Source organism: Tuber melanosporum (genome assembly GCF_000151645.1).
Source record: "Tuber melanosporum whole genome shotgun sequence assembly, scaffold_43, strain Mel28".
Classification (NCBI taxonomy): domain Eukaryota; kingdom Fungi; phylum Ascomycota; class Pezizomycetes; order Pezizales; family Tuberaceae; genus Tuber; species Tuber melanosporum.
The window spans coordinates 494,141-563,885 of NW_003299088.1; the positions used below are offsets into that span (position 1 = coordinate 494,141).

At 45.4% G+C, this 69,745-nt stretch overlaps 8 protein-coding genes; 3 read left to right on the forward strand and 5 right to left on the reverse strand.

Annotated features, from left to right (window-relative positions):
- Window positions 1-12,252: 12,252 nt before the first annotated feature.
- Window positions 12,253-13,561, reverse strand: GSTUM_00008207001 (uncharacterized protein). XM_002839902.2 has 6 exons: window positions 13,280-13,561; window positions 13,114-13,212; window positions 12,971-13,059; window positions 12,773-12,915; window positions 12,548-12,693; window positions 12,253-12,474 (listed from the first exon to the last, which is right to left on the reverse strand). The coding sequence occupies exons 1-6, from the start codon at window positions 13,438-13,440 to the stop codon at window positions 12,357-12,359; spliced, it is 756 nt and encodes a 251-aa protein (XP_002839948.1). The 5' UTR covers window positions 13,441-13,561; the 3' UTR covers window positions 12,253-12,356.
- Window positions 13,562-24,813: 11,252 nt separating this feature from the next.
- Window positions 24,814-28,418, reverse strand: GSTUM_00008208001 (uncharacterized protein). XM_002839903.2 has 6 exons: window positions 28,070-28,418; window positions 27,540-27,984; window positions 26,949-27,399; window positions 26,531-26,888; window positions 26,225-26,467; window positions 24,814-26,166 (listed from the first exon to the last, which is right to left on the reverse strand). The coding sequence occupies exons 2-6, from the start codon at window positions 27,730-27,732 to the stop codon at window positions 25,486-25,488; spliced, it is 1,926 nt and encodes a 641-aa protein (XP_002839949.1). The 5' UTR covers window positions 27,733-27,984; window positions 28,070-28,418; the 3' UTR covers window positions 24,814-25,485.
- Window positions 28,419-32,145: 3,727 nt separating this feature from the next.
- Window positions 32,146-35,268, reverse strand: GSTUM_00008210001 (uncharacterized protein). XM_002839904.2 has 7 exons: window positions 34,882-35,268; window positions 34,468-34,755; window positions 33,727-34,338; window positions 33,223-33,469; window positions 33,038-33,093; window positions 32,828-32,988; window positions 32,146-32,769 (listed from the first exon to the last, which is right to left on the reverse strand). The coding sequence occupies exons 1-7, from the start codon at window positions 34,919-34,921 to the stop codon at window positions 32,449-32,451; spliced, it is 1,725 nt and encodes a 574-aa protein (XP_002839950.1). The 5' UTR covers window positions 34,922-35,268; the 3' UTR covers window positions 32,146-32,448.
- Window positions 35,269-37,920: 2,652 nt separating this feature from the next.
- Window positions 37,921-41,331, forward strand: GSTUM_00008211001 (uncharacterized protein). XM_002839905.2 has 2 exons: window positions 37,921-39,384; window positions 39,449-41,331. Exons 1-2 carry the CDS (start codon window positions 38,581-38,583, stop codon window positions 40,883-40,885), a joined length of 2,241 nt encoding a protein of 746 aa, XP_002839951.1. The 5' UTR covers window positions 37,921-38,580; the 3' UTR covers window positions 40,886-41,331.
- Window positions 41,332-44,264: 2,933 nt separating this feature from the next.
- GSTUM_00008212001 (uncharacterized protein) lies at window positions 44,265-45,012 on the forward strand (the record flags this gene model as incomplete). XM_002839906.2 has 1 exon in its annotated part: window positions 44,265-45,012. One exon carries the CDS (start codon window positions 44,265-44,267, stop codon window positions 44,949-44,951), a length of 687 nt encoding a protein of 228 aa, XP_002839952.1. The 3' UTR covers window positions 44,952-45,012.
- A 27-nt stretch (window positions 45,013-45,039) lies between these two features.
- Window positions 45,040-47,615, reverse strand: GSTUM_00008213001 (uncharacterized protein). XM_002839907.2 has 3 exons: window positions 47,080-47,615; window positions 45,406-47,027; window positions 45,040-45,351 (listed from the first exon to the last, which is right to left on the reverse strand). Exons 1-3 carry the CDS (start codon window positions 47,501-47,503, stop codon window positions 45,082-45,084), a joined length of 2,316 nt encoding a protein of 771 aa, XP_002839953.1. The 5' UTR covers window positions 47,504-47,615; the 3' UTR covers window positions 45,040-45,081.
- A 2,551-nt stretch (window positions 47,616-50,166) lies between these two features.
- Window positions 50,167-53,134, forward strand: GSTUM_00008214001 (uncharacterized protein). XM_002839908.2 has 3 exons: window positions 50,167-50,727; window positions 50,853-51,498; window positions 51,608-53,134. Exons 2-3 carry the CDS (start codon window positions 50,894-50,896, stop codon window positions 52,647-52,649), a joined length of 1,647 nt encoding a protein of 548 aa, XP_002839954.1. The 5' UTR covers window positions 50,167-50,727; window positions 50,853-50,893; the 3' UTR covers window positions 52,650-53,134.
- A 479-nt stretch (window positions 53,135-53,613) lies between these two features.
- GSTUM_00008215001 (uncharacterized protein) lies at window positions 53,614-54,828 on the reverse strand (the record flags this gene model as incomplete). XM_002839909.2 has 2 exons in its annotated part: window positions 54,165-54,828; window positions 53,614-54,101 (listed from the first exon to the last, which is right to left on the reverse strand). The coding sequence occupies exons 1-2, from the start codon at window positions 54,334-54,336 to the stop codon at window positions 53,614-53,616; spliced, it is 660 nt and encodes a 219-aa protein (XP_002839955.1). The 5' UTR covers window positions 54,337-54,828.
- Window positions 54,829-69,745: the final 14,917 nt, after the last annotated feature.

Consider the following 69,745-nt stretch of genomic DNA (forward strand, 5'->3'; position numbering starts at 1 on the left):
GATAGGGAACGATACTTCTCTTCCCTTCCTTCTTTTTTTCTTTGTCTTACAATAGCACTAGGCCTCTGCCTACGTTACCAATAGTATAAGACCTTTGTCTTCTATCAGGAACGCATATTATAAGCTTTCTCTAACTCTATTTTCGTGAAGAGCTTTCCTTGGCATAACAATAAAAGTTGTGATATTGATAAAGATTATAAAGCTGTTTTGTATTCAATTAAGTAATGAGTAGGAAAAGTACTTAGAATTCAATCTAATTTTATTTAAACTCATACCGTTAACACTGGCATATGACAAGCCCCAGCCGGCACAGGGATACCGCTAACCGGTATACCACTAATCCTAAGCTAACTGAGTCTACAGACCTACACCTGCCATCCCTGAGTCATTCTCGTACGAGAACTAATTACAAAACCATCAAACAACCCAGCACCTGCCCAAGTCCAAGTTCGTAGCCCCTCTGGTATGAAGCTAACTAGTACTAATCGTAGCCGAAGCTGAGCTAAAGACCAACCCAACCAGGTTCTTCATCCAAACAAACATAAAATCACTACCATCCGGTCTGAAAACCATCTCACAAAACCTCCACCACCGTAGAAAACCAACAAACACAAACTAAACCTACAGGCGACACAATGGCAGGGAGGAGGCAACCAACATGTCCACCTCTCGCACCTGCATGCCAGGCTGTCGGCTCTATGAACCCACTTTGCTGGTTGCCTCCAAAGAGCGTATCAGTGAGGAGGACCTGTACCCACTGCCTATCTCCCAACCAAAACAACATACTAAAGAAATACATAGAGGTAGTAACAGACCAAAAAAGGTCAGTGGGGCCTATCTCTTACCTGTGGTGCTATGCCCCCTCCTGCCAAACCCGTAGCCAAACCAAAGAAACCAAACAAACTCCACGAAACCTAAACGCACCAGACCTAACCAAGTCCAACCAGGTACTCACAACCCACTATCCCCACTGGTGGCCGTCAGCCAGCCAGTCCATCACGGAGCTTTGCAGCACTCAGCAGCTTCACCCGACAGCCCAAGCCGAACTGGAAACACTTAATTTGGCCTCGCCCAACCTGACGCAAGCCTGACCGGTACTCACAGGTACCTCTCCACCCCTAGTCAGCCCCCCCAAGCCCCACACGCTAGATGCCACAGAGCCCATCTAGCCCCCCCAGCTCCTCAGACAGATCAACCATCCGATAGCCATAGGGCAGCCATACCCAGCCCTATCAGGCAGCCACTGGTCTTGGCTACACTAACAGAGCCCCATCCCCAAGCACCTTGCAGCTGAGGTGAACCCACCAGTCACTGCTGGGAGCCACAAAGTAGGCAGCACCAACACCTGAAGGCATTGGCACCAGCCACAGCATCCAGTCCAGTCGAACCCAAGTCCAACCAAGCCAGGAAAGAGAAGTCAGAGCCAGCCAAAGCCAGCCCCACAGGCCCGGTAACAGGAACAGACCGAATGATAGATAAGAGGCACCCCCAATCGATACAACATGAAGGGGGAAGGGCGAACAAACAGAAGCAGACAAACAGAAGGTAGGCCCCACTTACAATGGGTAAAGCCGCCAACCACAATCTACAACCAAACCACCCAAATGTACAGACAACTCGAGTCTCTGGTAGCTAATCGTCCCACACCACCCCAGGCAGCAACAATAACTACACCAGGGAGTAAGAGTTTTGAGGGCCAAAACCACCCCCACCAAGACAAGGAGGAGACACCTGACTGAACCACCGTAAATACTGCAAGGACAGAAACTCTAAGGGAATAGTAATAAACAATATTGTAAGATTCTGACTGTAGAAACAAAAATGTAACTGGGAGGGGCTGGGCGGGCACTGTCCTGCTACCTGAGGAATGATGTGGCTAGTACAATGAGTTGAACTTGGAAAGGTCATCAGTCTAACCCAAGGGCGTTTTGTATCATGAGAACTCAGGACTCCATTAATACTCAACAACTGTGAGCTGGCATAAAGAACGACATGGGTGGTCCCCCCAAATACAATGTTCTATCCCCTCCAATCGAATGCAAAACCTGCAAGTAGACAATAGACAGGAAGCTGAAGACATTTTACCAAAAGGGGCTTGTAAGTGACTGTGATGAATAGCTCGAAGTGTCAGCATCGTGAGATAACCAGCAGGCAATAAAACGAGAAGCAAATAAGTAATCTGCCACACAACACCATCACACCTCAACACCAAGGATCCCAGGAACTACTGAGCGAACTCAGATATCTTCCCCAGAATCCAAAGTATCAAGGCCCACCATGGGTGCGAAAGAAACGCTCAGGGCGAAGTAACAGCAAGGACGAGGAAAAGTACTTAAAGTAAAGTGTCAAGAACATATCCTCCTCGGCCATACCAGCCTCCTTATATAGTGTTCTTCCTGCCCGTAGTCATGTGACCCAAAGTGGTTACACGTGCAAAACCAAATCATAACAAACTAATCACGTGACCAAAGTAGTCACATTCTCAAAACCCATAACCTCATAGCAAGGTCATATGCGAAAACTCATAAATCAATCATAACACAATAAACAAGTCATATGACTCAAATGAGTCACATGCACAAAACCAATAACCTCATAATGAGGTCATGTGCTAAACATAAATCATATGCATAAGGCATACTCGCAAGGCACACTCTCAAGGCATACTTGTCAGGCACATGTCCAGTGACTCATATTCGAGTCATTTGGAAAACATATCAATTCATCACATCATATGACTCAAATGTGCTACATGCGTAAAACAATAACATACCTATAACTCATAACTATGCGTCATGTGAAAACCTTTTCCGTGCCAAGCCACCTTCATGACAGGTATAGCATACCCAACCAAGGTACCTAACCAACAGTACCTCTAGCCGGTAGACTCTAGTCTACCACTATTCCTACCAAGGTAGTCTCTTGACACCGGTATAGGTATAGGTTTGGTTAACCATAATAGTACTCCATGGAGTCTAGTTACATTGGTATAGTCAGGTCAAAAGTAAACTCCAGCCACTACCCTCTTCACACCTCTTTCTCAATAACCAACATGGGCACTGCTCTCTCCATGCCTAACTATTTCAAAAATCCCACAAATATGGGATTGAACAAATACCTCTACACCTGACTTCTTAACAAAGGAAAATAAATCTTACCTATCAACATCTATAGGTACATGTTATTCCTCCAGATCAACCAGAGGTACAACAATAAAAAGCAAATTAGCAAAGAAAAATAAATTAAACTCCAGCCCTCAATTTCAACTACTCCTCCCCACATTTAATACCATTATCATAATAAGCATTAAAAGGAGGCTTCCACTGATCCCCTCAGGCCGCAAGGGCTAGAGGCATAGGAGGTACCACTATCTTGGTCCCGAGCTGTCTAAAATGTGTCCTTCAGACTGGGTTTAGTGGTAGTGGTAGTTTACAAAATCCCACATACCGTGGAGGGGGATGGGAAGCGATGCTCTGGTTCCTTATCCTTGGCCTTATTCAACTTATGACAGGGGCCTTCTTCTTCCTCATCACTACTAATTTCAACTAGCCTAGATGTTAAAAATCTCCCACAATTGTGATGCCTTCTCTGGGCCTTTCTTGCCTGTCCCCCCTGTTGTTCCAGTTCTTTGATAAGTTCTACTGAGGGGACTGATTCCTGTCTGGGAGGTGAGGAAGATGAAATTGAGGACTATGACTTGACTCCCGGGCATCATTTGTATCTAATGAAATGATCTATCCAATCACAAAGCTAGTGCTATCTCCTAGTGTGTCTGCAAGCCTGACTCATGCCTTTGGAACATGCAAGCTTACTGCTCATATGTAGTCGGGGGGAAGTGTACTCTGAAGCAAAAATGGCAGAGTGAGGGGTAACTACATGTGGCCTCAAAGTGGCCGGTCTCCAAATACTTACCACATATCTTAAGGGGTCAGTGCTCCTCAAAGACCCAGATTCTGCGAGCTACTTCTTGTAGTTAAATCTTTTCCTCAGCCAGCTTTTCCATAATGGCCTCATTCTTTTCAACCACGAAGCTGATACCACATGTGGTAGCATTAGCCTGCCTCATGGCGTAGATTAATCTTAAAATATTGGGCTGGAAAACAGTAACTACACTGGTATTGGATTGCTCTAAGTCAGTGTGGAGGCCATCGATAGCTGCGCTTCTAGTCCATCTCTCAACCTTCTAAATTGATCCTTGTCCTGTGTCAGCAAGCCAGACTTTAGAAACAAAAGTTTTCACCCTTTCCAGATTTCTCAGGAACTCAAACTCTAGGAGTGACAATTCCATGGACAGGTAAAGCCCAACCTTGTTAACCCGGTTACCTAACTCAGTAACAGAGTGCGCTGTCAGTATTAAGAAGATACATCCAATCTCAGACTGGACATGCTCAGCACGGATATAAGAAGTATTGCCCCAAATCTTTCCTTGGTTGGAGAAGGTCATTTTGATCCGATTTCAGATTACCTCGATGTCAACACATTCTCTCTGAGCAACCTCCTTGCAGGTAGTAAACCGTATAGTAACATGCCTCTCCCTAGCATCCAGGGTTGACAATGGCCAAGGTGGTGCCAGCACTGAGTTGAGTGGGTTGGGATGCCCCATTGGGAGCTATCAGTACTCCTATCGTGCCAGAGCTATGGCTACCTTGATATTGGCCTTAGCTGCAGGTCCCGACCCAACTAGTGGAACAACAGGTACGTTAGTCATGGGAGCTGGTTCCTGCCTATCAATGTTCTTCCCCTGAGTCTTGACCGGGGTCACAGTTTTTTTCTCACTGCCAGACTCTCTGGCAGCTTTTCTTCTCCTTCTGGCAGTATCACTCAGGCACCTGCCATGTCTTCTTCCCCTCCTCCTTTTCTTGTTTCCCTCCATCTTCTTTCTCCCACTGAACAGACTTGCCTTCACCACTGCGAGCTACATGTAGGACAACCCCGCCATCGCTGGAGGCGCTACCCCTGCTGAACTGGCGTGAGGAGGCTGCCGATATAGGGTGGGCGGAAGGTACCTGTTTTTCTTGGTCAGTGGAAGGTTTAGGCGCATATGCTATCTATTTTACTACCTCTGTAAAGGAGGCTTTAGCAGTAGGTGCCGCCATAGCGGTCTCCATTCCCTTAGAGTGGGCATAGGATGGAGCTGTCTCTGAATAGACAGAAGGGGTATTGTGAGGTACAGTGGGAGGGGAGCGATGGCAGGAGGACAACTTACCCTGTAGGGTCTCTATATATTCCCCTTCTCTGCTAACAATATTAGTTAGAGCTCTTTTACCGCCCCTTCTAGCAGATATATACAGCTCCAGTAATTCACTCCACCCTCTGGCCCTTCATTACGAAATGCAGGGCTATTGTCTATCCAATTCCTGACATCATATACTGTGTTGTCCTCAATCAACATGGATTCCGAGGAGAGGAGAGGCTGAGTATTGCAAGAGTAGATGTCCTCCAGGTCTTCCAACATGGATCCAATTATACTAAGTAAGTGGCATCAAGGGAAGGGAGATCAACCTGTATCCAACATCTCACAGACATCAGCCATGATCAAATTCTCCTGAGCCACAACCATATCGGCAGCCTCAGGCTGGGTAATCAGGAGTTGAACTTCCAATGGAGTTCATGTATCACCAGAGTTTCCCTAGGAGCACTCCAGAAATTCTTCAAGTGATGAAATCCAGCTTCTGTAAAAGGCCGGTGGCGATGATGCCATTGCTGCATCGGAGGCATGGATGCTATCACCTATACCAGTCGCTTCAGAGTTGCGTCTCTCATCCAGGTCCATGGAAGTATCTCTAGCCAATACCTCTGAGATGGGTAGGATGTCCTCAGTTACCAGCGGAGGCAGAGAGCAAGCTGTGGCTTCAATCGTTAATGGGAGTATTATAGAGGAGGGAATGGCCAGGCATCTATAATGAACGTCAAAGGGCAGGTCAGGGAAGACAGGTACAATCAGTTTCTTCAGTCCTTCATCAATATTAATGGCCTTCAAGAACTGAGGACTGAGGATGTGCACAGCAGATTGTTTGATGGAGAATACCGACCATGTACAGTGGTACATTCTAGCAGCTCAGGGGTTGTAGTCCTTATCTTCAAGGTCATCTAATTAGAACTTAGGGGTCTCATAGAGAGCCCTTTCACCAGATGACATCCTAGCTAGGAACGAGGGGGTAGATGAGCCCGTCCTACAGGTAGGAGCCTGGTTGAGAAAACTGAGCATCTTGATTTGGATGGTCCTAGTAAGGGAGAGAGTAGCGGACCAAGAGCTGGTCTCAACTATAGTCGCAGTTGAGTTGTCCTTTGCCAGAGGAATAGAGGACTTAGGAACAATAGTCTTAGAATCTTTAAGGGGGGAAGATGCAGGGAGTGGGGAATATTCCGAGCTATGGTCTGTATTAAACTGAACAAAGAGTCCTGTGGTTGAGTTTTTGTTCAAGCCACATGTGGCTAAATAGTCTCTCCTAATCAGGAAACCTCTCACCATAACCTCCACTTCTTTCATTGTGGCAATGCTCACATTTGCAACTGTCTGCCAAACCAAATCATTAAACTGTAGGTTTACCACATTTTGACACTCGTGATATTGCTGAAACTGTAGGAAACTAAAGTTCCCTTTAGGTGCAATATATGACCATGTAGTTGTAGGGATGAGGCCACAGTCAGCCTCGGTAGCAGGCATAAGAGACAAGTCCGCATGGGCTATCTCAAGTGAGGAGGAGGGGTAGAAGTTGCAACAAACGGGGTACTACATCCCTGAAGAGAGGGGAGAATCCATGGATGAGGAGGCTGTCGAAGATGCCATCCTCACACAAACTATACTCTGTGATTAGGAGGACCAGGCCAGAGATATCTCACACTGAAGTGCCTTCTAAGTGAGAATACTTAATTTCTAATCGACTGCCCGAAACGAACAATACAAACAAGTAACAGTGATGAAGTATTTATTGCGAGCAAAATAAGGTAAAGTATTGGTGTGCTCAATTCCGACCTGGAGTGTAAGAAGTAGGAAAAGTACTTAGAATTCAATCTAATTTTATTTAAACTTGTATCGCCAATACTAGCATACAATGAGCCCCTACCAGTACAGGAATACAGTTAACTGGCATACCACTCATCCTAAGCTAACTAAGTCTACAGCTCTGCACTTGCTATCCCCGAGTCATGCCGGCACGAGAACTAATTACAAGACCATCAAAGAACCCAGTGCCCGCCCCGAAAAGTTTATAGCTCCTCTGGTATGAAGCCAACCAGCACTAAGCGTAGCTGAAGCCAAGCAAAAGACCAACCTGACCAGGTTCCTCATCTAACAAAACATAAAATCACTACCATCCAGTCTGAAAACCGTCCAACGAAACCTCCACTACAGTCGAAAACCAACAAACATACAAGCTAAACCTATAGGCGACACAATGGCAGGGAGGAGACAACCAACATATCAACCTCTCACACCTGCATGTCCAGCTGTCAACCCTATAAACCCACTTTGCCGGTTGCCTCCGAAGAGTGTACCGGTAAGGAGTACCTGTACCCACTGCCTGTCCCCCAACCAAAATAATACAAACATAGGAAATACATAGAGGTAGTAAAAGACTAAAAGAGAGTTAGTGGGGCCTATCTCCCATCCATAGTACTATGCCTCCTCCTGCCAATCCCGTAGCCAAACCAAAGAAACCAAACAAGCCCCACAAAATCCAGTGCGCAACACCCAAACAAGTCCAACCAGATGGTTACAACCCACTATCTGCACAGGTGGCTATCAGCTAGCCAGTCCATCAAGGAGCTTTGCAGTACTCAGCAGCTTCACCCAACAGCTCAAGTCAGACTGAAAACACTTAATTAGACCTCACCCAACCTGATGCAGGTCCAACTAGTACTCATAGGTACTTCTCCACCCCCAATTAGCCCCCTCCAAGCCCCACACCCCAGACACCACAGAGCCCATCCAGCCCCCCAGCCACTCAGACAGATCAACCATCCGACAGCCACAGGACAGCCCATACCTAGCCCTGTCAGGCAGCTACTGGTCTTAGCCACACTAATAGAGCCCCAGCCCACAGCACCTTGTAGCTAAAGGAGGCCCACCAGCCACAGCCAGGAGCCACAAAAGAGGCACCACCAAAACCCGAAGGCACTGGCACCAGCCACAGCATCCAGTCCAGTCGAACCGAAGTTCAACCAAGTTGGGAAAAAATAGGCAGAGCCAGCCAAAGCAAGCCCCACAGGTCCGGCAACAGGTACAGACCGAACTAAGAGCAAGAGGCACCGGCCAACTGATGCAACATGAAGGGGAGAGGGCGAGCAAACTGAAGCAAACAAACAGAAAGTAGGCCCCACTTGCAATGGGTGAAGCCATCAACCATAATCCACAACTGAACTACCCAAATGCACAGACAACGCAAGTGCCTGGTAGCCAATCATCCCACACCACCCCAGGCCGTAACGAAAAACCACACCAGAGGGTAAGAGTTTCCAGTGTTAAAGCTATCTCTACCCAGGCAAGGAGGAGATACCTGACTAAACCACTGTAAATTCCATAAGGACAAAACTTCCAAGGAAATAGCGATAAGCAACATCGTATGATTCCGACCATAGAAATATAACATAACAAGGAGGGGCTGGACAGGTACTGCCCTGCCACGTAAGAGGTGATGCGGTCAGTACAACGAGTTGAGGATGTGGAATGGTCATTAAGCTAACCCACTGGCATTTTGTATTGTGAGAACTAGGGACTCTGTTAAAACCCAACAAGAAACATGAGCTGGCCCAAAGAATGACACGGGTAATTCCCCCAAGCACTAAGTTCAATCCCCCCAATCGAACGCGAAACCTCCAAGTAGATAATAGACAGGAAGCCGAAGACATTTTACCGAAAGAGGCTCGTAAGCGACCGTAATAAATAGCTTGAAGTACCAGTATCGTGAGATAACCAGCAGGCAACGAAACGAGAAGCAAACAAGTAATCCGCCATGCAATGCCAACAGACCTCAACACTAAGAACCCCAGGAACTACTGAGTGAACTCAGATATCTCCCCCGGAATCCAAGGTATCATGGCCCATCATGGGTGTGAAAGAAACGCTCGGGATGAAGCGACGGCAAGGACTAGGAAAAGTACTTAGAATAAAGCATGACAAGCCTATCCTCTTTGGCTTTATAAGACTGCTTATATAGTGTTCTTCTTACCTCAAGTCATATGACCTAAAGTGGTCACATGCATGAAGCCAAATCATAACAAACTAGCCATATGACCAAAGTAGGCACATGTTTGAAACCCATGACCTTGTATCAAGGTCATGTACAAAAACCCATAAACCAATCATAATGTAATAAATAAGTCATATGATACCCAGTGGTTACATGCGTGAAACCCATAACCTCCTAATGAGGTAATATACAAAACATAAATCATATGTGTAAGGCATACCCACAAGGCATACTTATAAGGCATACGCACTAGGCACATATCCCATGACTCATAATCGAGTCATGTACAACACATAATAAATTATAACATAACAAGTCATATGACCTAAATGAGTCATATGCTCAAAACAATAACATACCTATAACTCATAATCATGAGTTATGTGAAAACCTTTTCCATGCCAAGCTATATCCGTGATATATATAATACTTTATGGCTTAGTCCTACTTGACACTGGCTTTCCAATAGTATAAAGAACATCTCCATAATGCCAACATCTGTGGAAATACTGCTACTTACAGAAATGATCTTTCCTATCACTTTTCTGACTACTTACCTATCTTGTCTTTCAATTTTTATACTATAACATTTTTATAATTCATTCTAAAATGCTTTTGGGTTAAAATTTTGTCTACTTTCTACTGTGACCAAGGTATAAGTTATGCTTGATATTGGTTGTATCTCGTGAATTCTCTAATTTAGTAGACATATTCTACTATTTGTTACTATATTTGATTATATTCTAAGTTTAACTAATATGTTCTGTTATATCCTGACTTTAGTTAGTATATTCAATTGCTTCCTGGATATAATAGGCATATTCTGTTGTTAGGAATACCGAGATCCAATACCTAGAAATCACCCCAAGTAGATTAGCCTCACCCAATATCAGAATCCCTAGTCTCCCACACCCCACTCCAGTCCCCTTACTGGGCCCGCACGTCATCATACATTTCAATCTCAATTGCTTCCTGTGGCTATAATACTACAGAATTGAAGGTATTAGAATAATACCGTATACATCACTGCTGTCCATCCGACCAGATTCTGTTCGCAGGATATATGGGAGGGGACCTTCAGCTAGGTCTGAGAAGTGGAACAGAGTAAATCAATCACCTACCCAGAGTTAGTAGGCTTCAAAGATGTGACATCTTTGGCACGGGCAGTAGGTAACAGGAAGTTTTTACATGAAGAGATGATATCAAAGTGTAAAGGATCTCAACAAGAGACCAATACATTCGCATCTGCTCTACAATAACCAGAAGAGTCGAGAACTCCGAGGGACACTACTACCAAAGCCAATAAACTTCACGGAGTGTTGTAATCAGTTTTTGAAATACCTTGTAGCTGCGAGGATAACGCCCAATACTACAATAACAATTAAAACCCTATTACTCAGAGCAACTAAGGGTTACCGACCAAGGAAATATTTGTCAATTCAGTGGAATCGCTTTCTGCGAATTAGTAGGAAGTCCTCCAGAAGATATCTATTAGTTGAATAAGAAGTTATGAAGGTTTGAAGTCAGGCAACCTAAAAGGGTTACGATTATGACTACCTTCAGAGATGTAACCCACAGATGAAACCGATTATATCATCAATGACGAAGTCAATTGGGGTCAACTCAGTTCGACATGAGAACTAGGCCACAAATCTAAAGAACTCTAATAATCAGATAGCTACTATTGGGAACAGTATAGTTCCTAGTTAAGTTTTATCGTCATTGCCAAAAAGGATGTGGTGATTTTCAGGGTCTTCAGGTATTCGTACCTATTAAGAATACCCGATGTTGCGAGATATATTCTGTGAGGTACATAGTTTTAGAATAAACAAATGTAGTCTACAAATACTCAGACACGGAATATAAATATCGAAGTACCTCCCAAGCTTTAGACATCATCAAGTAATGGAGAAGAGATCTTAATAATATAATATTGTTTTTACGATTCTATCTTACTTTACCGAATTTACTTCGCTCTTAGTAGTCACAAATGAAGCAAGTGAATTTGAGTCTTCCTAAACAATCTCTATCTACAGAAATGAATCTTAGTTGGCCTAGACAATTCTGAAGTCTATCAGATTGTCTCCACCTAACACCTGTTACCTCCTGAGCATAGCAAGTACATTCTGATATTTCCAGAGATTCATTGTCATATCTATTTGTATCTCTGTTATTAATTTCTTTTTAGATGCCCCTTGCTTCTGACATATGGAATGTACTAGACCCAAGCTTTAATTTTTTTCTAATGTAGATAAGTAATGAAATCTAAACATGATAATACAAGTAATCGCTATTAATGTACTAATTGAGAAGTAACAGTAGTGCTAGAAAATTCCTAAATGGGTAGTTGTATAACAAAGATACAAACAAGTAAATAGAAGAAATATTATAACCAGCTTATATAAGTTTAAATATAAAGGAAACATATTTGCTACTAGGCAAAGATCTAAGTAGTGAGAACCAATGTCAAGCTAGATACAGTAGTAGAAAGTAATAGGATTACATTATAAACTTTATAAAGAGTAGAGTAAATTAAAGTGTAAGGATTATAATAAGTTTATCAACAGAATATTAGGTCATAATACTCTTCTTAGACAATAAAAAAGATAATTCAAATGGAGTATTGATTCTTATATTTATTTCTTTAAAGCTATACTGTTTTACAATATCTTCCCCGCCTCCTTAAACTGATAATATTCTGCTGTAGAAATATTCACTTAAATTTTCTCTGCATTACACCAAAAGGTTGTAATTTTACTTTTACAACTTATCTCTTTTGTCACCATCCTCATACTCAATTTCCTGTATATAGAAACTGCACATATAATGCTTGCTCTATGCCCACTAGCTAGCTTGGATTGGTTACTGGTAATCATAACATGATAATAGTTTAAAAAGGGGTGCATACTAGCTTTCTCTTATAATCAGTAAGAAGCTGAAGAAACTACAATTGTCAATCACAAAGTCGGGGGAATTGGGGCAATATTTTCAAACTCCAGGGCGACATTTGTCCACATGGTGCCACAATACGGTGATATCCTGTAGGCCAGGTAAATAGTTGTTTCTCTAGAACCAGACTCGTCGGTACGATTTTATGCAGGATATCATAGACAAGGGTCCCCCATGTGAATTACCAGCATCCTCTTCCACGGACAGGCGTCAAAACTATTTAACCCATGGACCGCTAGCTCCACTCGCTCTCCAAGCCGAGAGAATCATAGAAACGATGTCTTCCACACCGACACCATTCTTCACTTGCGCGAAGATAGTAGGTCCGCCCTCTCTAAATCATCATTGTTAGTTAGGATAGCCTTGAGCAGCTCTTCTGCGCCAAGAGAGATAAAGATAGCACAAACCGCATCCTACGAGAGTCACGATCCATGACATCCAAATCCGCCCCAATGAGCTCTGCAAGGTCAGTCTTATTAACGATTAGGAGATCCGATTGAGTAATGCCAGGCCCACCCTTGCGGGGGATTTTGTCGCCTCCAGAGACATCAATCTGATCAATCAAAAAAGTTAAACCGTAAATCTCATTTTTTTTCTATAGGGAGGTAGGGCGAAGCAGAAAGAAATCATACCACATAGATGATATAATCAGCAAGCTCACGGGAATAGTTTGCTGCCAAGTTGTCACCACCGCTCTCAATCAACAAAAGCTGAGTATCGAATTCGCGATGAAGATCCTCCAACGCATGAAGGTTCTGGGAGATATCCTCACGAACTGCTCAACCCTTTAGCATAACCCAACCCACCAGCTTTAGAAAAGATAGCTGTACCGGCAGCGTGAGGGCAACCCCCAGTCTCGATAGCACGGATACGTTTAGGTTCAAGAGCCTCGTTTTTAACAAGGAATTCTTGATCCTCCCTGACCAAAAATAAATTAGACCCATAGAGTATTAAAGAAGAGAGGTGAGGATACTTGGTAAAAATGTCATTGGTAACAGCTGCGATTGAATAATGCTCTCTGAGATTTTTGCAAAGCTGCAGCATCAAAGCAGTTTTTCCGGAGCCGACAGGCCTAATAGCAGTGCAGCCTAGATTAGCTGCTGATTGGGGACACCAGAGAAACTTTACTGAAAGCTTACCCGCCGATGCCAATTGTAAAGGCACGATCTTCCCAGTTCCTACCTTCAACGATAGGGAGTTCACGAGCTAGGTAAGATCCTGGGCCATCAAGAATCTCATGCTCATGGCCATGATCGTGAGAATTGATGTTCCCACCGGAGAGGTCATGGGTGTGGGTCATTTTTCTTCGTTTTATTTCCGCAGAAGCTAGGTAGGTTTATCGAGCTTAGAGTGTAGAGGGAAAATGAGATGATGACGGGGCGTAATGAAGGTTGGAAGATTGAGGGCCCGTTTATATTGGGGTATGGCAGAAAAAGGTCGGAAAAATAAAATAAAATATCAGCAAGATCATGTGGGGTACGATAGCAGATCCTCTGCACTGATGGAAAAATTATTGTCTTGGCAGGCGCTAGAAATCCAGATTGAAGGGGTAGGAATTTTAGCATGGTACATCTAATCAACCAGTTAGATTGTGATAAAACTGTAAGTATGATAGATGGCTTGAAAATAATACAATTCTGAAATTGAAACATATTATAAAATCTAGAAATAAATGCATGCACCTGGAAATATGTTAAAAAAACTTATTGACTTAAGTTCTACTAGTATACATTATAGGATTCTTTAAGATTAGCTATAGTTCTAATAAAAATACTCAAAATTGCATTAAACAATAAATTCAAGTTCAAGTCTGAAATTAAGTCAACTTTTCTATATAATATATTCCATTTTAACTCCTTGTTTCTCCGCTCTAGCAAGTACAAAGAATTCATAAAACAATACTTAGAATATATTCTACATGATTTTATTTAATAACATATTATAGTAGTAAAAGGTAATACAAAATTAAGTCCTAAAGAAGAAGACTTAAAAATTTAATAATAGAGATTTACTAACTAAATATTTAACAGAATTGATAAGAAATTATAAAACAAGTAGCTGCTACTCAAGTACAGCTAGACATATCTGAAAATAGGAGTATACAAACCCTATTAATTTTTTTACAATATACTAAGAAACACATTTTCAATACCCCTATGAGCCTCATTGCAAGACCAGTACTCTGTTTCTCACATTTTAGTCATTTATGTCCCAATTCTAAAATGTACAAAGTTGGCAGCTTCTGCGTTAAATTCCAACTGAAGTTGGCTATATATTAGTACAAGGTAATAGTAACTACTATAATTGACTATTAATAATAAATAATTCATAAGAGTTGATTAAAATAAGTAGAGAACTATTCAACCAAGTGTGTATTAATGTATTTTCTATTAAAGTCTAATGTTTACTAGCCAAACATTACTGGCTATTAAAACAAGTTCTGATGATCCTATAATGTCTCATGATGGATTCTCACACAGATTCCTTCCTTAGTGTAATGATCCCCATTTTAGATAGTTAGTTCTTGGCGATGGGGAATGATACTTATCTTTTCTGTCTTCTTCTTTCTTTGTCTTACTATAGCTCTAGGCCTCTGCCTATGTTACCGATAGTACAAGACCTTTGTCATCTATCGGCAATGCCTATCATAAGCTTTCTCTAACTCGTCTTCGTGACGAGCGCTTCTTGGCGTAATGATAACATTGCAATAAATATAAAGATCGTAAAGGTGTTTTATATTCGTTAAAGTAATAAGTAGGAAAAGTACTTAGAACAAAGCGGGAAGAACCTATCTTCCTCGGCCGCATCAGCCTCCTTATATAGTATTCTTCCCGCCTGTAGTCATGTGACCTAAAGTGGTCACATGTGCGAAACCAAATCATAACAAACTTGTCATGTGACCAAAGTGATCACATACTCAAAACCCATGACCTTATAGCGAGGTCATGTACAAAACTTAGAAACCAATCGTAACGCAATAAACAAGTCATATGACTCGACTGAGTCATATGCGTAAAACCCATGACCTCATAATGAGGTCATGTGCAAAACATAAATCATATGCGCAAGGCTTACCCGCAAGGCATACTCGCAAGGCATACTTGTCAGGCGCACATCCTATGACTCATACTTGAGCCATGTGCGAAAGCATCACAAATCCCACACATAACAAATCATATGACCCGAATGAGTCATATGTGTGAAACAATAACGTACCTGTGACTCATAACTATACATCACGTAAAAACCTTTTCCTCGCTAAGCCACATTCGTGACACTTAGCCAAACATGAAAATAACCTATTATTAAATGATACTTGACATTAAACATAAAACAAACTAAGAATAGAAATATGTGAAAATTTTAGTGAAAGTGAAACAAGTACTAGGATGTACAAGGGACAGGCAATAAAAAGTGGTACAGAATGAGTGGGAGACTTAGTATTGTGTATTGACAAAATTAACTGCAATTCAACAATCAGTGGCAACCCACCCCTCTTCATTACTCCATACTCTCAACAGTAGCAAAAAAAATTGCTCTAAGACAACCAAGAAGAAACTATTCTGCTCAGTTTTTTTTTCAATAAACTATACCTCCAATTCTTCACAGTCATGCCAAGAAATCTATTCCCTCCACACATCTCTCTGAGTTTACCAGGAGGAGGATTCTCGGGTTACACAAGCCTCAGATGAGATATCAGCAAATTTTCTACCACCTTAATATCTCCTATACTACTGTCAGAAACACAATTGCAAAGAGACTTCAAAAGGGCAAGGAGAATAAGGGTAGAGGAAGACATCCTAAAGCTACCAAGTTATGGGATGATGCTATAGTGGAGGAAGCTCTTAAAAATCGCCATACTACCTATTCTGACATTACTAAGTAAGTTTCTTCCAATATTTCTAGTAGGACAGTAAGGAGAAGACTTGAAAAAAAGTATCTTAGAAAGTAGATGGCATAAGAGAGAGTCTATTTGGATGAGGATCTAGCTTAAGAAAGGTTGAAATAGGCATTAGCTCATAGGCATTGGACAAAGAAGATGTAAAGAGGGAAGGCAACATGGAAGAATGAGGTAGCCGTGGAAAGGGAAGAAAATAGGAGAAAATAGGTTTTCAGATACCCATATGAGAAATAGAATAAGGATTGTGTTGAACCCAAGGCTAGAAGAAGGGAGAGAGGGATTAGCCAGATAATAACTGGTTGTTTTTATAGTCAAACTCATGATCTGTTTTTGCCTGTTTTTCCTGATCCTTCTTCTGCTAGGTGTAGAGTTACTAGGAAGTCAATTATTGATGTTTATGATCATTATGACTTTCTAGGTATATGGGAGAATATCAGAGAAAAGTCTGGAGAAGAGGTATTTTTTATCATTGATAATGCTAAAACTCACTTGCCTTTTAGGAGATGGCTCAGAGGGTAAGGAATTATACGGATAGAAATTCCTGCCTATTCACCAGATCTCAATCCAATTGAAAATATTTGATCTCTAGTGAAAGGTGAGCTTCACAAGCACTACCCCAAGCTATATGATATGAAGGGTGATGTCAATGTGGTCAAGAAGGCAATAGTACAGGCCATCATTCATCGTTGGGAACTTCTTAACTCAAAGGGTTTTGATACTTTAGCTGAATCAATGGTAGATAAAATAGAGGCAATTATTAAGACTAATGGATGGTATACCAAATATTAATTTCTACTATGTATTTACATCTTTTAATTTTTTTTTTTGTTGTCATGATAGTAGATTAGTGGATGAGTGTGGTTGTCATCGCAGAGAAAAGATTTTCCTCTGTTGAATCGCAGCTAATTTTGTCCATACACAATAGTAATAGTGCAACATGACTTATAGGCTACATACATATCACTCGATGATAACCAAACTACGAAGAGAAACTTGACAGGTGAGCAGCAAAAGAAAGAAGTAATAATAATAAGAGTAATAAACAAACTACTTAAATAATAATCAAATACTAGGAAGTGGAGCTGTGAACTCCACCCTGTTGGTGCCCGCCAAAACTACACAAACTCACCTACCCACTACCACATCCAACCCAACCATGAAATAGAAAATAGGAAGGGGCTCCAGAGGCGAGAGAGAAAGTGCAATAACAAAAAAAATAAAAAGGATAGGAAATTAGCTAGCTTGAAATAGTACTCACCCAAGACCTTAGCAAAAGTAAAAATAGTTAGATGTCCAGTTGATATGAGAAGCAGATGGAAGAGACTGGAAGACCTAAATAAGTAGGAAGGAAAAAAACGAAAAAGATAATAAAGGAAGGTCTTGCTAAAATCTTGTATGCCTACCCTGAGCAGAAGTACAGTTTGAACTCAATCAGGCATGCTAATAATTAGATTTTCCAGATCTTGAAGATCAATCTCATTTCACTCTTTCTGAATTGCAGCCTACATAGTATTATTTTTCTTTGGACGGGGAGAGCACGAGCTAATTCTTGCCAGAATAAGGTACCAAGCTCCCTCTATAAGGTTAAGATCTGGCAATTTAGTACTCTGGTGAAACAAGTAATTGTATAGTTCTTTCTCTTTCAGTATCTTTATAGTATACCTAACCTTATGAATACTAGATCCATCTTGAAGAATATAGATATAGTTTTCAGTTTCACAAGATATCCTATTCCAAATGGCTTCAAGATGTGAAACAGTATTGTCACAATATCCTTTAGCTGTAATTCAAGTTCTCATAGTAGGTTTGTCCTAATGGAGCAAAGGACCATGGACAGTACCACAGAAGCAAACTCAGATATTTATGCTTTCCAGTTTGGCAAACTTAGGGACAAGGCAGGAGGCATCAAATTCCTCAGAGAGAGTGTGTGTCACAAAAACTCACCCAGGAGAGCTACCATGATTGAAAGCAGACTTATCCGTCTAGATCACTTTCTTCCAATCTTCTATACCCCAGTCCTGAAAATACTGTACTCTCTCTAAATCATTCTAATATAGTTATATTAGCCAGTTAGAATAATATAGTACTAGAAACAGGTATTTAGCAATCAAACACACCACTTTATAACCTTATAACTATTCACATATTTTTTACTATTAAGCTATACTGAAGTATTCGAAGTCATTATACTAGCTCCCAGTACTTACAAAATAAAAAAGAAAGACTATCATAAATAGCTTACTAGTATATAGGTGAGAGTTAAAAAAGGTTTCTTTCTTGCTACTCTACAATAATATCCATCAAGGTCTAGAGAGTGGTGAAGGGTTTTCTCACAAGCCTGGACTCAAACTATGAAAGTAATTTCTGTATAAGTGGCTTTGAGCAATTTTCCGCCGATGCAGTAATAATATCAAAAGTTTTTTTCTGATTCCCAAGTTGAAAATCCAAGGTCAACCACATACTTTTCTTGGCCTAGTATTGGGAGGTTCCTTCTGTGCTGTATGATAGACAGTACTAATATGAAGACTAATAGCTGCTACAATTCTTCTGTAAGGCCAAGCAGCAATATATTGAAGTGCACAGATATGTGTACTAACCTCTATGGATACCCAACCAGTACAGATAACTGATCCATTGGAAGGTTCCAACCCATCCCCGACAATGGTATTGGAGCTAGTAGATAACTTTGAATTAGAGTTCTCTATATTATCTAATTCAAAGCATGAGGTTTTCTGACGGAAACAAGATGCACAGAGGAGATTGCCGATAGTGCAATATAGAGGGTCTTGACTTATAGCTAGAGTTTATAATGAGTGAGAGCAGGAGATAGTATCCATCCTAGAGCTACTAAATGTATAGCTAGCTGGTAGAAGGGATGAAAGAGAAAACTAGTAGACGATCATACAGAAAGTAGGATTGAAATTCAGATCCCAACTCAGAATCAAACTCAGACTCAGACTCAGACTCAAACTCCAGCTCATACTCGGATCTAGACTGCAGTAAAAATTACGAATCCGAATAAATATTAGAATCAGAGTCAGATAAGATATTGATCAAGAGTCCAAGAGCCAATTGTGGCTCTTGAACACTTTCACAGTGAGTATTCTAACAAGGAGGAGCCATTGCCCTGAAGTTTCGCATAATGCTTTTTAGCATACTTAGGGTTGGTGAAGAAGCTTTCAGCAGTTTAACTCTGCCAACACTGTTTCCCTCACTCACTTATCCTTTTATCTACTTTCACAGCTTTGACTTTGGAAAAATCCTGCTTTCTTTACTTATTGCTTTTCTGTTTTCTTCTATTTGTCTATGATGAAACTTTACATTCTTGTATCTCAGTTGAAACTTATTTCCTAATGACTAGGTGGAAACCTATTACTCGTCATCGACTATGAGGTACTGTTTTTTCTAAAGATGTCCGATATATACCATGTCTTACTTTGTCATAACGTTCCAGAATTATATCCAAAATCATCCAACTCTTCCCAATACTATACTATCTTTTATTGCCTAAGCCTTGTACCTAGTACTATACAGAGAAATACCCTTCAGTGTAGATAAGTAGGGATAACTAAAGTATCATAATAATATATATAAGAATCATGAGTACAGAACATATGAAGTGTTGATCACCATTTGAAATATGGTTCCGGATGTCTTAACTGTACACTAAGTAATTTAGAATGGGGGACAGCTTGGCAGCACAAAAAATATACTTATGTTTAATTCCCAGTAAGGTCTTAGTATTTTCTTAATTGTCAAGCCACATGAGATGTTAGATGGAGACATTTTTGTTAAAATAATGACATATCATAAATACAATATCATAAAAAGAAAGTGTATGTAAATCCAAGGGAAATAAATATTTTTATATCAATATCACTTACTACTCTACCGATTTTCAAAGCTTTCTCAGTTTTCACAATAAGATCTGAAGTTATTCTCTCCACATACAATAATGTCAATCTCACAGAGGTATGACAGGCCACAAACAGATACTCCATCTGCATCAACTCTTCAGACACAAGCATTTCATGAGTGACAGCAAGAGGTATTGTGTACTATACACGTTTACTTCCCTTAAGTCTTTGGTTCCTGAGGCTATGGTACAGATTTCAAATAAATTGATATGAAAGTTCTCAAATCAAGTAAAGAAAATGATAAATGCTTATGAAACTAGGACAATATATGGAGATGAGCTGTACAAGTCTATTGTATTAACAAAGTATAAATCTCATCACCATGTCTCAGGAACCTAGTGTATAGTAGATGTTATCAATAGAGAATTTTGTATGAAATTTAATTGCATTATACCTTATTATAATATTATGTGACAATGTAATATGTGGCTTGACTAAATTAAAAATAACTATGCTGAATCCAGGACTTGAACATCTACATACTTTATGAAATTGTACCTGAATACTAAAATATCCTCTGTTCCAAATTACTTAGTGTACAGTTAAGACTTTCAAAACTTATCCAATTCAGAACTACTTCCAATACTTATGCCAAGGTTGTAGCTAGCCACCACAACCTGGGCACTCGTCCTGAGTGCCTGATAGCTCAACGTCACTTTTCAGCTCAATGTCACTTTTCAGTTCAACGTCACTTTATGACTCAAAACAACTTTGTAGCTCAACATTACTTTGTGGCTCAACACAACTTTGTGGCTCAACATCACTTTGTAGCTCAACATTACTCTGTGGCTCGACATCACTTTGTGCCTCAACAGTACTTTGTTGCTCAATATTACTTTATGGCTTAAGATTAAATGTAATTTTAAAGTATACTTAACTTGATCATATAGAGTGATATCAAATTAACTTGTTTATATTCAACCATTTCAACATCAGAATCAACTCATTATCAATCATGGCCCCCTCATCATCTGTTGTACTTCCTAGCCAGCATGTTGAACTATATACCGATATTGAGTCACGAATCCAGGCAGCACTTACAGACTTATAAAATTCTGAATACTATTTACTAAATATTGCAGCAACTACATGAGTCTATAAAATTCCTGTCTCACGTCTCCATGGTCAGTGGAAAGGTTGTCAATCAAGGCAAGATTGATCAGGTACAAACCATGTACTTTCAGAGAACCAAGAATTGGTAGTATGCCAGTATCTGGACCTTTTTGATACTGTTAGAACTAGTGCACGACTCTAAAAGGTTTCTGGTTGCTCAAATTTGGTTCTTCAAAAGTCTCATTCCCCTCCCCCCTTCTGTACCAGTTGTTAGTGAGCAATAGACACAACGTTTTCTTAAACACCACTCTGAGTATTTTATCTACAAGCAATGTACAATTGACGCTAACCACAAAAATATGTACTAGCCTGATGAAATAAAAGCATGGTTTGAAAAGTATCAGACAGTTTGTGAGTAGTATAATATTGAGCATTCAGATTTATATAATTTTGATAAAACTAGCTTCTAAATTGGAATTGGTAAAGACCAGTAGATTATTACATAGGATTCTACATGGCAATTCTACCTTGGCAGCTCTACAAATTGATAGCTCATGTCAGTTTATGAAACAATTTCTGATAATATCTCTGTTATTCCACCTCTGATTATTGTCCCAGGTGTAATTCATCAAGAGCCATGCATGATACATTGCTATATCCATTCCTGATGATTACCTAGTTTACATATCCGATACAGGCTATAGTAATAATGAACTATCAATGAAGTGGTTGGTTCACTTTGAGAGATGTTCATCACTAAGACTTGCTGGCACCTATAGACTCCTCCTTCTTGATGGCTTTGAAACACACTATACAAAATAGTTTATCAACTACTGTGATAAGCACAGGATTATTCCCTTCTGCCTTCTTCCACATTCTAGTCACCTTCTTCAACCACTAGATGTTAGTGTTTCAACCCTATAAATATTACCATGCTGAGGTAGTTAAAGCTGCAACATGTACTAGATATAGCAAGTTTGATAAAGTTGAGTTTTCAGATATAATTGACTCTATCCGTAAGCAAATATTCAAGCAATCAACTCTACAATCTGTCTTTCAAACTACGGGACTTATCCTGTACAATCCAGATGTAGTAATCTCAAAACTACAGAAGTTTGTTGTTTCTCTACCATTACCTACAACATCACCACCACCTTCCTCACCACAAACAATTTCTCTTACCATTGCAAGTTTGAAGAGAAAGGGGGAGAAATTGCAGTGTGAGGCTACTAATCTTTCTCCTTCCTTTCAGCATCATCTTAAACTTGTAATACAAGCTGGATTTACTCAAGTACAGTCAGAAGCCCTTACAATAGAGCACTTAGAGCATACTCAGGTAGCTGAACATGCCAGAGGAGCAAGATCTAGTGCATGAAACAGAAGACAGATTCAAAAAAATGGAGAAATTTATGTTGAAGATGCATGCCAGATGGTGAAAAGAAAAGAGGATATAGAAGTTGAGAAAGCTGAAAAGCAGTTACAAAAAGCTCAAAATGCAAGAGAACGAGTAGAGCGAGCAGAGCAAAAGCCATTACTAGATGCAATAAAGGCATATGTTAAAGAGTGCCGGGCTATTCAAGCCTACAAAAAGAAAGTAGCTCAGCTAATAATTAGAAGTATTAAACAAGGATCAAGGTTGAGAAAATAGATGTATGATAAATAATATAAATTAAAAGTTTCTAACATTATATTATTGAGTAGTCAAGTAAGGTTTTAAAAAAAGAATAAAAAAACCTTAAGCCACGAAGTTGTGTTGAGCCACAAAGTGACGTTGAGCTGAAAAGTGACGTTGAGCTGTCAGGCACTCAGGAGGAGTGCCCAAGTTGCGAGAGAGCGAGCAGCCAGTGGTTGTGGCGGCTAGCCACAACCTTGGCCCGGGTATGCCTCCTCAATTAAAATTCTACTTGCTCCTTCCCTAAAGTGTACCATTTCACTTTACTCATGCTGTACAGTACTGGCAATTCTCAGCCCAAATCGGCTCGTTCACTTAGCCAGATTGCAACAGATTGCAACAGGGTTTGTGCTTCACCGGAGGACCCACCTCTAGGCACCTTGCACCGTACTGTGCTATATCTCATCCTGCTCTCTCTCCCCTATTATACTATGTTACTTCTATTATTTTTTTACTCCCGTTCTATTCTCTGTTTATTTTAAATTATTATTTTTTGTTCTTCATTCTTTCTCCTAACTTTTCCATGCTTCTGTGATTTTCTCACCCCTCAAATGTTGCTTCTTTAAGCTATCTACGAGAGACGAGAAATTCCACATACCCCATATATCATACTACTGGTTCTCAATACCGCACAGTACCACAGTAGTAGTACCGATATACCAGTATTAGACAACTAAGCATACCCGGTTCAAAACAGTTTACTCGTTCACTCAATTTGTACATTTTTGAGTCAGACTATTGGCATGAGGTTTACTATGTTCTTTTACTAGAATCCCTAGGTGTTCACTACGTTCATCGGGGAAGCAAAAATACTTTTCGAATTATTTTTTTTTTTAGGTGTTTGCGCTTACTAAAATGTGAACTTATTTTTGGCCCCCCCGCTGTATCATAGACTAACCGATGCATTCCTAGCTGAGTAAAAGCTATGATAATATTATTATGATATAAATCCAGCATCATGAAAGATCACTCAGTGCAACTGCATTAATAGCATCCTGTGGAACCTCTTCTCTTCTTTTCTTTTTTTTTAACTTATGCTAATCGATCCGAGGTCCCAATACCTGTCATGCCACCCAAATTTTTCCGACCTTTTCTCTGATACCATAATATTATCGTACTTAAACTAGACGGCGGCATCTCATCCAATGCCACCTTGCAACAGACGGTTCAAAAACGTTCTCCCAACTTTCGACCTTCTGAAAATCTTGGTGCTAGACGGTCAAAACAAGACGTTGCTCCAGAGGTGCTGCTGCAACCTCCATCTCGATCTACATGAGATTTTTAACCCTTGATAGTTTAGCATTAGCTATAGTTGATAGGAGTACCAATGCTTGAACTTGATAGTGCACTTAAACGGTGCATTAGGCAAACACCAAACCGTGTATTTCCCTTACACAACACCCAACCGTCTAGGCGGCCGTCCGCTCGAGTATACAGTAGGTAAACGGACCCTGAGTTGAACTGGGAAGCAGCCGGTAAGACACGTGATACAGGTGGGAAAGGGAGATAGAGGGATGAGGTTGAGATGGCGGGGTGAGTAAAAGCCTTATCGGCGTGCGTAACTGCCGACTGCCGATCTTTTACCGGGTGAGGTGCTCTGGTACAGTACTGTGTGTAGCATCATAACCTCACAGCGCGGTTTGCTGAAAGGCTCTTGTGCTTGTACGTACCGCTATTTTGGTTGTGAAACAGTACTGTACAGTACGAGTAAAGTACAGCACTGGCACAGCACTTTTGCAATAAAGAGAGTTAAGATTTTCAACCTTATGTAATATCATACATTGGACCGTTAGCATATGCAATGGGGGGATCAAAGACAACAAACTATAACTTCTTGGAAAAACTACATGAGATGAGCTCCGCCGCCCCTTCAACTCCCACAATAAGGGTAAGTAGTAAAAGGATCCTTCTTGCATGATGTTTAAAGGTTACGAGTTCAAGCATTAATCCTTCTAGCTCAATGATCCCGTACCACCACAACCCACCAACCTTCTCAGAGCCAACAAAAAGGTAACCTTCCTAGCCCCATACCCTCACTGGGATTGGTGATTCCAAATCCTTCCAACAGGTAAGGAAACAACCTCCACCTCCACACCAATCCCGACCTCAGGAGGAAAGGAGAAGCAAGTGTTTTTTTTTTTGTGCAATTGTGAGTATTTGAATAAGCGCAACTGCGCATCACAAAACCACTTATCATAACAGGCAAATAAGAACGCCCCGCTTGATCCAAGAGCCCGAAAGTACATAGGAAATGTGGACAAAAGAGATGGGAGAAGAAAAAAAGTAGAAAATAGGTGGATTGAAATTTAAAGAGAAATCAAATAGGAAGGAGGAACCACAGGAAGAACCCTTGTAAAAAGGAAAAGGTGAATAGAAAGAAATCAAGAAAAATGTAAGAAAAACAATGTTCAAGAAAACCGAGTAAGGTGCAGTCAGGAGAGATAGTTATTAGGTATAAAAACCGAGAGCCACAAGTTTGCGTTAACAAAAGGAGAATTAGGAAACTTGCGCTCCGCCCAAATCCGTCTCAGCTCTCCCCACGCACTAGCAGCTAACCTTTGCACTCCAAACTCTAGGTAGATGATTCAACGTGACCCTCCTACCCGGAACTCAATGGGAAAAAAAAATAGATAATCGTATCTAGACCAGCACCAGAAATGGCGGGAATAGTACGGGTAGAACCAGAAATAAAAAAAATACACAAAACAAATAGGGATCATGGATCTCATACAAGGCTATGATCATAAGGTGGAGCAAAAGCTGCGGTAGGTAAGGAAAAAGCAGAACAGCCCTCACTAAAGTTCATGTAGCGTTGTTCCCCTTTACTCGTTTGTTCCCCCCTACCCTTGGGCTTTGCTTGATCTTGTTGTTCTGAGCTCCATTGACTCCACTTTCGTCATCTCCTTCGTTTTTCACGTTGCTCGTAGTACTAGCCCTTCGCCGTTTGTTAGTATTGGGCGATGTATTCGCACTCACAACGGTAGTACTTGTTTGCGAACTGGGGTTGCTCGTCGGGTGGGCTTGTTGTGAATGTTGTTGTACTAACCCAGGAGCCTGAATATGGTTTTGGGCAGGACTAGGCGTTGTCCCTGGTCCTCCGCCGCCTCCCATATGTGGTGATGGAGGAACACCCATTCTCATTCCATCTGCCGAGGGCGAGTTCATCCCGACTGGTACACCACCCGGCACGCCCAGATGTTGCCCAGGATGTTGAAGCATACCTGGACCAGCATGGCCACCTGGGTGACCCTGTTGGACCTGTAGTCCGGGTGCTGTTGCCGCCATCACCGCTGCTTGAGCCTGCTGCTGCTGCTGCTGCTGCTGCTGTTGGGCGTGCTGGTTCGCCAGGTGCTGCTGCTGCTGAGCATGCTGCTGTTGCTGCTGTTGGCTGACATAGCTTTGCAGAGCTTGTCGTGGAGCAAGAGCGGGGTTCAAGTGTGAGTAATTGAACAAGTCTCGCATTTGCGACATTGTTTCCGATATCTTTTTTATCGCACTAATCAGCCCAACAGCTCCAAGCAGAATTCGGGGTGATGTAAACCTCTAAGCATTGAAGCACTGCGTGGGGTACGCCATAATTGTTTACTATATTTTCTGATGCGTGTCCCTGCTGCGACGGACGTTTGCCTAGTGATTTGCTACCCGGAGAAGATTTCATAATATCTGGTGAATCTTGACCAAAGTTTCGAGGGACGTATTCCGAGTGCTCCTCGACCTGGAAGTCCAATTCTTCCATTTTGGAACTCGCGTTAAATGTCGCCCGCAGGCCTCCACGAGCAACCAACTATCGGTAATGGTTAGAGGGCCGACACAGTAACCGTTATCTAGGGGTGGAATAGAAACTAACGTGCAATCCATTCCCAAACCAATATATGAAGCTCGTTTTTGGGCACTCTACAATATGACACTGGTTTGCGAGCTCCTTTTCCCGGACGTTTTCCAGCACTATCTGGATATTTTGAACTCCTGACCCGAATAGGACGAAGTAATACCTCGCCAGTACCTGGGTGGTTACTTCAAACTGCTTGGTTTCCCGTGTGTTGTTATGCCACAGACGTTGTCGCATCACTCCAGATGGTGCGTAGAACTCTGCTACGAACCTCCGCCAACGATCTATATCGTTTGATTCTTTACTAGCATCAAATGCCGAAAGGTGCCCGGAAAACCGATACAATCCAAGGACTGAGTGTCCAAGTAATGTTTTTCTAATCAAAGCAGTGAATTAGCCTGATAGCAGAATCTCAAAACTAAAGAGGTGGAGTTACGGTGTTTGGCGAGCTTGAGCTGCCGCCATTGCTGCCTGTTGAGCTGCTTGCATGGGTATCGGCGGTTGTGGAGGCATCGCCATGGGTGTTTGAGCATTTGCTGCGTTCGCTTGGTTTAATGCGATTTGCTGTGCAGCAACCGCCATCTGCTGCTGTTGTTGCTGCTGGTGGTGGGCATGTAATTGTTGCACATGAGGCGGAAGGTTTACATTTCCTCTCATGTGAGGATTTCCAGCTCCGTAGCCCCCCATATTTGCACCGGGAATTCCTCCGGGTCCACCCTGATACATCCCATTTGGCATGCCGGTCCGAACTTGAGGATTTCCATTATTCTGAAAGACCATGCCCCCGGGGGCTCCCATTCCATTCATCAGATGTGCCTGCTGCTGCTGCTGTTGCTGCCGCCGCAGTTGTTGTTGTATCTGGGCCATCTGTGGGTGCATTCCTGCCACTATTCACACAACCCAAATTAGAATCATCAACTGTCAATCTTCCTCGGACCATGTCACGATTGGGGGGGCACAATCGCGACAACTAGTACGCGCCAATTGAGGCGATGTAGGAAAACATGGAGTTTGAGGGGCCACTAACACACGAGCTGCTGCTGCTGCTGGTAAGCAGCGGCTTGGGCTGCTTGAGCTTGGGCCTGCTGAGGATGTAGGTGCTGCATTGCGGCGTGAGCAGGTTGTCCCGGGTGCCCTTGAATATGCTGTTGAGGACCTTGTTGGACACCTGGATGTTGCTGCAATTGGTTAGGATGTGAATATGAGGCGGAGGTGGTCATCATAATGGAGAAAGGTGTACGGGGTCCGGTCCGTTAGGTGGAGGAAAGCGCGGGATCGAGAAAAAATCTGATATGCGAAGCTACCGCAAGGCGGTCGGGCCGGGAGAAAGAAAGTCGCGCCGCGGTATTCAAGACCGGGCAGGCGAGAGCCGCGAGAGAGCAGACGATATTTCCAGAAACCCTAGTTTGACCCGGAACCCGTCCGAAGCGACGAGCCCAGCGCCGAGAGGGGGAGGGTGAAAGGAACAATAACTGTGATGGAACAGTCGTGAGCTAAATTTATTAGGAGAGGTGATGAGGGGGGGAGGTTGAGGTTGAATGGTGTAATTGTAGATACCTTTGTGGTGATGGCGGGAGAATGGTATTTTTCCCTTTGAAGGGTTGGGTAGCTGAGCCAGAAGTGAGTTGCTTTGCGAAAGAGAGGGTCGTGTTATGTTCTGCGGCGTGCAGAACAGGAGAGGGGTTTAGGGTTGTTGAGGCTCGCCGGAAGGGAATGGGCTGGCTCCGTCGCGCGCGATGCACCGAGTAACGACCCCAAAGTAATCTACGGAGGTTGGGCGTTTCCGAGCCACAGGACAGTGGAAGACCGATACCGGTAGGCAGCAACACGTACACGGCAGGATCGAGAAGGAGGGGAAGCAGCTTGCGAGCTGTGTAGAGTTTAGGGGAGATAGGGTGGGACCGGGGGTATTGTGGGAGAGAAAGTGATGGGTAGTAACAAGTGGGAGCAGGTAGAGAGAGAGCGGGTGGGAGGTTGGGGGTACAGCGGGTGGGAAATTCGCCGCAGATATAGCAAGAATACCGTATGAAGCACCGTATCCAAGTGAAAAACAAAAAGAAAAAGCCAAAAAAAAAAAAAAAGGATGGAAGATGGAGGATGGCTATGAAAGCAGGAAACTCTGAGATCTCATGACCGCCTTGCTGGCTTCGCTTCGTTTTTTTCCTTTCCTTCGTTCTTCGTACCGGTAACCTTGCGTTTTCCCTTACGCCCTTTGCCTATTCTCTAACCCTTTTTTCTTATATCGCAGAACAGACAAGAGTTCCCAAGAGCCGTGGGGGACAAGTTAGAGCGTCCAATCTGATATGGCACTCGAATAGAGCTTTATAACAGCACTGTTTCGGTAGAGGTTTCGCCGATGAAGTGAATAGGGCTTCAAGAAAGAGAAAATACCAATGAACAGATAATATAAAAAAAAAAATTTAAAAAAAACTTGAGGGAGAGAAATCGGAATAAAACCCCGACAAATCTCAGGGCTATTCTCTCTTCTTTTTTTTCCCCCTTGTTTCCTTCCCTGTCTTCGCACGAGAAAAAGCGGTTAGTGATGAAAGATCTAGGTGATGATTGATGATGGATTGAATGCGATCACAGCGACGCGCAATGAACAGGCAGACAAGATGGACACCGGACAGACAGAAAAAAGGGCGGGCGGGTTAAAGCTTTTTCTTTCTCTTTCTCTCTTTCCTCGCCTTCGAAGGGGGGGGGTGGTCTCTCTTTTTCACTGTTTTTCTTCCCTCCCTTCCCTTTCTCTCTCATCCTCTTACCTTTTTTCCCTGAGGGGAAGAAGGGGGTGCTTTTTTTATGAAATGCCACCTAATTTGCCCCCTTTTTCCCTATCCTCCAGGAGTTTGCCCTTAATTCACCAAATGCAGTACGATGCCAAGCCATCGTTTCCATCAATAGGGTTTCCGTCGGCGAATTTTTTTTTCCTCCCACTCAAGGGTATAAATTCGGATCTCTGACAACCTCCTTTCTCTTCGTCGAACACTCCACTCAACAACTCACAGCAACACACACAGCACACAGCATACAGCTCCACGCCGACTGCCTGTCTTTGGCACGGATACCGGATGGGTGCTCAGGTAATTTCTCCTTTTTCTCGATATCAATAATTACCTCCCCGCTCTTCGAAATGATGATCACTTCTGCAACTTCTTTCCAAATCATAATCGACCATGATCGAAGCCAGATGCAGCTCGGGCCTCTCCTAATTCCTTCGGGAAGAGGGAAAAGGCTTGCTACTTGCCAGTACTATTCTGTCTGATCTCGAAGAGAATTGTTCCACAATTTCCGAAACCCATAGATAGCTTCAAGTCAACCCCGCTAACATTTACCCTTCCTATAGGTTATTAGGCAAATTATCACAGTAATTAGTTAATACGCTCGACGGAATGTCCACATATCTCTGAATGGTTTGCTACCCCCTTCTCCCCTCCCCCGTTGTCTCTTTGTTTTGCCCCTCCCTTCACCATGATGAAAAAATTCCTACATTCGCAGTTTCCTCGGTAGCACACGCTAGAACCCATTCTATAAGTGTGCGTAACGTGACCGCTGCAAGACCTTTCTTGGAAGTCTGATTTGGACGCTCTACTAGCTTTTTCATAACAAGACTTTTTTGCTATGCTCAAATTTTCTAACCAGTTTTTAAAGCATAAACAGGTTTTAGTTTTTTTTCTTCCTCCGCTCAAACATTCAGGAAGGAAGGAAATCTCCTGAGAAAACTATAGACCTAAAAAGAATGATGACAAAATTAACTATATATTATTGTTCAATTCTTTCCCTTTTCCATTCCATTTTGCTATGTTCCTCCCCTCCATCTCAAGTAAGGCGCAACCCGTGACATCTCACCCATGGTTCAATCCCCCACCCACCCAAACCCAACATGTCAAAACAAGCATTTCCGATGTGCAGCGCACAAAAAGCGCACTTGGTACAAGTACTGTATACTCGAGTACCGTACTCGTAGCAACCATCTCTGATATTACTCTAGTATTATACACGTACAAGTAAGTTATGTCACCGCACAACACACCGACCTAGATACCAACCGCCCAACCAGCCAGTTACAAACCCCAACCCCGTCGGCCAGGCCGCGCAGAAAGGCGACAGGCGAGTAGAGCAGCAAGCGAAAGCGAAGAAAAGGACGAATCTTGGAACATGTGCCCACAAACGCCTTCGAGAAGGAAGGAAGAGGGAAGGGAAAGAGATGCCACAGCGGCACTCTACTGCACCGGTATTCTTGCAAAAGTACCGGTAACTTGGTCATATCTTGCTCCCTTGTATGATACTAGTAGAGTACGGTACAGTACAGCACACGGCGATGCAGCACAGCACAGCACAGCACAGCACAGTATGATACGAATAGTACGGTACCGGTTCTGTACTTGAGTATATAGTACATACTCTAGTACAGACATCAAACACGGTAAGCTACGGTACGGAAACCTGCGGGTGAGATGCAGGTACTGCACAGCACGGTAGAGTAACCGGCGGTAATCCAACGGGTAAATCGATTACCGTATCATGGCACCCACAATACTCGTACACTTTCCATAACTGTAATAAATATCATATCATACGTGAGATGAAATGAAATGAAAAAAATAAAAATAAAAAATTTGCCCGTGGGTGGCGGTTGATGGGTGTTTTACTGTAAGTTAAATAATATATGTATGACACTTATAGTACTCCAGAATCTTTGTATCACGCATACCGGTACAGTACGAGTAATGTACTCGAGTACCATATCGGCACTGTACTGTTATAATACTGTACCATTCGTTCAGTCAGTTCTTTCCACTCCATATAATTAATAATCCATCGGATTGTATTGGGTATCGTTAGGAAATGTACTGTACTCGTACTCTACTTTCACTTGTACTAGTACTCTACTTGTGCTGCGCTTGTGTAATCTAAAAGACCGCTAAGTGCGTATCCGCGTGTTCTGTATATGTATAACATAATACGTACCGTGCGTGGTGGTCATTTAACCTTTTTTTTACACAGGACAGGAACAAACGGACCCCTCCTTTCCATATAGGCAAGTAATTTACCGAGATACGATACGACGGATATACGGTACGGTATCGATCAAAAGACTTACAACCATCACGAGCATTTCACCATCGGTTTGAAATTATGTAGTCACCTCCTACTCTCTTCCCCCTTCCGTCCGTCAATAGACTACCTTGAAACTTGAACTTCCACCGGATCGACCGACCGAGCGAACGCCTTCGGGAACAGCGAGCGAGCAGGAGGAATGGAATGGAATGGAAAGAAGAGGAGAGAAGAAGAAAAAATAAGGCAAGCGTAGCGAAAGCAAAGGTGAAAGCAAAAGCAAAAAACCACCCTCGTAACTTGAATACCGCGTCCAGTTGAATTATTGCCGGTGTTCCCAGTTTAAAGAAACGAACGGAGCAGAATAGGATAAGACGGACGGACAGGGCAAGGACTAACAAACTATCGCATGGAACAGAAAAAAAAACCCCCATCAGCACGGCCTTCCTGTTTGATACCATCCATGTATACGGTGACGGCGACCTCCCTTCCTCCCCCCCCCAACGGTGGGGAAAATCCACAGGGGCTCACGAGAAATAGGAATCACAGCGCATCGTATCATAAATACCGTAGTAGTGTGAAGTAGTCAAGTAGTCACAATTCACGCACGAAGAGGCACGTCACGTCACGTCAGCTCACTCGCTCGCTCACGGGATCCCCCTCCAACCCAGGCCTCGGAACGAGAAAAGAAAGACACAAGAAAAGGTAAGAGAGAAGGAAAAAGGGAAACAGGAAAAAAGGAAAAAAGGAAAAAAGGGAAAAATCCACACAAATCAATCAGTCAATCAATCAATCACCATCACGACAAAAGATCACCCAGAAATCACGTAGTCTAGCACTAAAAATTTTCCCTTTTTTTTTTGGTCGATGTCTTGTTGTGGCTAAGTGCCTGGGGCAGCACCACCCTGCGATTGCTGCTGCTGCTGCTGTTGTTGCTGCATAACCACGGCGTAATACATTGCGCAGTAGGCCTGATATCCGCCATATGGGGCATACGGATCGTCCTGGGCTGCGCCCGGGATGCCTGGCGGTGCTCCTCCTGTGCCGGTGGCGGCGGTGGCAGTAGTGTTTGAGGTTGATGGGGCGGGGGGAGAGTTAGAGGAGGGCTGTGGGAGGGCGTAGGTTGGCCAGGTTGGTTGCTGAGATTGCTGTTGTTGGTCGGTGGAGAAGTGTGCGGGACGGGTTGGGGGGGCACTGCGTGTCTGTGGGGTTGTTAGTGTGTGGGGGAGGGGAGGGGATGGTGAGGAGGAGGGGAGGTACAGATGCTTCGACCTTTTCCTCAATGGCAATGCGTGCACGGGCTATTGCTTCGCGGGTCCCTGCTAAGGCAATTTCACGTTCAGGGTCACCTTGTTGGAATTGACTGGAGACGTTGATACGGCAGCCAGTCGAGGATTGCATATCTTTGATCGTTTCTCCGCCTAGTTTTTGTTAGTAGCTTAAATGCAATAGGATGATGGGGGAAAGAACCTTTCCCAATAATCATGCCAACAGCATCTATAGGGACCCTAATAGTTTCAGTTAATCTCCCTTCTGATCCACCACCCCCACCGCGCCCTCCTCCACCACCTCCGCCATTATCACCATGTCCACCATAATACCCACCGCCTCCACCCCCACTCCCGCCACCAGGTGCCCCCCGCTCAGGCCTTGACATTCCTGGCGGTGGTCCGGTACCTGCGTTATCGCTCTCAACAATTTCCATGATCAACCGTTTTGCATCTTCTGCCGCTTGGGGCGACCCAATCAGATTAACAGGACGCTGGCCATTCTGACTCTTTGCCTCGCCAACAATGTTAACGTGACAGCCAGACTTGTCTTGAATGTCGCGGATAGTTTCGCCACCACGACCAATTATCAAGCCAACAGTTCTATCGGGCACAAGTATCTGTATGCTATCTTCTGACTCCCCGGGGGAAATTCAGTCAGTATGACAGTTCAAACCAAAAAGTTTTTTTTTTCTATTCAAAAAAAAAAGACAACAGAGCTGATTCCGCGATTATCAAAAAAGATCCTCTTGGCGAGTAGGATAGTTTTATCAAGATCAAGAAAAAAGAACGGGAGACAGGAGAAGAAGAGGAGAGGGAAAAAGACAAAACAGCAAAGGAGAGAAAGATATTTCTTGCTACCACTGTCGCCAAGAGGAACCGCAGACAAACCTCCGTCTCGCAAGTTGGGCTGACCTCCGCTTCCACCGAATTTCCCCCGACCACTGGTACTTCCGGAAGGGCCTGCCATGCCACCTCCGGGTGGACCATTCTCCGCAATGATCTGCTCTATGGCCCTTCTTGCGGCCGAAATTTGCGGGCGTGTGCCCTGGATATTGCAGACCCGTTCACCACCGCTATCCCGATCCTGGCCGTTTGTAAGGAATTGAACTCGAGCTCCGGTCTCCTGCTCCACACGCCTCAGAGTCTCCCCACCGCGGCCGATGATCAGTCCAACAAGTGATGATTCAATGTTCATCTGTTCGGCATCCGGAGGAGGTGAGCGCGCTCTATGACCGCCGCCGTACCTCTCGGCTCGTGCCGGAGGTGGGGAGTAAGGATTTCCCGTGCCTGCCCCAGGCGGACCGCCCCGCCGCGGTGGACTATAAGAACGTTCTCGCTCGCGCATACCGTACTCGGCGCTAGCGCGCGCACGACGCTCGTCGCGGAAGGGGTTGTAGGCATCTCTGAAGGGTTCACCGCCACGACGAGAGGGCGGGGAGCGAGTACGGGATCGGGAACGACGAGCACCGTATCTTGACCGTGGGTCCTCATAGCGTGTGGCTAAATATAAAGTGGTATAAGCAACTCCCTGTCACATGGAGGGGCTGATAGCGGAAGAGAGGTGGAAGAGTAAATGAGAAAAATAAAAAGTTGGAAAAATAAAAAAATAAAAAAATAAAAAAAACTTACGTGCTTGCTCCCTGTAAGTAGGTTGGATTCCCATCTCCGCAGCTCTAGCTTTTGCTCGCGCGAGTGCGTCATCCAGAGATACCTTTCCGGACGTTGTAGGTTTGATATTGCTAAGGTCAAGAGAACCGGAGGCAGATGGCTGCGGTAAAGAGTAGCCAACCGGAGGAGAGGCCACAGATTGTGAAGGCGGCTGACCGGTCAGACCTGCCGGAATTCCAGCGTATCCCGCAGGGCCACCTTGCGGCAATGGCGGTCCTCCTTGAGATCCGGGGGGTCGCTGTGCGCTTGCTGTAAGACGGGAACGAGACCCCCGATTAGCACGAGGAGACTCTAGAGCAGGGCAGAGAGAGTCGGGAAGGAGGGGAAATCAGGAAGGATAACAACAAAGGAAATGGAATTAATTCCAAAACGTACTCAGGGCAGCGAGGAGAGCGGCGACATTCTGATCCGCCATGGTTGCGGGTAAAACGTGGGCAGTAAGAGGGAGAGAGGTGAGTGCAGGTAAAAGAGATGTTTTTCTTTTAACCTTCTTTGAAGAAAGGAAAGAGAAAAGAAAAAAGAAATAATTATGATAGAATAAGAATAAAGGTAAGAAATAGTAGGGTAGGATGGTATTAGAGGCCTATTGAAACCTGCGACGCGAAGTGGGAATAACACAAAAAGCGTCGGCGGGAGGGTAAATTTTTTTTTTTTCCCTTTTCCTCTCCCTTTCCCTTTCCCTCTCCTAGTGTGAAACGGGGGTGGGGATGGGTTGGCGTTGTTGCAGCTCTTTGAATTCGATGGGCTGTGAGTGCGTCGAAGTTCACTCCAGCACAGGATGTATTTACGAGCACGGCCAGCGGGCAGGAGTACCGGTACTAAAGGTTATGTTGTATCAGTCCCTCTCCCGCTGGAATCCAGTACAGGTATGTCGTATGAACATACACACCGGAGCCAGAAAATGTGAACAAAAGGATGAGCAAGGGAGCGTCACACCGTAACCAAAACCAGATAGCACCTTTATGTAAGTCTAAGCGCAAACAACAAAACGAGAAGTGAGTGGCAGCGTGAGAATAGTATGATATGATATGATATGGTATGATGGGGTAGGGTTGGGTGATTAATTTGGTTGGCTGGTTTGGGTGATGCAGACCTGTGTACTCGTACTGTACCCAACGAGGCACCTAACTTATCATATAGTCCGGTCAGCACTTCAAGTTGACCCTTCTTGACGGTCACAGGTCAAAGGGAAATGATGTTCCTTTGTTCTCGTTTCTTATGCTGATCTCTTAGGATGGATGCTGAAGAGGTGAAAATACGGCGGCAGGTGGAAAACCTTGGAGGAAGGAATGAAAAGAAAAAAAACTTGTCAAAATCTGTTTTGGATACCGGGCGAAGACTTGGCGTTTAGTGTATTGTAACTTATCGCAGGTGTTGCTATGGCAATCCCCGGTACGAAGTAGTCTACGGACTCGAGCACAACTTTTTGAGCCGCAAAAAAAAAAAACTTCACCAACACTATGAAGCGGTGTCGTTGCAGCATGAAAGAACTCGTGAGTTGAGCCGCAGCAGTTGGAACTGCCTTCTAAAAAGTAGGAAGTGAATTATATGGCATTGATCCTCTTCGAGCAGTAGACTAATATGCAGGCAGTAGCTCGTAGGCGCTACATCGCCGCATGCTACCGTTTAATCTTCGCCATCCATTTGCACCACCAGCAGGCAGCATACCTTCCCAGTCTTCCCGCTCAAACACCTCCCCCCCACCAGAAGACTAGCACCGTATTTCTCTCCCCCTCGCCTAACCCCCCACACTGGTCTGTTCCCGGGGTCAAGTATTCTACCCACACCGTGCCGTAGAAAGTGGATTTCTCGTCTGCCATCGTCCTTTGATATCATAATAGTATACGACACAGCCACTACACTGGGCCCAACACATTCATCACTTAGCGAGCCCTCGATCCGTAAACAGGCACATCTTTGCTTAGACTATGATACATCTCAAACCCTTTTGCCAAGTATCATAGTAGCGCTCCCATAATACCGCAGAACACCCGTTGTTTCGGTGGGGTTTTCAGAGCCCTAGTATGAAAGAGTGACATTCTATGACCCCTCGTCCCCGGATGAAACAACAATGAACCACCACCGCGCAGTACTAAAGTGGAAACAATATTCGAGGACGGGACACACGAAACGAAACACCATAACACCGGGGAGCCAAACATTACCGTATCGTGCTAGCCTATCATGCTATGATGGGGAGTTCGTTTTACTACTTCCGTGGCTTGACTGAACAGCCACGCAAGCAAACCGCCATAGAATCCCCGGGCAGCACCTTTCGAAACCATGGGGGCCTGGGGGCTTACAACAGAATATCATACTAAAGGCATCAATCCGTGTACGCGGAAGGATTCACAGGCGGATGGGCGTGTCGGACGGAAGGCATAGCCTCCTCCAGCTGCCCGTCCGGACAAGATGATACCGGCACCTCGATCGAGCTCGCGGGGTTATATAGCACCAAGTACTGGTACTCGTATAGTGCTCGTACTGTACGAGTACATACCACCAGCAGGGAACTCTCACCAAACAACAAGTACCGACACTGTATGATGCCTATCATCAGCGCCCAAATTGGCCTTCTGGTCTGATGATTCCTCATCGTCACGGCAACGAAAGGGTAAGATTCCCTCATCATCTTATACTCGAGTACACAAACTAGTGGTAGATCAGGGGTTGCGGATAAAATTGGCGCTTTTAATTTCTCTTGACGCTCGGTGCCTTTGGTCTTTTTTACATTTTTATTTTTATTTTATTCTCCTGAAACCTGATCACGATGGGGGGGAGGGTTTTCTTGCACCGACAGGTCTAGTTGGGGGTGAGGATAATTACCGTGCTGTATCATGGCAGTGATGGTACTTGTACAGTAGGAGTAGAGTATGGGTGGGTCAGGAAGAGTCGGTTGGGAAAGGTTTCTCCGGCGGCTAGTGTAACGTAGGGTACTAGAGTGACCCAAAAGGCTAGGGTCCAGGCGAGGGGAAGAGGGATCGGAGGGGAAAACAAAGGGGAGGCAGAAGGCTGGGAGAGGTTTCAAGTCATTGGCTCTGCCCTGCTATTTTTGAGGGGGAAAGGAAAGAAGGAGCCAAGCGACCCGTTTCGGGAAATTAACAAAGAAAGAGAAGGAGCGGATAATTGACTGTTTGAGATATTTTTGTGCCCTTTCTTTCCTTGGAGGACTGCCGTATTCGGATTCAATGGTGGTAGTCGCGAGTCAAAATGACGTTAATCCGCTTAAGGGTAGGATGGCGGGCTCGCTGGTGGGCTAAACTCAATTCGGTTGGTGGGCTTGCTTTTTAATGGTGAATCCACCAATGGGATCCTCGGCTAAGCACAATGACGGAGGATCACCCATAGACGCTTCACTTCTACCGATACCAGATCCTGATCTCCCATTCGCTCCACCTCAACCTCAATGGAGTTAAATATGAAGACTTTTCTACCGCCCATACATTTTAATGGGTTGGAGGACGTTTGAAGGGAACCCCTGATCCTAGCTGTCGGTCCTCCCAACCGTATACTATGCCGGTGACGAGCTGAATGGGGGAAACGGTTCGGGTCTGAATCGGTTCATGTTGGCGGGGAGAGCCATTCATCTGCGGTGCGCCTGATTCGAGGTCGAGCTATCTTGGGGGGGGGGGTGAGGCTGCTGCTCGGAGCTTATTATCTCCCAGGATATATACTACGTACCCTCCCCACCTCCCCCATAGTATTATATTTCCTCCTCTCGATACTGGTATATGACCACTATCATTCTACTTCCTTTCTTATAGGGGCCCGTATTTTCAATTTACACACGGGTTCCTTTCCTTTTTCTTCGTCCCTTCATTCCCTTCTGTTTCTTATTTCCCCATTCGTTTTTCCATCTTCACTGTTTCTCTTTCCTTTCCCTTCCCTTCTTCACTCCCTTCTTGAAACAACTTCGATCGGTTTCCGGCCTTATAATAATTGCATTATTTCCTTTCCATCGTCCGCTGGCTGGTTCCGCCTAATTCAGATATATATATATATAACTATTACGAAAACCTACGACGACAACGACAACGACGACGACGACCATCATTCGTTTATCCCCTGTCAAACATGGACAATAACAACAACTCGCATATGTTTACAACCGACGCCCCAAGCTATGAGGATGCCATGAATGCCAGTAGGCGAGCCCCGCCTACAACTCACGAATTAACACCTTACCTCGGATTGCGTGCTCGGCTTTCGCAGGTCTGGTTCAACCGGTGGACGCTACTTCTTTTCCTTGTGCTGGTCAGGGTCATCCTCGCCACACAATCGCTTGACGGGGACTTGAGATCTGCACGGAGGGAGGCGCTCTCGGCCTGTACCGGTGTCGAGAGCATGGGCTCTGCCATGGCCTCTATGCCGCATTACATGTCCAAGGGAGTGAACGAGGTTGCAGCGATGGGCATCGAAACTGCCGTCAAGGCTCTCGAGAAGACACTTCTACTCCTTATCACAGGTGTCCAGGAGATTGTTGTCTTCGTCGTGAACATGATCACCTCTACCTACGTCTGTTTGATCACCTTGGCCATCCAAGGTTCTCTCGGCGCCGTTCTCGAGGCTACCGAGAAGATTGCCGATTTTGTCAACAACACCATGGGAAAGATCTTTGATGACGTTGGGAGGGATGTCAAATCTGTCCAGGACGGGGTCAACAAAGTCTCCAAGGCTCTGGAAAAGGTTCCCAATTTCTTCGGGAGCGATATCAGTTTCCCCGAGGTTAAACTTCCCAGTCTTGATCAGTTGAAGAAGGTTCAGATCCCGACGAGCTTCGACGACGATTTGGCGAAACTGAAAGACAGCATCCCTACATTTGATGAAGTACAGAAGGCTGCCCACGATGCTATCAGGATTCCCTTTCAACTTATCTCCGTACGCTCTATCCCACCCCCCTTCTGCAATATCCTGCTGCTTCTTGGTGACTGATAATGAGTAGAAAAAAGTCAATGAATCCATCGGCGTGTACGAATTCGATCGTTCTGTATTCCCCGTCCCCGAGAAGGAGAGGCTCACCTTTTGCTCCGACAATCCCAAAATCAATAACTTTTTCGATGGCCTGGAGGGCACCGTCGACAAGGTCAAGAAGATCCTTATCGGGGTCATTATCTGCCTGGCCATCCTTGCGCTGATCCCTATGGCTTACCGCGAATGGTGGAACTGGCGGACCACTCAGTCCCGAGCTTTTATGCTTCATACCGCCCCGACATACGATCCCGTCGATGTGATCCAGATTGCGTCGCGGCCATACTCCTCCTCGGTCGGCCTCAAATTGGCCGGTCTATTCAAGTCGTCACGACGCCAAACCCTGGTCCGCTGGGCGGTAGCCTACGCGACGTCGACTCCCGCGCTCTTTGTCTTGTCCCTTGGAATCGCAGGACTGTTCGGCGTGTTGGCTCAGTACATCCTGCTGAAACAGGTTGAGAGCGCGGCACCCGCCCTAGCTGCTGAGGTTGGGGAGTTTGCGGATCTCGTCGTTAAGGAGCTTACGGCAGCTTCGATGAGCTGGGCGGTAAAGACGAACTCGGCCATTAACAGCACAAATTCGGATATCAACAAGGAACTCTTCGGTTGGGTCGTTAACGGAACCGATTCCCTGAACGACACCTTGACCGTATTCGTTGACAAGATGTACGAGGGCGTCGACAAGTTCTTTGGCAAGACACCCTTAGCCAAGCCAATCAAGGACGTCCTCAACTGCCTTATCGGCATCAAAGTCAAGGGAATACAGAAGGGGTTAACATGGGCCAACGAAAACGCCCACATCAACCTCCCGCTCCTCCCGAACGATACTTTCTCCCTGGGTGCCGCTGATTCCATCGCCCCGGAGGCATCAGGAGCGGCTAGCTTCCTCTCCGACACCTCCTCCCAAGCCTCCGACATGATCACGGACGTGGTTATCAAGCTTACAAACAAGTGGGAAAAGATGCTCACCGAGGAAGCCATTATATCGGCCTGCATAGTCGGCATCTGGATCCTCGTGCTCATAATCGCCCTCGTCCGAACAATAGCCCTATTCTACACCTCCGACAAGCACCGCGGCGAAGCTGGCGGCGGTCTCCCTCTCACGCCGGTCACACAACAGCGGTCCGCTCCCTCGCGTGGTGCGAATAATAACAACGGTAGCGGTGGATTCATCACGTCTCCCGTATTTCCGGCCTTTGGTGGGAGCAGCAATAGCAGCACTGGGGGCGGCAGCCCCGCGGGCGGAGAGAGTATGTCGCCTGCGGATGGGTACTACGAACCCGACGAGAAGGCTGATCCGAATGCGCGCTGGCTGCAGGTCGGTGGCTCCGTCGCCGTGGAGAATTCGCAGGGAGAATACAGGCGGAGCGTGCATGCTAGCGTTCATCCGGTTTATCCGGGCAAGAACTGACTTGGAGTAGCTGGGGGACCAGGTTGGCTGGCATCTGCTACTAGCAATATAAAGAAAAGCGGGTTGGCTTTCTTTCCTTCCTTCTCCTGTGTTTTGCATTTTCATTGGGATTGGTATTTTTTTTCTTGTTTTTTTTATTCATTCATAGCGTTGTACTATCATTTTCTGCTTTGTTCGCATCTGTGTCCGTTTGCACTTCCCTTTTAACTACAGATTGTATCATGTATTATGGCTTACGATAGATCTTAATACCTTTGTGTTGTGGTGGGGGTTGGTTTGGCCGTGTGGAGGAGAGGGGAAGGTGGATTACAGCGCGGAGGAGGTTGTGGTGTTTGTATATTTGTGGTGGATCGATCCTTTGCTACGTGTGGGCGGCAGAGTTGTGGTTTTCCGCAATTGGGGCGGAGTGGATAGTGTAGACGTTATTGAAGCATTATCCCTGCGGATTTTCTTGCAAAGTAGAGCGTTGAAAACCTGATAACATTACTGTGATAAGAAAGTTGTATGATAGTCTAACCCCCTGGCTTATTGGTGTATGTAATGTTGAAGTATTCGTTGCTCATTCTACTGCTATGGGGAAGTCCCCGCTACTTATAGAAAGGAAATACGCTATTGACATGACTTCCGATATACGTACTCCATTACATCGTACTTCGTCACTGTTACTGCCCTCTTACTACATGACTTACTCAATATGGAAAGTGCTCCAACATGTAAGCGTAACGACGGACGAGTGATACTATATGTATCTAATACATCTCTGGATAAAAACTCCCCAGAACATACAGCAAAAGCGATAAATCATGAACCCCCACGAGGTCCCCTCCCCGCCTCCTCAAACTTCCCCCACCCCCACCTGCGCCTCCAGACCCCAGACAACAACCCCCCACTCCCGCCAGATTATGCCTCACCCTCAGCACCACCATCCGTACGATACACGAAACCCAAAACATGAAAATCGCTCTAACCCGTTCAGAAACCGCCCGTCGCCATCACGCTTTTTCTTCCCCCACCAGCACCGTCGGGTGGGCGTTTGCTTGGGCTCGTACCATGCTCTCAGCTCTACATATATATTCCCGGGGTTGGTGGTATTTCGTGGCGGTGAGTGATCATATGTCCTGTTTTCGGGCATTGACAAATGCGCAAGTGGGAAGCGGGAAGAAGGCTCGATTTTTTCTCAATCCGATGGGTGGGTCCACATGTTAGCAAAGTCATATAGACTTTTCTGTAAACAACGTGTTCAAAAAAAAAAAAAGCGAGCCATGACTGAATGAGCCATAAGAGCTATCACAACTGAACCCTCTCCCTTCCCTTCTTTTCGCTATCTCAACCAAAAGCTTGCAGCTTCCCCTTGCTCTCGATTTCTTTCGTAGTAGATAGCCATTCGCAAGGAACCGCATGATATCCCCTTCTATAAGGTAACTTAGGGTCTTCAACTTCGGGATGGTGGTGGAGATAGCGCATAGCGCATTCACCGTCAGGCCCGATCACAATGCTCCGATTCTGGCTGCGAGGTCGTCGGGGTGGGGTTTTCGACACGCCGCCTACAGTACGCCACAAGTGCGGCAGCTCACCGGCAATCACTCTCGTGTGCGCGTCACAGACACACGATGCGCAGACGAATCCTTACCGAAGCTACTATACAGAAAGGAACACCTAGCGATATTAGCGCATAGCGATGGCAAATCGCTAAACACCAACTTACACATACACGATCGGAACTCAGAAGGTTTAGGTGCCTCGCCGGATACCGCTTCTTAGGTTTGGGGGGGAGGGGGCCGTTGGATCCTTTTGAGAATCGCCGGTAATGGACTTCTTGAGTGCCACCCCCACCCCCACCCCTAAAAAAAAAAAAGCTCTTTCTGAAGGCATAGAGTCTCAATATTTTACCTAGACGCTCAAGTTTGGTACCATACGTCCGGAGTTGGATGCTTTTGGCGGGTGTTGTATTTAGCTCAAATATTCTTCTTAAAAGGAATCCAGCCCATAAAACCCTTATAACCCGCTATCTCCGCCAGCTCTGTAATCTTCGGATTCTGAGACAGGAGCTCCGGAGAGGGATTGGTTAATCAAAATGTATTTATTCCGGCTGCATCCACTAGAAAAAAAACAAACAGCTCCTGCCCAACTTGTCGCTGTAGTACGAGTGCAGTATGGTACAGTACTGTACCTCTGGTATACTCGAGTACAGCAGCATTACAAGTAACTGCACAATCAGTATGTAGCACAAGATCAGCCCGTTGGAAGCGTGTCGGATCTCATTAACCCGTACTCGCAATTCTCTTAACCTACCGTTATGAAACCCAGGGGGTAATAACCTAAGTTAAAATTACCAAGACCTGATCTCTAATCGCGATTTGAAATCATATTATTATGATAAGTGGCGGGCCAAACATCCCTAAGCCTTATCGTGGGGTCCCGATTTCCGCTGATATCATAAAACTGACAAGTGATTATTTATGGGGGGGTCTTCACGGTGGTGGAAATAAAACAGCCACTGAAATTTGCCAAGCTTTCATTCACCTCTGAGACTTTTATGCAACGAAAATGAAAATGAAAAAAAATATCGTATGATACTCCATATCATAAACTCATGATTTCGAACCACCGGCTTTACCATGCTAGAATACAGTAGCCAGTCAGTCTCAGGGCCTGGGGAGTGGAGGGGGGGGGGGGAACACTAAAACTCACCTTGTTCGGGACCTTGGGTGTACAGTACTTGTGTATTGCAGCGTTCAGTAGGGTGGGTTTTACGCACTTCACGATTTCACATCATAGATATCATGCAGAGACCCGCATCCTGGACTCCTCAAATAAACGCCCCGGCCACCGTTGCTAAACATCATTGTATCCCCATTCGGAAAAGTGAAACTCATACTGTGCGTGAAATAGCCAAGTCTCCCCAATCATTTGGCTTTTCTGATTCTCGTAATGCGAGAGCACCAATCGACTCGACCGAGGCGACAATTCTTAGACTGATATATAGTCTCCTGAATTGAGCCCAAGCTCCAAGCACGGCCAACCAGGTGCTGCGTTGAAGAGGGGAGGAAGCGACATTCCTGGAAGTAAACGATTCTGGATCAAAGATTTGCCATCTCTTGCTCTGGCAGGCAACAAAGCAGTAGCAAATCTTTTGAGCCCTGGCTACTTACCTTGCCCATGACGAACTACCGTTGCTAATCCCCTTAGAGGGTTATAGACCAGAAAATCCGAATCCAACTTCTCAAACAGTGAAAAGGTTCGCTCGAGTGACCACCGATGACAATGGAACAGCTTACCCGGCCCCACTCCAGCTGTCTACCAGCTCAACAAGGGTAGTCTACAGTATCATAACCATCCCGCGAATACATATTATGCACCCCGCCACTCCCCTCGCGAAATGCTTCCGACGCCAACAACTTCTCACCTCTCCTTCGACCACATCTATGAGCCAAGCGAGGATACATTCCTCCTTCTCGATACTTTAGCTCTCCAATCTCCCTTTCTGCGCTCCCGATTCCCACAAACTTCGCTCCCGCTAGCCCTTGAGCTCGGTAGCGGTTCCGGCGTAATAACGTCCTTCCTCACCACACACTCAGCCACACTCTTCGGTCACACCTCAATCACAACTTTATCCACTGACATCTCTCCGCATGCTCCAGACGCTACAAAGCAAACTGTTTCCGCCAATATAACCGAAGAAAGCGGATGCTTTCTCGGGGCTATTAGGACGGATTTAGCGACAGGTCTAAGACCGGGAGTGGTAGATATGCTAGTGTTTAACCCGCCCTACGTGCCCACGGAGGTGGTGGAAGATGGGAACGGAGAAGAGGGGTGGATTGGCGTTGCGTGTGGTGGGGGGGTTGATGGGATGGAGGTTACAATTCGGGTATTGAAGGGGTTGAAGGAGTGCCTGAGCGAATCCGGAGTAGCGTACATATTGCTCTGCGAGAGAAACAAACCTGAGGCGGTTGCGGAGCAATTGCGCAACGGCGAGTATGGCGTCAAATGGATCGTAGAGAAGGTGGGCACCTCTGGGAGGAAGGGTGGCTGGGAAGTTTTGGGGATTTGGAGGGTCATGAGATAAATCAGTACATTGCATATTATTATCAAATATCTGGATTCAGAGAGTCTGGATCATTCAACAACCTGGTCGCTACCACAGAGATAGATTATCACTACACCATAACTTCATCACTAAGGAGAAGAAGAAATTTTTAATCCCTAATCATCCTTAGCAAGAATTTTTCGAAATCGCCGTCAACAACTCCCTTAAGCCTTCCCGATAGATCCACCTTAAATTTCTTCTTATAAACCTTCTTGACGCGGTCCATATGGTAAGGGTCCCAGTGCACTCTGACCATCCTGCTAATAAGCAAATCTTCACGGCCCTGCTCCACCAATGCCATGATGGCTTGTTCGAGCAATTTCGCGTCGCGGAGAGGTTTATCAACTGCACCATTTATAATATGGAGTAATGTTTCTCCCTATCCACCCGTTAGCAGATATGAAGAGGGGATATGGGAATGCGGTGTACGTACCACAAGATTTCTAGAATGTCTCATAACAGCCTTCGCCAAATCCCTTTGGTAGGTGGCTTTGTATTGCCCCGCCATCTCCCTGATCCACCAGTCACTCCTGTTAACCAGAATCTCAATCATTATTGTTTCGCCGCCCCTCGCATCCTTCCTTTCCATGATCTCCCCCAGCTTTTTGACGTCTTCCCTAACACTATCAATCCGAACTTCAGCACTCTCTTCCATCCTCACTCCCTCAAGCTGGATCAGCACTGCCAACCGGAATTTGTTCCCTTCAAGCTCATTGCGCACAACTTTCTCGAGACTGTTCAGGTACTTGGCGTCCTTGAAACCAGCCTTTATCTTCCGAATCTCATCGCCGGATTTTCCCATTAAAGCTTCAATCAAGAGTTCGTTACGAGTCTCTTTTCGCTGATACCAGCAGTTTGCAAACCAGCTCTCTGATTCATACGGCCCCAAGGCTACTGCGAAAGCAACCTTCCCAAAGCCACCATATGTGTTTGATGGAAAGACGGTTTTGATGTGCTTGGCTATATTGACCTTCCTAAAGATTGATTTGTACTCCTGACGAAGTTGCAATATTTGGGATGGGGAAAGGGTTGGTAAAATATCTATCAGTGGGCCCGTAGGTGGACGGAATGTGTGCCTCAGGGCCGATAGGAGGGCTTTTGCATCTTCTGTTGGATTGTATGGAGGTGTTGCGGGACGCGGAGGACCAGCAGGGTATACTGGTGTTGCTATGGGCTTTTCGCTGGAGTGTTGGGCTGTTAGGGTCTGATGGAGCGATTGGCCGCCGGGGCTTGGAGAGAATGCGGAGGGACCAAGTGAGAATGCACTATTCAGCGAGTGGCCTGCTATGGAAATTGACCCGGAGGCAGAAAAGAGTGGTGATGGCGAAAGCGTTGGTGAGGGGAGTGGGGAAATGGATTGGTAAGTTCCATGGTACGGTTGAAGGGCCGGGGAAGGCGGTGGTAATTGGTTAGGCTTATCGTTCTTGATCGAGAGGCTCGAGAATGAGGGTATCTTTAAGGAATCCAGAAAGCCATGTTTTGGAGGAGGTGGTGGAGGAACCGACACCGCACCATGACTACTCGAGGACGCGCCGGCTGTGCTACTGCTATTAACCGGTGGGTATTGAGATGGGGGAGGAGGTGCTGGAAGCTGGTGAGGCGCTGGGTAAGGGCTAGCAGAGCTGCCAGCCTGTCCGGGAAAATAAGACGGCGTATTTTGTGTCCCTTGGGGCGGATTCTGCGTTTCAGCATAATAATCCGGATTGTTGTATTGTGTCGGTGTCTCTCCAGGCGGGTATACCCCTCCACCTGCGCCAAATCCGGGCGGCGGCGGAACAAACTGTGGATCGTGGGGCGGTGGTGCATTTGGCGACACTTGGGGGTAGATTCCCGGGGAAGGCGGGGGTAGTGGAGGAGGACCAGCGTAACCAGGTGGATAGCCGTATCCTGGATATGCTCCCGGGGCACTGTACTGGCCAGCGGGTGCGAGGCCGGCTCCCGGCGGCTGTGGATAGGGATCTGGAGGTGGGTACTGCCCGGGATACGGGTTCTGCTGATACGGCGGGTACTGTCCTGGTGGGGGTGCTGGCACCGAAACTGCCGAGGAAGAATAAGCTGCTCCAACGATTTAGCTCAAATCATAATTATAGAGAAACATACCACTTACAGCGATTTTGCCGCGCTCCCCCAGGTGAAGGACTCACGGGCGAAACAGGCGAAACAGGGCTATAAGATTCCGAACCTCCATAACTCCCCTGGTAACCTGCACTAACGCTCCCACTTGCACTGGCTCCTCCGATGACACTATACCCACTTGATAACCCCCTCTCCCTAGCTATCTCTCTCGCTGCTTCCTCTGCCGCCTTCTTATACTTTCCTGGTTCCTCCTCAGCCCCAGATCCGACACTACTAATGTACGAGAATTCAGAGCCAGCTCGTGAATGAGATTGAGCGGACAGCGTGTTTTGGTCAGTCTTGACGGTTAAGCTTTTTGAACGGCCATGTTCGCGACGTTCTTTCCGCTCTTTCTTAGCCTTCTTATAGGCAGCATATTCGGGTGTTCCTTTCTCTGGTTTTTCCGGCTTCGGCATGTTTGGTGGATGGGTAGGAATAGGAGAAAAAAATGGGTCAAAAAAAACAGCCCACTGGGAAACTCAGCATTTATGAAGGCTGCAATGCAATGAATGGTGCGGTTATTTGTTGTTGGGGGAAAAATGAGCTGGAACTGGTGGTGAAGGCAGGGAATGCTAGGATCTCCTCAGAACGCCAAGACAAGACGAATTTACTTGTGCTTTTGTTATGGGGCCCCGGGTGGCGGCTATGCCGGTCTTTTTGGCGAAGAGTTGACGCCGGTGATTTGCATATATGATATGACCGCCGGTTCACAGTGTCATGGATGTGCGATGCATCGATTTGAGTGCCGTCAATCCAGTCGCCTATGCCCAATTTATCGAAACCGTGTGTCCGATGCCGATACCGGTATCGATATCGATAGCACCTCTGCCGCGCCCGGAACAGGTCACACTTTATTTTTCCCAAACACGAATACCCATGGGCGCCGAGGGATCGATTACCGCAATCGATATAAGTTACATGTATCACCACACAGCGTCAAGGATTGGCCCAAAACACCAATACGGTACGGGTGCCGTACCGATACCGCACCGGCACCCCATGGCAGCGTATGAGGACAAGAGCCAGGTTCCTAACCGAGTGATATGTACGAGTAGATGATTCGGTGATAGTTAGACATTCCATAATAGGGAACACCAGGAGTGCGATTGTGGGGTGTGGAACAAGGAAATGAATTGGAAGATAGTGTATCATACTGTACCACGGTCATCACTCACAATGATTCCAGTATGATACCAATATCATACCAATACCCGAGTACCGGTAGGCGATAGTTTATTGATTTCCGAGGTTGGAGGTCAAGATTTACGGCTAAAATTTAAACCCTGCCCTTACAGGAGGGTGCCCAAGCCCTCCAAAACTCTCATGTTCCGCAGCTGTCTAAATCACAGTACTAATTAGTCTATGTTCAGCCGAACGGCTTACCGGTACAATATCGCCCTAGATCTCGCTGCTCCGGGCACAACTTGCCTCGAGGTCCTAGGTGGAAATCAACCCCCATTGTCAATTAGCGATGTGGATGTGCTGGAATACTCTTTAAATATGATAGTCGATCATGAGCTCTCGATCCCGTCGTCCACCCTCCTAGGAAAGTATGGGAATCTAGAGTGACAGAATATGATTCGGTGACATGGTAACACCCGGAGCGTATGATGCCAGGAGGAAGTTCCGGCATGGTACAGTACTCGTACTGTACAAGGACGGGGGCTGGCCATTGCACGCACGGAGTATCACTCGTTTATGGAATTATGATACCGGTAGTGTATCAAGCGAGAAGACCACCCAGCCGTGCGTCGTTAGACTATCATATCGCAAGATTATCATTCTACGCGGGATGAGTTCAGCCATGAGAGGGAGGCGCTCGGGGTAGACTATCGGCACTTGAATTCCCAAAGACAACACAGCTGGTGGATTGGTGGTTGGTGACAGCGTGACGTCGTACCGGTGGCTTTCTGACCATAGCTGGATGCGTTCGGAGAACCGCAATTTGACCGACTGCTTGTAGCCAGCCTTGCGCCTCTGGAATAACTACCGGGAAAATATCATGGTGCCATCGTCGCTATTTTGCCGCGGCTCATATAGCATATATCTTTTCCAAGAGCAGACGCGTTGTTGATTATCTTCATTCGGTCGCCTATCCAGGCTGGGCTGCACTATCGAGCCCCGAAAGAATCAGTCTTGTCCATTTTTGGTCATGCTGTAGGGAGTAGCTTACTTGTTGTGGCCCAAACTAAACTTCATTTGAGTCTGTCATGGTCTTGGGTGGTGAACGCTAAGCTAATACCGGCAGTAGATTTACAGTTATTGACGGTGGGGCGGGGAGGGTTCGAGCGAAAATAGCAGGTTGAGAGTATACTCGTAGGAAGAGGAAGCTGCTTTGTCTGTGTGCTGATTTAGTCAGTGGTGCACTGGTCTTACTAACGTTAGCGAGCACAGAGACATGTGGACACATGGCTACTGTACTGCAGAGGTGATGTTCGATAACTGCAACGGCCTGCGATGCAATACAGTACTGGTACTGTATTGTACGAGTAGTCAGCTACTCACACAGCTCTGACAGTAACCGGGAAAGGTTTTTTTTGGCTTTTGACAGCAGGGTGTTGCCATTAGGGGCTTTAATTTGACTGAGTGATGTAAATACTGTACTCTACGAGTTATAGTTTGATGCTTGAATACACGATACCGTACTACTTGTATTTATGATATAGTACGGTAATTGAATACTGTACGAGTACTGAGCCCACCATACACATTCCCTGAGGAATACTGGTAAATGGTGATGTTGGAAGTATTGTATGAGTGCTCTTCCACTTGTCCATGCCTGCACGAGTACTGTACTGGACTGTACCCGCACTGTATGATACCATTCTCTCATTTTCTCGTAATAGGCTTCCTGTAACGAGGCTAGAATAGAGAGAGGGGGGAACCCTGTGCATTCGTGCATTCGGACCCAATCTCCTACTCGTAATTTCGTGGCCGAGAGGTCAAACGAAACACTCCTCTGGGTACTGTACCCCCTATTCCTGGTCCTGGTCCCTTATTATAATCCTCCCATTTTCTTTCCTTTTTCCATCCTTTCTCCACCAACCCATCGCTCTTCCCCAATTGCTCCGAACTAACCCTCCTTACCCTCTCTCCCTCAGAACGAAGGGGAAAAGGAAAAAAAAAAAAAAAACCTTCTCTTCACCCCCCCCCCTCCCTCCCTCCCTTACCCTCCCTCTCTCTATCCTCGCCTCATCTCTCCCCCGTCGTCAATCGCCGCTGGTCGACATATCTTGTTCCTCTGGGTCATTCGTTCTTCCGGCCCGCTATTGTAGCACTGCGACTCATCCCTTCACGGTGTGAAGATTACGCCAAGTTGTAGGGGCTTTCAGCTGAAAACGCGCCTTTTGGTATTCCGCAGTATCGTCGCCAACAAGCTTTCTTCGCAGATTCTTCTCTCCCCTTTCGAGTAGCAAACCGCAAACCTAGCTGCGGGAACTTGTTGTCGTCGCGCATCAAATACGGTACCCTACGAAGAGGTTCAGGCTACTGCAACGCTAGCCGCTCGAGTGGTGCTTGTCATCTTGCGGGGTCTCATCTCATCTGCTTCTGCTCTGCTACCCGATAGCGAGTATACATCCGATTGTGATAGTTTGATTTTCTCAACTTGCTTCTCATTACAGCTTAGATATTCAACTATGTGAGCTCTTGGAAAACCTTTCCTTTATCCTTTCTGCACTGTTTGCGATTGCGTTTTTTTATTTTTATTTTTGGCCAAACAAAGTCGGGGTACCGGTGAAGCTAACAAACGTTGTGTGCTGGTAGCCTGGGATACGCATCTTTCGGCTATAAGCGAGTCGTCCAAGATGGGTGCCTCAAGTACTTCTTCTCCTTCCTCAACCTTGCATAAACGGCCACCCACACCAAAGTCATCTTCCCCACCACAGAGCTCGTCGCGGCCACCCGTCCCGGAAAATACCAAGGTTAAGGATAAGGAGTCCCACCCACCCCGTCGTTCCTCTCTTGGTTTCCTCCGCCGTTCAAGATCTGGGGATCCGGTTCGCAAGACATCACCTTCGCCAATTGTTGCCCCTTCCCCTCCAAAGTTGCCTGAATATCCTCTGGCTCCTTCTAGAAATGGATTTGTCAGTGATATCAGGGACTCTGTTGCTATATTCAGCGGACACGCTATGTCGAGCTTTACTGAATCCCCCCCCTCTTCGGAGGATGCTCGATCCCCCTCAAATGGTCCGGGTGGTTATATCCCTGGAAGAAAGTCTACTGATAGTGTAGTTGGTGTTTCCGGTGGCACTCGTTATCTCAAATCTAGCTCAGTACCGCTCACAGATGACCCTTATGCAAAGGAGGGTAGTATGGCACATAGAGGAAGATACAGCTATGCCAGCAGCGCCGCGAACAGTGTAAACTCACCCAGAAGAGTTAGAAGACGCAGGGATCCTACCCCTTTCAAGTATGTTTCATCGATCGATTCCCAGCAGTGTTGTGGATGATCGATTTATCATTTCCCTTTTATCTCATTGTGCAACCACGTGAGGCAGAAATGCTGATAGTTGCGCTAGTATTCTTGTCATTGGTGCCAAAAACTCTGGAAAGTCATCGTTTCTTCGCTTCCTCCGCCAATCGCTTGCCTTAAAGCCTAAACGCGGACATGTTGCGCCTGCTGAGGAATTGCCGGAGGCGCCGGAAGAGGACACCACCACTCATTCAGATACATCCACCTCTTCCTCTCGGAATGCATTCAAATCTTCATATCTCGAGACCGAAATTGATGGTGAGCGCATAGGGTTGACTTTGTGGGATAGTGAAGGACTTGAAAAGGGGGTAGTTGATTTGCAACTTCGCGAGACTGTTGCCTTCTTGGAATCAAAATTCGAAGACACCTTCAACGAGGAGACCAAGGTCGTCCGAGCTCCTGGGGCTAAGGATACCCATGTTCACTGCGTGTTTTTGTTGCTTGATCCTGCAAGGCTTACTCCTGGAAATCATTACTATAACAAGAAGGGAGACAAGCCTGACCAAGCTGGACTGGACGACGATCTTGACATTGCAGTCCTCAGAGCACTTCACGGAAAAACCACCGTTGTTCCGGTTATCAGCAAGGCGGACAATTGCACTTCTTGTCACATGGAGGAATTAAAGAAGATTGTGCGACAAGGTCTCGAGCGTGCTGGGATTGATCCATTGGAGGCACTTGAGCTGGAGCTTGCCGAAGGGGAGGAAGAAGAGGAAGTTCAGGGGACCAAGGCCCAGCGAGGATCCCTTGTCGAAGCCGATGAGGAATATTCATCTTCCGGCGAAGACGCCCCCCAGTCCTCGGATAAATCAACCGCGTCTTCTGTCTCAACTAGCCGAAAGGCTAGGGGTCTTAACAGTTTTCTTCCGTTATCCGTTATCTCTCCGGATGGGTATGAGCCCGGCGAGAGAGTGGGTAGACATTTCCCTTGGGGATTCGCAGATCCATACAATGAAGCGCATTGCGATTTCGTCAGGTTGAAGGAGGCAGTATTTGGTGACTGGAGGGCAGATCTCAGAGAGAAGAGCCGTGACGTTTGGTATGAAAATTGGAGAAGTGATAGGCTGGGAGCCCGCAGAGGCCGGTAGTTTTTCTTCTTTGTCTATTCTTTCTTTCTTTCTTGTCCATGCCAATTTTCTCATACAAAAAAATTACGCAAACCGCCGGTATCATAGCTATGGGGGATATTGGGTCAGTCAGATGGAAATTTACGCTTGAAGCGTCTTTTACAAAATATTCTTTTTGTATGGAACGCTTGAAGTGTTCTTCCTCTGTCTGGTATTGGGGATTAAAAAAAAAAAAAACAATCGGAGAAATGCCTATTCTTTCTTAATTTCCTTTTTGTTTTTAATTTTCTTCTTCCTTCACTGTTGATTCTAGTGACTTTTTATCACAACAACCATCGGCTTGTAGCCGATTTTCCTATCATACAGATAACCTTTTTTATACTTCTTTTTACCCTTCACTATTTTTTTATTTTGTTTATTTTTCTTTCTTTCTAAACCATGTGTGTCAAACAAATTAAGGGAGGGCTTTCAGCGGCCCCCTTTCCTGTAATGTAGCTTTACCAGGGTGTGGGGATTTTTTTATTATTATTAAGTTTTAAAGTTAATCTATCACACCCGGATCACCCTTAACTTTAAGCTACCCCACCAATCAATCACCCCTGCTCGCTCTCTGATTGCTTGATTCAAAGATAGGTTAAGCGCGAGTTACCCGGTATTCCAGAAAACTACGCCACGAAACCAACTGCTTCCTATAAAAGAGTTCAAGAAATACAAGTATAATATGAGGTGTAATTGGTCATGTCGGCGGGGAGAACACGTATTATACCGCATTAACTGGCGACCACGGCCTGAACACTTTTACGAGTACGTTGAAATGGGAAGCGGCTGAGGTGAAACTTACGATTGCCTCGAATTCGGAGCCATGGGGGGGCCTAGTGCGAGTAATAAAGAGTTAGCTTATGGTGCTTTATTGCGATTTGGAGACAAAATTGGGGTGAAAATCTTATTTGAACGTATACTAGTCAGTAGAGAGTACGCCGACGATTTATGTGACAATGAAAACGGAGACTCGGGAGCAGAGCCCGATGCCCATTCTGACCCCTGGAATTCCCGCCCTTTTCCTTTTGTCCGGAGCCTGACTGTCCCTCCGGCCTTGAGCCACCAGCTCCCCCAACAGCTGCCGATGGCCCCGATCCCCCTCCTCCTCCCTCTCTATCGCCGCTTGCTTCTCCGTTGCCCCATCACTTGCTGCATTAGTATTGCTAGCCCCTGAAGTGTTGGCGAACTTCATCCCATTTCTCCCAGCGCTCTGATTTCCATCCATCGAACCAAGCAGAGGTAACCGCAATCCCCGATCTGGTCCCCCTTGTATTGATGTTGCGCTTGGGGTTCGTGAATGGAATCTTTTGGTGGGTTTCTGTGGTGCCTCAGGGGGGTTCGATTCGTAGACAAAGGTTTCCTCGGAATCTGATGAATTTGCCTCGTCAACTGCCTCGGCGACCCTCCTTGCGAACAGGTCCGCTTTGCTCCATGCTGTAGGGATATAAAATTAGTCAAACAGGCCCAAAAGCAAGATAGATCTTATTAGCAACTCACGGTTAGCAGGCCCTCCGCCTCCAACACGCTTCGTTGGTTTCTTCTTGTCCTTCTTAGGTGCCCGTATTGTATCATTGCTATTTTCGCTCCTGATGCCTGCCCCCCCAGGCACTCCAGCAGCCCCTACAGCGACCTGCGGAACTGAGCTCACTGTTTCTGTTTCCACCCTCATATTCCTGGGAAAGTTATTTGATCCCGTGGCTGTAGGAGGTCTCCTGGCAAATAGTTGCGATGGAGGTGGAGCTCTACTGTTGCTGTTGTTGGAATAAGCTACTTTCTCCTTGCTCTTGTAATCCGACACTGATTCGGATTCCGCTTGCGATCGTGGTGCTATCGAAGACGCTATCGAGCCGGTTCTATGCTTCCTTGCCCCCCAACAACCTCGCGTTCCCCCTTCTGGCTCTTCGGGGATTGTATTATGCTGTTGTCGGTTAACGAGGGCTGCCACTTGTTCCGTCAAGGTTTTGCTAGTGCTGATTGCTGGTGTCCCGGGCAAGCTGCTTTCGACAGCTGTCTCCAGCGCCGGGCTGTTGTTACTCCTTGGAGTCCTCATACCTGATCCCAAACCAGACTCCTCGGGATCCTCTGGGTTTCTTTCCCTGTCCCGTAGATGATAAACGGACTGGGGAACGCCGGGTGAAGTATTGGAATTAGTATGGTCGCCCTTCTTCTGTGGGGAGAGGGCAGGTGATCGAGAGTCTGGGGGAGGAGCCCTCAACTGGGTCGATGGGGGCCAGTGAGGAGGAGCGTTCGCTAAAGGGCGGTTTGGTCGTGGTTGATGGAAATCCGGCTGAGATTGCGGTTGGGCGTATCTGGACGAACCAGCCGTAGGAGTGCTAGAGCGTGTAGGTGAGGTTTCTCCTGACGGCGCGGCTGATCTCACGACATTAGGCTTCCTCTTCTTTTTTGAGGGTAGAAATGGAAGTATTACTGTTAGAAAGTCTAGCAGATGATGTGTTCCTGCGCATGGGTGAAGAGTCCCTCGAATGTTTCCCTGTGCCTGCTAACTCGCCGCGGGTTCTGTCGTGCGAATTCCCGTCGAGCTCTCCACCACTGCCGCCTCCCTCGCCCCCTCCTAAACCTATACCACCACTGCCCGCAGCAGGAACACCATTACCAGTTCATACTGCACCCCCGGGACCTCTATTGTTTACTGCTGCCCTTGAGGCCGACATAACCCGTGAGTAAATGAATCGAAATCAGGTCTGGTCGCTTTCGTGCTCGAAACCGGGGTGAAGGTGTGGGTGTCTTTTCGCTAAGAAGTGGGAACCGACACACCATACTTGACGATTCATAAAGTATGCGGATGAACGGCCGCCAAGATACTCAGCTTACACCTAACTTTATGAAGGGCCAAATATACAAGATCACACCCATTGCCAAGCCGCGAGGCATGGTTGTGATTTGCGTTTGGGTAGACTACGACTCTCCCCATCTAAACTCATCTCTCTTCCATTCCTAATACCGTAAGAACTCGAATAAACGATCCTTGTGCTAGGTAGTCTAAAATTTCCTCCTCCGGAAAAGGGTCGAAAAACCACACCAAAAGAACCCATCTCCGAGACAAATAGAGAAGAAAAAAATACCAGACCTTACTCAGAGAGGCAAGTCCAACGTCCTAGCACAAGGATCGTTTATTCGAGTTCTTACGGTACTTCTCTCTCCCTTCTCATCTCATCTCATTTCTTCTCTTCTCGTATCAGAGAGCACACAACCTCCTTTTCTCATTTTTGACCTCTCTCCTGCTAACGAAGTTCACACACCCACGCTGCATAGCTTTCTGATCCAACCTCTGCTGCTTGCCTTCCCTCCTTTTGCACGGCCAGCCTCAAGTAAGCTCTGGCACTCTGAAGGTTGCTCCCACCTGCATCTGCCATATTGACATTCGCTCCCTTAGGGCCTGTTTGGCGGGAACGGAAGGATGACCATTTTTGTATGAGGAACGGTCTCAAACTGAATGGAACGGTCGTTGTCAAACGGGCCCTTAGGTTCTACAACCGACTCGGAATAACTGATCACCATGCTATGATGGCTTGACATATCCCCAGAATATCTGGTGAAGGAAGTTTCATTACCAGTGAGGCCGACATCAAAAGTGAGATTTTAGTGGCCATTGATGGCTTGGCAGGAGAGGTTGGTAATTGCCTAGCGGAGATAGATAATTGCTAAATGGGGTTTGATTATCACCTTGTGGAGATTATATGTGCTGCAAACAAACATTTTAATACAATCGACAATCACCTAATGGAGATCGTGCACGCTGTGGACAGATGTTGTAATACAATCAACGAAAAATTCAGCTCTGCCAAGGGATGTTTTAATATTCCATTGAGTAACATTTCAACAGAATCGATACATATTTTCAAACCAACAACCATTTCTACTGTACGGACAACAATATGCCAGTGGATCAATACTTTATACTGATCGCTAATAGCTTCTTCATATTTTCTCCGTTCGAGAAGCGCCACAGCCAGCCCAATACCTAGTGGGACGTCTGGGTGATGGCCTACCCGTTGTTGGTGGCTAGAAGGAAGGCGTGATGAAAGATCTCTCCACTCCCGAGACGCCAATGATCAGGATGGTGCAAGCAAAATTCTCTTCAGAGGAAAGCAGGAAGATAGCGATCCATTTCCTCGACGCCGATCTCCGCGGTGAGGACCGTGGAGTTAGCTAGGTCAACCAGGAGAAGTTCAGGGGCTCCTCGGTTGACTAAGCTGTTCGAAAGCGCAAATACAGCTCGGCATGATGGAAGGGTTGGAGTGTTTGCCGCTCCTCATCCGTTCATTTTCAGTTAATCACTACGTGCGTTCATTCATTCGTTCCTTCGCATAATGGTTTCCGCGATGTCCCTTAGATCAACGTATCCGTGGAAGGAAATGGCGCACCCCTCGAAAGCAGTCTGGCTGTGGGAGAGTCAAAAGGATTGTGGGGAGGTAGGAACAAGTGGGAACCCTCCTCGATGAAGCCTGTCTTTCTTTCGTTAGCACGGGAGTGCGCGGAGGAAAGGGGAACTTAAGTAGCTACGTGTGGTGATCGGTGCAAGCTAGTGGAATGCCTTTTCCGTGATTGATCTATTCCTGGCGCCTCCCGCTTAGTTTGATTAGTGGTGTTGAATGGGAGCGAACTTTCCCTCCTTTCCAAAGCCTTGTGTTGCGGCTATAGGTTCTGGTTCTTCACAGCGACTAATGATTCGTCTGGTATTGTTTGGTTTGGTGTTTCGTTCTTTCGCTATTCGTCACATGGCCATTTCATTTGTCGTTTTTCGATCGTTTAAAGGAGCCAACTCTTACGAGAATAAGGCTAACCTCAACAATACTGCCCAGCGACCAGAATTTTTAGCTGAAATAAAAGTTGGTAGCTCACGGGTGGGTTATTATCATAAAAATTTAATGTGAGTGAGGGCGGTATGTTGCACTATAGAGTTTTGGCTTCACTTGCGTTTTAGTTAGGATATTCTAGCTAGTAGGTTATTCATTTCGAGCAATATATATGATAATAATATTATGATTTGTCTTTTCGCATTAGACTTTATCTGCTGTTGGTAGGGTGCTACTATGATTGCATAAGACCGTTTTATCCGTGGTCATGAATGATCACTCGGATGGGAGAGCCTATCATATTATGTTGTAATTCTTTGAAAACAAGAACAAAAATACAACATAGCCGAGCGGTAAAGAGAAAGGAAAGGCGAGCGAGATAACCAAACTAGTACCACGATAGAGTAGTCAACTGAGTAATGAGCTCAATCGCATAACGAACCCATATTAATACAACATCATATGAGGGAGGATCCCTTATGTATGATACCCGCGCAGCCCGACTTGGAAGCCAGAGGAATCGTCATCCCAGCCCTTGCACACGAATGATTAGAATACTCAACTGCAGTGTTTGACCCAGCTAAAACCCATCCCTTGGTTACTGTGTTGACTCGGGGCATTTAAGGGTCTTTTTTTAGACTTCCCGCACACTCGAATCTGGGCAATCCCCCCCCTCGGAGAAAAAGTGTATAACTCGAGGTAATACAGTACTCCATTCCCTTTGTTTGGTATATTTAAACCAGCATGAATTGGAAGAACCGATACCGCTTCTATCGTTCAAAACTCTTTTCAACATCTGCCTATGAAGCCATACTTGTAGATCAACCTATCTATAGTTACCGTATTTCTGATCAGCCCAGAACAAGGTTGCATCACCACCGTGCCATCCATTTCGCTGGATGCTCACCTCCCGAGAAAGGACACGTAAAAACTGGGGTAACCAAGATCTGAGCATTGACAAGAATATATCCGAATCACAAATAACTCTCATCCTCTCTTCATCACCCTCTCTTCACTATCCTCTTTTTATCATACACCGGGAGTACACGACACTACGCGCAACCTACCTACCCCCTAGAGATCACACCTGTTACTAACCGCTTGTAAATTATTTTTCGATGGGTGGATATTCTCTCGACCAGAGAAACAGTTATACTCGTGGTTCCCTCAGTATCTGGTACAAACTGCTCAGAACGATATCCGAGCCAAGTACCGTACAAGAGCTGGTACCGCAGAAGTGACTGCTTCGCAAGAGAAACCCACCTAGCTACCATGCGAATATCGTCAAGACCCGCAAGAAATCGAGATTTTTCGCCAAGGCCGGGATCAAAGTTAGGGTGGTTCCAGTGGTTGTGGAGTTGGTTCCCGCTTTCTTATTCTCCTGCTATCCCCGGTTTCAGGATGGTAGCATTTCGGTAGTGGGGTTTATGGAGAAGTTTTACAACCTGGAGGTTTTTCTCCGCCTAGAACAACCTAAAATAACCTCTCTCCAATATGTCTCTTGTGATTTGATTGGGTTGACAGCTCTTCATGTCAACCCTTGTGATAGCTTGTAACAGCGTGAACCCATGATTCCCAGCACAACTCTGAGAAATAAAGCCCGAAACTGGACCTAAGGTCCAGAGCCACTTCTGGGCGGGAATGTGGTATTTATATGTAGACTAAACCAGGTTTGGAAATTCGGGTATTGGTGGGTGAATATTTTCTGATGTTTACAAAGAGTTGAGAAGGCTCCCAAAATGGGTACTATCATATTATTACAAGCTATATTTTTGTGGGAACGGTCTCTGTGGAAAAGATATCTATAATTACCATACAAAATATTGATGGCAAGAAGTGGTTTCTCCTTCAGCGTTGAGGACAGCTTCTATGCCCACCTTAGGGCATACCAGTATCTCATACTATCATAGCCAAGCCATTATGTTCTGACGTCGTGTGCACCCGGATCACGTGTTCCCAATTCGTGTTACCGAGTCATTTGTTCTGGGGTTGTCTATCTTAAAAGATGGAAAATGCTGGTTTTCAGTATCATCAATCATTGGCTGCGGCTACGCTACATATTTGGAAAAAGTGACATCAAGTCATTTCTGCATCTCAGCGTCAGGGCTATCCTTTATCCTGTTGGATAATGTTAACTTGTAAGCGGGTAATACGGGAGGAACTCGTGTGGGCCAACGTCTACCACAGTGTTAAATATTGGCGGAAATTGAAGTGCGCAATTCCTCCTCAAGGTTTCCCTAATATCATAATAATAATAATAATAATAATAATAATAATAATAATAATAATTAGGGAAACAGGAAATCAAACGCATCAAGGGCCCTCCCCCGACTATTCAAAGCGTCAAAACCCCCACCCGCCATCCCGTTCTCCTTCCCACCACCACAGCCCCCACAGGCCAGGTAGCTCCACCCTCCACCCCCCTCCAAGTCCTATACCCCGCTCAAGCTTGCTCGCCTGGAGACTTAGGGGGTGTTTGGCACAGCGACTGTTGAGTGGTAAACCCACACAAACTGCAGTTTTAGTTGGGTTTCCAGTAAAACCGCAGTTTGGAAACAACTTTTTTGTAGGGTAACATTCGGTACAGTACAGTACACCAACCCTACTTTAACATTAGTTCTACTTAATTAATGTTGCTTAATCGGGATTTAACTTCTCTTGATTATTAATTTCTCCATCTTTGACCTCAATTTTCACAATTTTTTTGGCATTTGGCAATACACACCACACAGCCGTCGCTGTGCCAAACACCCCCTAGGTTGTCACAGTCGGTGCCGGGGCCACTTTCTCTGCTTCGTCCATCCTCGCCAGGGTCCTCCGCAGGATTTCGACTTTGAGGGACTCCTTTTCCAGGTGAAGTAACTCATCCGGGGCATGTCTAGCAGCAAGCAGCTCCGCAATCAAAAAGTCTTCCTTGCGCTCCTTTCGTTTCCCCCTAACTTGCATGATTTAGGGGCCCTGGGGTATACCAACGAGAGTGCCAAAGGCGATCATTGGCTTCACGGAAATTTTCAAAAAGGCTTTGCCAAAAATCCAGACCAAGTTAGTAACCTTTGTACAGCAGAACTCTGATAACACTTTTGACATACCGATAAACTTTGGTAGCATATCGATCAATTCGGAACTTTTAAAATTGTTGCGGGTTGTAGAATTGCGAGTGTGTTTACAATAGGTTTGAGAGAGTTTTAGGCTTTAACTACCCCTATTTCCTCTTACACACATTGTCATTGTAATTACGCGTCTATCGATATGCCAAACTACTCCGTGAATAGGAATGTCAAGTCGATGACGATGCAATCATGCTTGAAGCTCCAACAGGAAGTATAGTCTCCATATTACCCAATAACTATTGCTTGTTCCTGACATAGTTGATGATTGTAAGTATATTAGGTTTTTGATATTCCCGTAGCGCACGGAGCTCACCATTCAGTCCGACACTTTCCCGGTAAGGTTTGCAATACTTTCTCAACGAGCCATAATTTGTCTGACCGCTTTGGGGAGATTTAGCTAGTGTTCGCAAGCGGTCAGTCCGGCCCAACCAGGCCTGCCCGGGCTTTTCCGAGAGCGGACCTGGCCGGACTGTCGGCCACACTCCTGCTTCCGGTCTCATCTGGCCTGGCCTGGCCGGACTGCAGATATCTGCAGATATCTGCAGGCTTCTGAGCGATCCGATGTGACTGCTATAATTCTGGGGAGCTCCCGGGGTATTTGTATAAATTGGAATCAATTGAGCGGGAAACGAGCATATGCATCAACAGCCTCTGTGCCCACATGTGATATTTCTATCTTCACCGCTATTATATATATCATAGGGGTTGAATAACCGCTCTGTACACCACCTAGTGTAGATCCCATGCACTATACACTCACATTCTTGTCCAAACAGTTATATCCAACTTGAAAATGGCAATCGAGAAGGAGAAATGGTTTCCCATGCGGAATCATGAAGGTGAAGGCAGTGATCCCAGGCGGCCAGTCCGGACCATGGTTTCGAAAAGCCTGGGTCAGTCCGGTCGAAATTCTCGGCGGCCGGGTCGAGTCTTGGCGAAACCTAGGCCAGGGCCGCCAGATGCCCAGGCAAAGCCGCCAGGTGCCCAGGGAGGGCCGTCGGATGCCCGGGTAATCCGGGGATATCTATTGACGGCCGGAAGGTTTTCCATTTTAAATCGCTCGGAATAGGATAATAGGAGAAACATTCCCCTGATGCTATCCTATCTCGACATATCCGTGTCATCCACCGATGAAGCAGCACGATGCCCAAATATATTGTTTACCCTCAAGACACTCTATACGGTTGTTCACACAACTGTTTGATCATCGCATGTAAACATGTATTAACCGAGTGATTTTATAAAATATTAAAGAAAAATTCTGTTGAGCACTAAAATATTCCTCAGCGAGGAAACAAAAGTGAACTCTTGAAACATGTGTTTTGCGTGTGCCCCAGGCCGAGCCTGGCTTTAGTTTGGAAAAACTGCTTTTCCACAGTCGGGTCCGGCAAAGCCTGAAGATCCCAAGGAAAAGCCTACAGATGCCGAGGCCAGGCCGGGCCTTTATTTTGAAAAGCCGCTTTTCCGCAGTCCGGCCGGGGCGGTCCTTGAAAAAGCCTGGGTCAGGCCGGCCGTACCCAAAGCCGGACGGAACTGGCCGCTTGGGTTCACTGGGTGAAGGGTACTAGAAGAAGGATATAGCGGAGGAGTGCCTATCCCTTGCCTTGTTTTCGAATTATCGACTTGGAGGAGGGAGCCAAGGCCGATCGGGTAAGGTTAATAGTACTTATCCCACCATCCTAATAACAGTTTAGGCCATAGAGAAACTAGGAAATATATTAGTAAGAATAAGAATAGGCAAGAAAAGATTTGATCATTATTTGAACAAACCCACATGCTACCAGAGCCATGGATCCATACGATAGCAGTGAGGAGAAAGCTGTTTGGATTTTAGGGCAGAGCGCTGAGGGCACAGAGAATGATACGAATATTGAGCTTGCAGACTATGAAGATAAGTTGGAGACAGAAGAAGGAGGCGAGGAAGGAAGTGGAGTCCAAAGTGGGCACATGTGGCCTGAGGAGCATAGGACAGTTCTTCCAAACACTTCAAACAGTGTGATCCAAATACAAAATTTGCTCCCGCTTCTGCCTGTACCTCCATTTACCCCATACCAACATGCTTCTCTGGAGCATGTAAGAAGAGTATTTCTTCCTCCAGAGTTTCATAGTCAACCAGAATCCAACTCCTTTGGGGCCAACTCAGATACCGGTCTAAACTCTACTACTATTCTGTTTCCGGGAAGTTTTTTCAAACTCTTTTTTACTGATAATATTTTTTCCTTACTTGTAAGAAATACGAATTTATATGCTCAAGGTAAAGGAGCTGGAAATGAAGAACAAAGGCCATGGAAGGATATAAAGGTTTCGCATCTTAAAATTTGGATTGGAATTGTGATATATATGGGAGTTTACAGTCCAAAGAGTGGTAGTATGCAGAATTTCTGGTGTCATGATGATCGTGGACCTGTTCACTGGTAAGTTTCCATTATAGTTGTCTGTGTAATTTGATTTTCTTTCTCTTTTTAAGGTATAAGGAACAGGAATTACAGAATTGAACATACCACTTTGTTACCTTTAGTGGGTTAGCAGTTTTTATGTATATTAATTGGTTAAATAGAATAACAACCTTCACGACCCTGTGAATGTTCAAACAAATTAAACAGTTCTTTCATATATCTGAACCCAATAGATCGCTTCTAAGATGTCAGTGGCACTATAAACTACAGCCATTAGCGGATGAGTTACAGTACCGATTTCAGCAGTATCTGCTGCCAGCCATAGCTATTGCGGTAGATGAAATGATGATCCGATTTGTTGGAAGATCATTTTACACAATTGCGATCCCAGGCAAGCCAATGCCATTAGGCTACAAGGTCCTAGCTCTTGCAGAGAAAGGATACACTTTTAGCTTTATTTTAACTTCTTGAGTGGAATCTTTTGCTAGTCAAAATGCAATCCACAGTAACCAGAATTCAATCAAACTAAGTTCAACCTCTCTTGCTGTCCTTAAGCTTTGCTTACAGCTACCGTATACAAAGAATCGATTTACACTTTACTGTGATAACTACTTCTCTAACAATCCTCTTTTTCAAGTTCTACATACCTATGAGATTAGTGCTTGTGGGACAGCACGTAGCAATTCAACTGAATTTCCTAAAGGGTTAAGGTAGATAAGAAAAGGATTACACTACTATGGGATACACTATCAGCTGTTCAAGTTCATGATACACTTGCTATCCTTTGGTAGAACAATAACCTAGTCCAGCTTTTGACAACAGCTCATAGTTGTCAGGAGAATGATCGGAAGAATCGATACCATCATCGGCCAAGAGAGACAGCTTGCAATAAAACTGCTGTTCAAGGTATTTGGGGGTCACAGGTACATAGAAACCTGTCAGTTCCTGCTTTAACTGCAGATTATAATGACAAGATGAGGGGTGTCGATATCACTGATCAGCATCATGCCTATTATGCTACTCAACTACAAGTAGCTAGAAATTGAATGCCATTATTCTTCTGGCTTTATGATACAACTGTAATCAATGCCTACATTATAGCACATAAACTACATCCTATCTATCGAACTTATAAGAAGGATCTTCAGTGGAAGTGGCATGAGAATCTTGCCTGAGAGTTAGTTCAGGAAGGCTTCTATGAGCTAAATCCTGAGCATGCCCGACGCAAAGAAACCAATCCCCATGTCTCACCTAATGGAGCATATTGCCCGGGTAGTATTCCAACAGGAAATACCAGAAACAGTCGATAAAAAGGATATGTATCGAAGTATTACGAATTACCAGTTTGTCGAAAACAGACTGCGAAACATGCTCTCTAACATGTAGGGAAAGAACGACTCTCTGTCTTTTGCCATTACCTTCGATCTCTGAGCCCACTCCTCTCTCCTGATGCTCGTGACACTCTTCTCCGCCACCCACAAGCTCCCCAACACAACAAGATACAACAATTGTAACCGGTATGGGTACTTGGTTATTGGTTTTATTTTATGTTTTGTTTTAAGTATCGCTTTGATACTTGGTTTTGTTTTATGTTTTGTTTTAAGTATCGCTTTGATACTTGGTTAGTTTTAAGTATCGTTTGATACTTGGTTTTGTTTTATGTTTTGTTTTAAGTATCGCTTTGATACTTGGTTTGTTTTAAGTATCGTTTGATACTTGGTTTTGTTTTATGTTTTGTTTTAAGTATCGCTTTGATACTTGGTTTGTTTTAAGTATCGTTTTGATACTTGATTTTGTTTTATGTTTTGTTTTAAGTATTGCTTTGATACTTAAGGAATTTTACCAAAGAGTATCAATTGATACCTTTGATTAGTTTTGTTCATGCTAGACATAAACAGATTTGTGTATTTAAAGACCGCTTGTTTCTACGATAGAAAAGGCAGACTTCGACAGACAGTATTTCAATATACTTGGTTGAACGGTTACTTCTTTGTTCCCCAGTACACCCTCGAAGCCTCCTTTAGTTCTCAGCTCTCACCTCCTCTCTGGAAGAGCAGGCCACCTGCCAACTATCGTATCTATTACTGATAACGTGATTAGTATCTTGCGAACACGTTACAACAATCCTCTTATCAATGTTCTCATTGCCAATTGTTTCTTTGCAAGGAGGTTTGCTTTTCACACTTTCAGGATTTCTAGTTCTGTTTCTTTTTATTTTCCGGGTATTAGTACCAATTGAGAATAGTTTATTTTTGTGGTGGGTCATTAAACTTCTACTAAAATCTTAGCCCTGACGCTAAAATAATGTGAAATTCGGCAACAGGGCAAGGGATAACGAAAATGGTTAGGTATTTGGCGGTTGTACTGATACCGATGTGGTAGGGAAAATAGCACGAAATCATCACCAACCGAATAATATTTGCTTCAAGTGTGACATACCCACACCCCGGGAATATATCGAGCGACAGGAAACCTCCAGCACCCGCACTGCTCTCAAAGCTGGTAAAAATGGTAATATTCCTTCTGTGATTTCTATTCCCATGTCCCGGAGCTGAGCCGACGGCAGATATCTCCAGATATTGCATGGGCATTAGCGAATATCTGTAAATAACCTCAGGCATCTTCAGATATCCGCAGATACTACCAAAGTAATTACTAATCTGATGGCATATGCTGAATACCTGGCCTGATTGTATATCTGCCAGCAACCTGCGGGCCTGCCTGGCTGCCTGCGAACACTGTCGTCCTCATAATCCTCGTCCTTGTCCTGCCATGGGCCCCTCATGGTGACCTCGGACTTCCGGCAAGCGACAAACAGGTCATATGCCTTGCGGAGGGGGATGGGGTCCGCCTCAAGATAGCCCACATCATAATTCGCGGCTTCAAAATGTTTGACGAACTTGTTGAAATGCTGGTAGAACCTCTTGCTCCTGACATCACGTTTTGATGGGTAAATTGAAGCATGGACATTAAGGACACTGACAGTTTCGGCATGTGCTAGATAAGTGAGCATTCCCGAATAATCAAACTGTTGTAAAAGTTAGGGCGGAGATTGCTTGCAAAATTCGCGAACGACCTGTGGAGGGAGACCATAAAGATCCTTGTATTATATCAACAGGACCTACCCGGGATCCACCATACCCAATTCGCTTTGCTAATACTGCTAGCTCGACTACCCTTTCTAGCAGTGTTCCAAACCGTCCCGGGCAAGGTGGGTAAGGGCGGCAGGGCCCGGCTGTCATCTGTATCGTCTCGTAATATTAGCGGTTATTTCACACGTGAGATATATTTACAAAAGGAATGGAGCAGAATGTTTTGGTTTCAACACAGAAGCGATGAATAAATAATCATAGATTTTACAAAAGAATCCAAGTAACCTGATGTGCCAGAATCATCCTATTCCAAGCTCCTTTTGTTATTACTCCAAGAAGCTTTCTTTTGACAAATTTTTCCGAACGGTTATCACATTACTTGCATAGCAGCAAAGGATCCGTAAATCCTATTGTTGAAAACTTACCATATTCGTAATAAATCATATAAGCGAGATACCTGCAGGGCCCGGCCGGGCGTCCCGGGCAGAGCTTAGGACGGACCCCAGAACGAGCGTCCGTCCCGTCCGAAGCCAAGGACGGACGGACTGGACGCTCGGGAACACTGCTTGCTAGCGGAATGTACAAAACCTATGCGCTGTACCTTCGTGGTCTCTTCTTGCCTTAAGGCCAGTGTAAGGTCGGGTATCGGCAATGGCGTCTCCACCATGTGCTGTATCATTGCCACGAGCGATATATTTCCAGTCCTTGGCCGTCATCCTGCCGGGCTTGCCCCTTTTAGAAGCACCAATGAAACGGTGATGAACCAGTGCATGTGCCTTAAGAGGGAGCGTCAGGTCTGCTACCCGAGTTTTAACGACTCTATCTGTATTCCATGGTAGGATGTTTTGCTAGTAAGTTGTGACTCCAGTGTCAGTGTGGTTGGCTACCTTGTACAGTACAGTACTGTGCTGCCGCAACCTGAGATTGGAGAGCAACCATTTGGCTCGGTAGACTCTCAAGGCTAAGTCCCAGACGGTTTCCAACTATAAGTGGCTCAATATCATGTTCAATCTCGAGTGGTTCGTGCTCTAGCACATTGCGTAAAGCCTGTCTTGCACCCTCAATCATCTCATCATCTTCCCCGATATCTGCCTTCGTAAGTAAAACCGCATCACACTGCTCCGCCATCAAGCGCATGGGTGTTGCAAGGCATTTTCTCTTTCTCTTTCTCTTTTTCGCACTTTTTCGTACTTCTGACGTTTGACCATCTCTTTTTTGGTCCTATGACTACTAATATCTCGCATAGTGCCAATGTGCACTTTTGAGCTCCTTGGAACTCGTGGTGAACCAATTTTTGAACATTATGGTGAATCCTGTCATCAATTAGTAAGCATTGCACTGTCGCAGCCTACAAGGGTCTATCTATTGTGTGTTCGTGAAACCCGACTTGGAAGCCAGATAGATGAATTCTGCATCGCAATACTCTTCTATTATATGCTTAAACTACTGGCGCCCTTCCACCTTCCAGCACTTTGTGCACCCCAATCCTGCTTATTTTCATTTTCTCATCACCAACCCTGTGATAACCAGCGCGAGAGGAAAAAAATAAAATTGATTTTGCTTAGGTTCAAACCGGGGGCCACCAGTGTGTTAGACTGGTGCGACAACTAACTGGGCCATGTGAGGGCTCAGCGATGACGCGGCGAGGGATGGCATTTCTTGGCTAGCGGGAGCCGGTCTACTCTAGGGTTTTTGCTAGCTAGCCCAGAAATGCCATCCCTCATTGAGGGTGCCGCCTCGTTGAGCCCTCACAGACTCTAACTGCTGTGTGAGCGGTTTCGAAGAATCGGGTTTAAGAAGCACGGCATTTTTTGGAGGTTTCTTGAGCCTGATGCGACCGACAACTTCACATAACACTATTAATAACTCCCACCTAGGTCTTACTGGGCAAGCCCTCTAGTGATAGGGTGAGGCTATTGTTAAGGATAAGACGACCAGCTTCCGGAAGGCAAAGGCCCGTTCTTTAAGTAGTAATTGGAAGAATTTGATATACTAGGAGTAGTACTGTACACGAGTGCAAGTAAAATGATAAAAGAAACGCAAGCGATATCCCCAAACTCCCACCAACCCCCCCAAACCCCCTCGCCGCAGAATGCAAACCCGACACCCCCTGTACACCTATCCACTAGGTGATCGAGATCAGCCTTGAATCTTATCTCAAGACAAAGTTATAAAATGTTGACTTACAGGATCGATGTGGAAAGACGGCCTTATGCCGTAGTACTCCAGATGTCAGTATCCCAATCTTCGACATCTGCCATAGAAAAGTTGATATCGCCCTCCAAGGTATCTTGGACGGGCTGCCGGAGGAAAACTTTGGAGAACCGGTGTGGAAACAGGCTGTAAGGTATCGACCTCGGCGGTTTGTGCAGGTGTCATCACAAGTTTGTCGGGGCTGGTCGGTGATCCCAAGCGGCCAGTCAGGACCATAGTCCGGACCACGGGTCGGCAGTCCGGTGGGTCCAGTCTTGGGTTTGAAAAGCCTGGGTCAGTCCGGTCGAAATTCTCAGTGGTCGCCAAAGCCCGGCGGCGCCCAGGCAACCGCCGGGTCGAGTCTTGGCGCAAGACAGGTCAAAGCCGCCAGATGCCCAGGCAATGCCGCCCAGTGCCCAGGCAATCTGGAGATATCTATTGACGGCCTGCACGCTTTCCATTTTAAATGACTCGGAATAGGAGAATAGCAGCAACATACCCCCGGCGCTATATCTCGCTTAATCCAAATCTATGTCATCCACCGATGAACCAACATGACCTAAATATACTGTCCGGCCTCAAGACACTGTATACCATTCTTCACACAACTTTCTAACTATCTTGGGTGAATATATATTAACCGAGCGACTTTGTGATGTTGAATAATAAAATATTTATTAGTAATAAAACAAGTGATCTCTTGAAACATCGGCCTGCAGGTGACCCAGGCCGGGCCCAGCTTTGGTTTGGAAAAACCGCTTTCCCACAGTCCAGCCCGGCCGTCCCCGAAAAAGCCTGGGTCAGTACGGCCGTACTCAAAGCCGGACGAACTGGCCGCTTGGGATCACTGGGGCTGGTTCGCGTAGCCTGTTCGTTCGATACCCAGACCATTTCCCATTTTTCGATATGTATTGTTTTGTTCGCTTTCTTGATTGCGAAGAGGAGAACGATGTTGACATTTCCAGGGGAGCTTTTTAGCCACCAGTAAGCATCCGTCTTCAACTGGCTAAGTCCTTCTGAAACGCCACACTCAACCGCCACACATGGCCAATGGGCGTTGCGACGCGGGAGACAAGGGTAGTTTAATCGATATGTGACCCTTGTAGCGGCTAAAGAGCTCAAGTACAAGCGTTTCCCCAAGATCTGACAGCCCTTTTTTCATCTGGGCTCCCCAGTATAAAGTGGAACATGTGAGGAAGGGTATATGTTGTTACTCCCAATATCGGACCCTGAAAGGGCCATTAACTGCCGTGAATTAAGATACGTCAAGCAGGTCTTCGCGATTGTTGAGTTGGGGCTCTAGAAAAGCTCTGGATGGATGGTTAGATATACATGGATCGTGTAGTGTATCAGTGGAACTGCCGACCCTTCCCTATCCACAGCTGCAGGTCCGGGACAGCAGCTCAACACGTTGGCGACAGAGGAAACATTACCGGCATCCTACTCAATCGATCCAATTTCAACCGCCAA

Coding starts and splice junctions, on each gene's coding strand:
- GSTUM_00008214001 (XM_002839908.2), top strand. CDS start 50,894: ATGGGTGCCTCAAGTACTTCTTCTCCTTCCTCAACCTTGCATAAACGG. Junction 51,499..51,607: donor AGGGATCCTACCCCTTTCAA/GTATGTTTCATC, acceptor TAGTTGCGCTAG/TATTCTTGTCATTGGTGCCA.
- GSTUM_00008213001 (XM_002839907.2), bottom strand. CDS start 47,503: ATGCCGAAGCCGGAAAAACCAGAGAAAGGAACACCCGAATATGCTGCC. Junction 47,028..47,079: donor GGGAGCGCGGCAAAATCGCT/GTAAGTGGTATG, acceptor TCGTTGGAGCAG/CTTATTCTTCCTCGGCAGTT. Junction 45,352..45,405: donor GACATTCTAGAAATCTTGTG/GTACGTACACCG, acceptor ACGGGTGGATAG/GGAGAAACATTACTCCATAT.
- GSTUM_00008207001 (XM_002839902.2), bottom strand. CDS start 13,440: ATGACCCACACCCATGACCTCTCCGGTGGGAACATCAATTCTCACGAT. Junction 12,916..12,970: donor GGGTTGCCCTCACGCTGCCG/GTACAGCTATCT, acceptor AGGGTTGAGCAG/TTCGTGAGGATATCTCCCAG. Junction 12,694..12,772: donor CTGATTATATCATCTATGTG/GTATGATTTCTT, acceptor TTGATTGATCAG/ATTGATGTCTCTGGAGGCGA.
- GSTUM_00008208001 (XM_002839903.2), bottom strand. CDS start 27,732: ATGACCACCTCCGCCTCATATTCACATCCTAACCAATTGCAGCAACAT. Junction 27,400..27,539: donor GCAGCAGCAGCAGCTCGTGT/GTTAGTGGCCCC, acceptor TTGTGTGAATAG/TGGCAGGAATGCACCCACAG. Junction 26,167..26,224: donor CAGTGCTTCAATGCTTAGAG/GTTTACATCACC, acceptor GCGATAAAAAAG/ATATCGGAAACAATGTCGCA.
- GSTUM_00008210001 (XM_002839904.2), bottom strand. CDS start 34,921: ATGGCGGATCAGAATGTCGCCGCTCTCCTCGCTGCCCTGA. Junction 34,756..34,881: donor CGCTCTCCTCGCTGCCCTGA/GTACGTTTTGGA, acceptor CCCGTCTTACAG/CAAGCGCACAGCGACCCCCC. Junction 32,770..32,827: donor AGGAAAAGGTCGAAGCATCT/GTACCTCCCCTC, acceptor ACAACCCCACAG/ACACGCAGTGCCCCCCCAAC.
- GSTUM_00008211001 (XM_002839905.2), top strand. CDS start 38,581: ATGGACAATAACAACAACTCGCATATGTTTACAACCGACGCCCCAAGC. Junction 39,385..39,448: donor TTCCCTTTCAACTTATCTCC/GTACGCTCTATC, acceptor GATAATGAGTAG/AAAAAAGTCAATGAATCCAT.